The sequence below is a fragment of the Gossypium hirsutum genome, chromosome A11 (assembly GCF_007990345.1).
Source record: "Gossypium hirsutum isolate 1008001.06 chromosome A11, Gossypium_hirsutum_v2.1, whole genome shotgun sequence".
Classification (NCBI taxonomy): domain Eukaryota; kingdom Viridiplantae; phylum Streptophyta; class Magnoliopsida; order Malvales; family Malvaceae; genus Gossypium; species Gossypium hirsutum.
In genome coordinates, this window is record NC_053434.1 from 117,538,501 (window position 1) to 117,610,589 (window position 72,089).

Sequence of the window (72,089 nt, forward strand, 5' to 3'; positions counted from 1 at the left end):
AAAAATGCGGAAGGGTTAAACACGCAAATAGCCCTTCCGTTGAAAAAACACGCGGATCCTTAGTGGAGCGGGTCGGATCAGGTCGGGTCAAGGCAAAACGACGTCGTTTTGGTGCTTAAAGGGTCAAGGCAAAACGACGTCGTTTTGGAGGTCTATTTAAGGCCAAAATTTTTTAAAAATAATCACTTTCTCATCTGTTTTAAAAAAAATCACCTTTCTTCTTTTTTTTTCTCTGCAGGTATATGCTCCGACGAGGACTCTGGCCGGTCGCCGCCACCGGCCACCGTACACAGTGGCCAAAAATCGAAAAAGGTATTATTTTTTTATTTTTTATTTTTTATCTATATCTATATATATCTATATATATATGCTGTTTTTTAGAAAGAAAAATAAAAGAAATATGTATATATGTGCGAAAGAAGAAAATAAAGATAAAAATAAACTAAAGAAAGACCTTTGTGATGAATTTGTTTTTTTTATTAGCTTGCTATGTTTTTTTTTGGATTTTAATCCATTCTTTTTCGTTCCTCCCCCCCCCTTTACATTATTTTTTTGATGGCTTTTATAGCCTTTTACAAGTGCTTTTTCTTTTTCTACTTTCTGTCATTTCATTTTAATGGTTGCAGGTGCAGAGGCGGTAGAGGTGACCCGAGTTGGTGGCCGGTGCTGCAGTGGGTAGGTGTTGGCAGATGAAAGTGGGGAGGTTCGGTGGTTGGCAGCTTTAGGGGGGCTAGGGTTACGGGATTGGGCTAGCTTAGGTGGCCTTCTGTTGTTGTTTGGGTTAGTTTTGGGTATTGGGCTTGGGTAGTTTTAGTTTAATTGTTGGGTTAATTGGTAGGGCTTTTTGAGGCCCGGGCAGAACCGGGTTTGTACAAAAGCATTAACAGATAATCAAACAGAAAAGATATGCACACACCCAAAAAATCAGATTTAGAATCAACCTCTCACACATAACAGTTGTAGAATGCACTTAAGCCGAAGCCTAAATCAAAGTCTTGATTACCCTTTTTTAAGGCTTAGCCAAGGGTTGAAACACACAAACACATTTTCAAATCAGAAACATACATAGAACCAATTTAAGTGACTTAGGACGACACGCCCGTGTGCTCTGGTCATGTGGGAAATGCCTAGGCCGTGTGGGAGGTCACAAGCCAATGTAAAAAAGGGCACATGACCGTGTGCCTGCGGCACATGCCCGTGTGACTGAGGCACACACCTATGTGGACCAGGGACATGGCCATGGGAACAGGCCGTGTAATTCACTATCCATTTGCACTAAAATAGAGTCCAGGGCAGACACGGCTGTGTGAGGGTCTCACACGCCCTTGTGGGATTCCTACATCCCCAAATCGGTCACACAGCCGTGTGACACCAAATCACTAAATCCCTAATTCTCAAACACACAAGCCCGTGTACCCAAGGGAAACAACCGTGTGAAGATCGGCAAAATCCCCAAATTGGCCACACGGTCGTGTGGCACCCAAATCAACTCGGAAACCCTAATTTCCAAAAGCATACGACCGTGTGTATCGACACACGCTGTGTGGAAACCCCTATGGCCATGAAACCACTTCAGAACAAGCCAAAATTATCTATTTAGCCATCGAAATAGCCCCCAAACGTTACTAAAACAATAGTATATCAAAATATGATATTTCCCCATACTGCTTTAACAATTAATACCCAAAACCCACAGTTAGAGAACTCTCGAGAATGTCAAATCAATAATTAGCGATAATAAGGAAAAAGAAATAGTCGAGTTTCAAATCCCACACCTGATTGTGATCGGAGGCATCCAACAATCGACTCGACGACTAGGAAACCAAAAGCTCTTCGGAAATTACACCCCATCGTTTTCAAAGAGAACGAACCAAAAAGAAAAAGAAAACCAAAATCCCAGCAAAAGAGAGAAAAAAATAAAAAAAAACGTGCAAAAGGAAAAAGGCAATAAAAATAAAAATAAAAATAATAGAAGAAAATAAATCACTAAATACTAAACTAAATAATTAAATAAAAATATTTCTCTAAGACACACCCACAAGGATTCGAACACGCGTCCCAGGGATACACAATTATAGAACTAACCACTAGACTAGCAAGCTCATTTTGTCATTTAATCACGCAACAAACCACCATAGCATACCTCATACTCAGACCCTAGCCACTAAAACTCAAAACTTCTAACCCCCAAAAACCGGGGCATTACATTGCCGACCCTATGGCAGACCCACAATCGATTAGGGCAACCCGTGTAACCCTACGAAAAATTTTAGTATAAAGGGCCCACATGCCAATGTGGCTTCCCTGTATGGGCCCACATGCTTATGTGTCCCACACGCTCAGATTGGCCTCATCATGTGGCCCACACGGCATGGCCCAATAGTCGACACGTCTGTGTGTCATGCCCGTGTGGGCCCACACGCCCAACTTGGCCTAGCCTGTGTAGCCCACACAGCCACCCTCGAGCCCCCACATGGTCGTGGGCTGCATACGACCATGCCTTTGTCGACCACACGGCCATGTTCTCGCACACGGCCTACCACACGAGTGACCACATACCCATGTAGAGTCGACAGATTCATTTTTTGGCTTTTTTCGAATCCCGTTTTTCTGCATTTCTGGTACACATCTGGTATCGAATCGATGCAAAACTACTCCCGAGCCTTCCAAGACCTAAAAATAGTATACCAAGATCGATTTAGCGACTACATTTATGAATTTTTCAATAACAATCTGACCAAAACTTGACTTATCAATGTCGAAAAACACCTTGAACACCTATCCACAGACGAAACGAAAATCATAGTTCGTCGACTTCTCCTACACCATAAAATATAACAACATTTCAATCTTCAGAAAAACGATGAGAAAAATTGCAAACGCAAACCCACTTACTGATTACATAAAACCAAACGTTCAGAACGCACAAGAACGAGGGTTAGATGCAAAGTCAAAGAAAAGAAATAAAGAGAAAACCCTCTGTTAGAAAGTAAAGATGAGGAAATAAAATTGGGGATCTTTCTTTGCTTTGGAAGATGAAAACGTCAAAAAGAAACAAGGAATTTGGGGAAAATCAATAAAGAAAAATCAAATATGAAAACATATCCCAAATTTTCTCAAACACAACCACCCACTACTCAGAATTTAGATCCCACTAATACTCTTAACCCAAAACCGAGCAAAAATAAAATACCCACGTCGCACAGGGATTCGAACACAGGACCTCCAACATACCAGCACTCTTACCACTCAAACCAATAGGCTCATTCTGATTTAGGTTTATAGGAATTCAATTAAAACCCACGGAACAAAGATAGGGGTTAGTTCCAAAAAAATAACAAAATTTGCTAAAGATCTCGAACTTGAGACCTCACACACACATCCAGAAAACTTAACCACTGAAGTAGATACACAGTTGTGTAAAAAATTTACAGAAGCAAAAACAAATAATTTAGGGCGTTACAACTCTACCACTTAAAAGAAATTTTGACCTCAAAATTTACTTGGTCAGAATAAATGAGGATACTGCTAACGCATTGCGTCCTCAGGTTCTCACGTGGCTTCCTCAGTGCCATGATTTCGCCACAGAACCTTCACTAATGATATGGACTTCCTCCTCAGAACCTTGATATTGCGATCCAAAATCTGAACCAGCACCTTCTCGTCAAGTCCAGTCTAACCTCGATCTCCTCAACAGAGACAACGTGAGAATGGTCAGACTGATATCGCCTTAACATCGAAACATGAAAGACATCATGGATACGGTCTAACTCTGGAGGTAGCTCTAACTGATAAGAAATCGGTCCCACACGCTACAGAATCCTATACGGCCCAATGAACCTAAGGCACAACTTGCCCTTAAGGCCAAATCTCAAAACCTTCTTCCACGGTAAAGCCTTAAGAAAGACGAAGTCCCTCATAGAATACTCAATATCACACATCTTTAGATCCGCATAAGACTTCTGTCTATTAGAAGCCATTTTCAGACGATCGTGAATCAGTCTAACCTTATCCTCAGTCTCAGAAACCAACTCAGGACCCAGAACTCGATGTTCACCTAACTCAGTCCAACATAGCGGGCTGCGACACTTACTACCATACAGAGCCTCGTAAGGTGCCATCTGAATGCTAGCCTGGAAACTGCTATTGTAGGCGAACTCAACCAGCGGCAGATAATCCTCCCAACTCCCTCGGAAATCAATCACACAACTCTGAAACATATCCTCCAGTATTTGAATCACCCTCTCAAATTGACCATCGGTCTGAGGATGAAACGCAATACTGAAGTCTAATCTCGAACCCAGAGCCTCATGCAATTTCTTCTAAAATCGAGAAGTGAAGCGAGGATCTCTATTAGAAATAATTGACACTAAAAGCCCATGCAATCTAAAAATCTCGAGATATAGAGCTTCACTAACTTATGTAAAGAGTAGTCGGTTTGAACCAGAATAAAGTGAGTAGACTTGGTCAATCGATCTACGATGACCCAAACAGAATCCTTCTTAGTGAGTGTCAAAGGCAACCCACTAACGAAGTCCATCGTCATGCGTAAGGGAATCTTAACTGGCTGCAACAAACCCGAAGGTAACTGGTGCCCGGCCTTAACTTGCTGGCATGTCAGACAACGAGTAACGAAATCAGTAACCTCACGCTCCAACCCCGACTACTAGTACAGTTCACAGAGATCATGATACATCTTATTACCACCGATATGCATAGCATAAGAGCTATTATGTGTCTCCCTCAAAATCGACTGTCTCAAATCCGAGTCATTCGACACACATATCTGGCCTCAAAAGCATAACACACCATTATTATTCAACCCAAAATCAGAAGTAGTACAATTCTCAATCTGACGAAACCGCAACCCCACAGACTCATCCCCCAGTTGCTTATCTCAAATGTAACACCCTGAATTTGGGCCTAGAAGTTTTGGGCCTTGAGCATGGGAGCGGTTAAAGGCAGCTTATAATATTCTGTTGTGCATGCAAATTTCGTTAATGAAGGCTTGTTTTAGTGGTTAAGTGTGCTGAGAAGTGTTGGAGAAGTCCTGGGTTCAAACCTGGACTCTAGCAAAAATTTTCGTTTAAGGTGAATCAAACCCTGGGTGTAGTAGGTAGGCCTTAAGAATATTGTTGGAGAAATTGTAACACAAAAAGCCTTGTGGCTTAGTGGCAAGTGGCGTGTGGAGCATTGAGGGGAGGCATGGATTCGAATCCCATGGCAAGCAAAGAGCATTTATTTTGCTAACAGGGGGCGGCAAGAGTTGGTGTTGAATTTAAACTCTGATGTTGGAGGGATCCCACATCGGGAAGCTAACATAAGAGTGGATGGGAAGCTGGCTTTAAATAGAGAGAACCATGAGGAGAGTAAAGATACCTTTCTTGGCTGATCCCTTTCGCTTTATGGCTTGCTCGTTTGGGTTGGGCGTCGGCTAAGAGTGCTCGGAGCGTGGATTAACTCCAGTCTCCAATCAGGTGTGTATTTCTCACTACTCTAGTTGTTGGATAGCTATTTCAGACCGCGATGGGCCGAAAGGGGCCATGTGGGCCCAATGGGCCTACGGGCCCAATTGGATAAGTTGTTTGATTGTGTAGTAAATATTGGACTAGGCTAGGTGAATCGCATATCTGTGGCTAGGTTTGGGCTAAAAAGGCCACACGAGCGTGTGGGACCATTTAGCCCGAGAATAGGCTATAGGGCCATTTGTATTGTTATCCATGTTTAGAATACTTTAGTTTACCAATTACTGAAATGCCCTCGACTTGTAAAATTATAGTTTTACCCTCGATTTATAAAGTTACTGAAATACCCTTGGTTTACAAAATTACCAAAATACCCCTGGTTTGTAAAATTACCAAAATACCCTTAGTTTACAACATTACCAAAATACCCCTAGTTTGCAAAATTATCAAAATACCCCTAGTTTGTAAAATTGCCAAAATACCCCTAATTTTTGAAATTACTAAAATACCCTTGACTTGTAAAATTACCAAAATACCCCTAATTTACAGAATTACCGTTTTACTCTTGATTTACAGAATTATTATTTTACCCTCGATTTATAGATTTACTATTTTACCCTCGATTTATAGAATTACCATTTTACCCTTTATTTACAGAATTACTGTTTTACCTTTGAGTTACAGAATTATCATTTTACCCTCGATTTACAGAATTACCGTTTTACCCTCGATTGTGAAATTACTGAAATACCCCTATAGGGTAGAATTATCAAAATACCCTTGTAGGGTAGAATTACCGAAATACCCCTGTAGGGTAGAATTACCGAAATACCCCTGTAGGGTAGAATTACCGAGATACCCTTGTGGGGTAAAATTTCCATTTTGCCCCTAGGATGTTAAATGACTGTTTTGCCCTTGTGGGCAAGAGACTAACTTGGACTGTGTGGTTGACGGATTTGATTGTGAATATATGTTGGTGATATGAATGACTTGACTGTGACTGTTTGATTCAAATATGGGCATGATATTCTGATTCTGTATGTTGTATGCCATGACATTTATATCTGTTGCATGGGATATGGGTTATATTGATGGATGAAGCGTTCTGGTGGCTATGCCACAAATATCTGTTCTGGTGGCTCTGCCACAATATCTGTATATGGTGACTCTGTCACAATATCTGTTGACCGATCGATGGCTGAGTGCCGATCACGTTACCGAAGGCTGTGTGCTATTATTGTGGGATTCGTATCGATATTGTGGACTTCGTGTCGATTATAGACCCGTTATTGATGGGTCTGTGCCAACCTAAATATGGCTTTGTGCCATCTTGACTATGGCTTCGTGAAAAACGTATTTTACCTGTGGCTATGTACCTAGCATATTTGTTGACGACTCTGTGTCGATCATATTTACCGAAGGCTGTGTGCCAGTTATATTACTGTAACTGATGGCTATGTGCCGAAGTTATTACAGTTATCTATGGCTTTGTGCCACGTATTTTGTTAAGTGGCTTGTCCACGTACTGGAGGCTTTGCCTCAACTTACTGATAACTGAGCAGCAATGCTGCAACTGTGGAGTGTAGGGCTGGGTGGGTTGAGCTATTCCCCACATGGAGTGTAGGGTTGGTATGGGAGTGTATATGGCTGGATTGGGTTGGGATTGCATTCACATTCTAATTCTGATTCTGTTACTGATACTGATTCTGATTCTAGTTCTGTCACCTGATTTTGATTTTGATTCTCATTTTGGTTCTAATTCTGATAATGTTTCTTATTCTGTAACGGGCTAAGGTCCATCTGGTATTGTCTGTTGTAATGGGCTAAGGCCCGATTGGTACTGAAACGGTAAGTAAGGCTGGGGCCAGACTTTTAATTCTTTTAGATGACTGACTGTTCCTTTTTATAGTAGGGGATTTCAAACTGAGTTTTCATAAACTAACCCCGTTTATTAACCTTTCAGGTAATTTTTAGCCTTAGATGGATCGGGGTTACAAGGGGCTCGGAGGAAGCCACACACACTGTTTATGTTACAGTTTTGATTATTACCTTTAAATGTTTTATGTGGGTTGTAGTAAAGCCGTTGTAATTTTTTGGATTTCAAATTTGGAATTTTATTTATTGTTTTTATAATTGCTAGTATTAGAACACGATTTTCCAAAGCAATTACTGTTGTTCAAAACATCACGTAACCGCAATTGTTTTTAAAGTAAGTTTCCGTAACTACCAAGATTTTTACAAAGTTGTTAAGAATGTTATTCAGCTGAGGTTTTCTATCAAGGTTTAAAAAGGGTATAAGTTTTTAATTATTAAGAAGGGTTTTGAATGGAAACATGGTTTTCGAAAAACACTTCAAGGTGACACGCCAGATTCGAGCCAAACTTTCAGGCCGGGTTTGGGGTGTTACATCAAATCTGTTCAATCCAAGTCGGCTAGACTGACAACTTGGTTAACAGACTCCCATCATCAAACAGACTAAGGCGAGCAAATATCGCCATCAAATTAGACATCGCTTTACGGGTTAGAGCATCGGCCACCATATTGGCCTTACTAGGATGACACTCAATAGTGCAGTCGTAATCTTTAAGTAGCTCAATCCATCGCCGCTGCCTAAGGTTTAGCTTCTTTTGAGTGAGGAGTTACTTGAGGCCCTTGTGATTAGTGTAAATGATATACCTCTCACCATACAGATAATGCCTCCAGATTTTCAACGCAAAGAGTACTGCAACCAACTTGAGATCGTATGTTGGATAGCTCCTTTCGTGTGTCTTAAGCTGACGGGACGCATAAGCCACAACCTTGCCATCCTGTATCAGAACGCAACCCAAACCAATGTGTGACACATCACTGTATACCATAAACTCATTTTCAGATTCAGTCTATATCAGAATAGGAGCCTAATTCAGAACATACTTGAGCTTCTCAAAGCTCGATTGTTGCGCATCAGTTCAGACAAAAGGGACACCCTTACGCAGAATCTTGGTAAAAGGAGCTACAATCAGAGAGAACCCCTCTACAAAATACCGATAATAACCCTCCAAACCCAGAAAATTACGAATCTTAGACATGTTCTTAGACTGTTTCCAATCCAGCAAACCTCAATCTTTCATGGATCAACACAAATCCCCTCAGCAGAAACCACATGCCCTAGAAAAGTCACCTCTCACAACCAGAATTCACACTTGCTCAACTTAGCATAGAGCTACTTTTCTCGGATTATCTGAAGCACTAATCTAAAATACTCATCGTGCTTATCCTTAGTCTTAGAGTATACCAAAATATCTTCTACAAAGACCATGATGAACTGACCAAGAAAGGGCTGAAATACTTGGTCTATTAGATCTATGAATGCAGCCAGAGCATTCGTCAGACCAAAAGGCATAACTAGGAACTCATAATGTCCATAGCGAGTCCTAAATGCAGTCTTATGAAAATTGACTTCCTTAACCCTCAATTGATGATACCCAGAATGAATATCTATCTTAGGGAACACTAAAGCCCCTCTAAACTGATCAAACAAGTCATTGATCCTCAAAAGTGGATACTTATTCTTCACAGTCAACTGGTTCAACTGCCGATAATCGATGCACATCCTCATGGTCCATCATTTTTCTTAACAAACAGAACTGGTGCTCCCCACAGAGACACACTAAGATGAATGAAACCATGATCTAGAAGTTCTTGAAGTTGAGCCTTAAGTTTTGTAAGCTCCTTTGGTGCCATGCGATAGGGAGCGATGGACACCGGAGCGGTACCTGGAAGAAGTTCAATCCCAAACTCAACCTCTCGATTCGAAGGTAATCCCAGTAACTCCCCAAGAAACACATCAAAAAATCCCTTATAGTTCTGATATCCCCAATCAAATAGTCTCCAGAAGCAAAAACACTGACGTATGCCAAATACGCCTCACACCCTTTTCGAACCAGCTTCTTAGCCATAAGCGCGGAGATCACATAGGACAGATAGTCTCAACGCTCACCAATCATAACCACCTCCCTATCATCTTTGGTTCTTAGAACGACTCTCTTAGTCGTGCAATCCAAACTAACTCAGTGGTTGACCAACTAGTCCATGCCAAGAATCAGATCAAACTCCCCAAACGAAAGCTCTATCAAATCTTCAAGAAACACAGTCCCTTACACCTCTAACGGAATCCCTCTATAGAGTTTACTAACCCAAACAGACTGCCTCAATGGGCTCAGTACATTAACCTCACTAGTAGCACTCTCAACAAAAATTTCCCAAGGTCTCAGATACAATATTAGCTACACAGGAGTGATAGAACCTATGTCTATCAAAGCAGTATAAGGCACATCAAATATAAGGAACATACTAGTGATGACATCAGGAGCATCTCTATCCTCTCGGCGTCGAGCAGCATAAACAAGTGCAGGCCGCCTTGCGTCTATCTAATTAGCACCTCTGCCCGGTGCTCTCCGTTCATGACCGAAATCGTTACCACCCCTAGCCGATCCAAGACCCTTAGGTAGTGTTGAACTACCTTCGAAGGCTGCACAAAACCCGGAGCTAAAGCTTGCATCTGATCTACCTGCTGTGGACACTCTTTAATACGGTGTTATAAGGATCCGCACCTCAAATGAGCCCCAATCATCCAACACTCGCCCAGATGGCGCCTACCACAATCACTGGATGGCCCAGTAAGAGCAATAAGAACCCCTACTCTAACTGCGCTATCAAATCTGGCCTTTTTCTTAGGCCTCAAAATAGAAGTTGAGGGCTCCGAATCCCTCTTGTTCTTACCCCTTTCCCTGTCCCTATTATGGCGCTCCACGCGCTTAACATCCTCGGCGATCTTCGCCTTCTCCACCAAAACAACAAACTCTCACTCCCTCTATGGAGCAATCAGCACCCTCAGATTATCTCTTAAGTCATCCTCAAATCGGACACACCTCTCATACTCATCCGCTACCAAGCCTCAAGCATAGCGACTCAATCTCAGAAATTCGGCCACATATTCAGCTACCGATCTGTCCCCTTGCATAAGATTCATGAACTCACATCTACTAGCATCCAGATAGGTTGCTCCCACATACTTACTCTAGAAAGTGGTCTTAAAGAAGTCTCATGTCAAACGATCAGGCTGAGTACCCTTCTCAACCATTAACCACCACTATTGGTAAACCTTATCGCCAAGCAAAGAGACTGCACCTTTAAATTTCTGCTCAGTGATACAGTCTAGGTCATTCATAATCCTCTCTGCGGCCTCCAACCAGTACTCGGCCATATTAGGGGCGACTCCAGTGACACCCCTAAACAACTCAGTACCATCAGACTAGAGTCGTTCTGTTACTAACCCACGGCCCCCAGCACCAGAATTGGGTCCAACGACCCTTTCCAAAATCCCCAGCATGGCCTAGGACAGTACGTCGTCCCCAGCGAAACGGCTTTGAGACCCAGTCTCAGAGTATGCAAAATTGGTGTCTCACTCGTATCCAGATGTGGCATACTGACCAAAGAGGAAGATTCAGCTCGAGCCCCCTACAGCCTCTTTCACGGCTACGAGTACCACGTCCACGAGTTCCACATGCGCTCATTACCTTAATTCGAGTTTTATCTACATTAAAAGTTTTATGCATCTGTTCTAGTTAATTAATAATGGATGTTTTATGAATAAATTATTAGAAGATTAGAAGTGTTTTCAAAATTTTAGTCTTCTGACTAACTAAATACAGTTTCAAAGGATACTAACTACAGTGTTTCAGAACAGTTTTACCTTTGTTTCAGAAATACTTATAAGATCGGCACTGGAGACTTAGTGAACCACATACTTTCTCAAATTATTCAAATCATTTTAAATTTAATACTTTTTAAAACAAAATTTTGGAACCCAAAATTCACTGTTGAGTTTTGTAACCTGGCTCTAATACCACTAAATGTAACATACTAAACTCGGCCTAGACGTTATAACTGAATCAGGAAATTTTAAAATTCATAAATTCATTTCAGTTCTTGATCTCATGTTCTTTATACCATTTTTGAAAACATTGATTAATTAGGTTGTTTGTCAAAACTTGTTTTTCAGTGGAAGATTATCAAATCGATACGTTTATAAAATCCATCTTGTGTTTTTAGGAAAAACCCCGTTTAGATGTAAAATCCATTTTCGTAAAGCATATTATCATGCATGCAAAATCTCAAGCAATTAAATCCAAAACCAACAGTTAAAAGTCAGGAAGTCCAGAGAGTCCCAAAAATTAAAAACTCTCAGAACATAACCCAAAAATAAAAAATAAACCATAAATTAATATTTTCAATACGGTTTTACAGAATAGTGGTCACCGCTGAGTCCCTACAGCATCGATCCGCCTAAGACTGTGGATTACCTGAACAGAAACAGAGAAACAGAGGTAATTTTACGTAAAATCAGTGTGCAACCCAACAGAATTAAGCATGCAAGCAACAATCATCATACACATAACCATAACAGATACAGATACGGACTCATGTCCTTTTCAGATATAGTAACAGAATCAGATACAGATACAAATATGCAGAATCCTACCCCTATCCTCTACACGCCATCTCCAACCATCCCATCACACCATGTGGGGTTAAAAACACCCACCCATCCCTACACACCACGTCGTGTCATTAAGACATATATCAGATATAATATGCAGCAAGCTACCAGAATAAAGGCGTTTAACGCTGTACAGAATACTTCCACCATATACAAAACCCGCTTCAAAACAAATACAGAGCACTTATGCAGATTTAACAGATACTACATGCTTAATGATACGTGATATTCATGACAGGTTTTAAACATTTATAATTAATCGTTCTTGAAACTAACTATTATCACGATGAAGGCAAGTGTACCTATCGAACTGTAGTATAGTTTTAGCAAGATCGGATTGTCGAACCCAAAGGAACTAAAAGTACTAGTAATTACTTTATTTTTATTATCTAGCCTAAAAATTAAGGGATTTGTTTTTCTAAACTAAATTAACTAAACTAAAGGTGTACAGAGAGAAAATTAGGGAAAATACTTTTTTAGGAAAAACTGATTGATTAAGACAATACCCAAGGAAAAATCCACCTAGACTTTACTTGTTATTTGACTCTGAATCAGGCGATTTATTAATTCGACATGTTTCGTAGAAATCCCTAAGTTATATTATTATCTCACTCGAGACTAAAAACGTCTAACCCTAGGTTAATTAATTGAAATCTCTTTCTAATTAACTCCCTAGTGTTGCATTAACTCGATCTATGGATCCTCTTATTAGGTTTCACCCTAATCCGGAAAAATCTTATCACCCTATCTCTAGGCGTGCATCAACTCCGCTTAATTATGACAAAGTTACTTTTAGACAGGGACTTTTGCTTCTCTGAATAAGCGCGTTAACTTGAATCAATATCCTGAAATATCAAAGCAAAAATTAAGAACACATAATTAAGAACAAGTCAAATATTTATCATATAATTCAGATAATAATAACAAGATTCGTCTTAGGTTTCATTCCCCTTAAGTATTTAAGGGGTTTAGTTCATAATTATAAAGGAAAACATCTCAAAAGAATAAAGAATACAAAACATAAAGAAAACCCAAAAACTCCTGAAGGAAATTGAAGGGAGATCTTTAGTCTTAGAGGAGAATCCGGCTTCTGAGATGGATCAATTGGCTTCCTTCGAGTAATTCCTTGCTTCCTACTCTCCGTCCCCCTTTTACTCCTCTACTAGGGTGTATTTATAGGCTTTGGAATACCTAAGAGCCCTCAAAAGTGGCATTTTCCAAATAGGACTCTACTTGGGCTCGACAGGAACACGCTCGTGTGACACGCACGTGTACGATAGATTCTAGCTGTGGTCAAGCCTGTTAAATAGGCACGGGCGTGTGATCTACCCGTGTAAGTCGTGCAATAGACACGGCTGTGTGGTCTGCCCGTATGAGGAAGTTCAGGCCATGTTGATTTTGTATGTTGGCCCATTTTCTCCGTTTTTGGCCCGTTTCTCGCTCTTTTTACTTCCGATGCTTTCCTAAGTATAAAACATGAAATTTAGGGATTAGGAGCATCGACTTCACCAAATCTAAGGAGAAATCATCCATAATATGTGTTAAGCATGGGATAAAAATATGTATAAATTACGGTTTATCACTTAACATGCTCATATAAACAGATAACAAATATACATAACATAGACATGCTCAGGACAGTGTTTCAATCTAACAGATCACATAGTTTTAGTTAGCCTTTATTGACCCTATGGTAGGCCCACAATCGATTAGGACGACCCGTGCAACCCTACGAAAATTTTCAGTATGATGGGCCCACATATCTGTATGGGCCCACACGCCCGTGTGGCCCAAAAGTTTTTATTGGCCTCGCCCGTGTGGCCCACATGGCCTAGCCCAATAGTTAACACGCCCATTTGTCATGCTAGTGTGGCTCACACGTCTAATTTGGCTTAGCTCGTGTGGCCCACACAGCCACACTTGAGCCCTCAAACGGCCGTGTGCTGTGCATGGCCATGCAGTGTTCTCGCACACGGCCTACCACACTAGTAACCACAAGCTCGTGTGGCATAGATAGATTTGTTTTTCAGCTTTTGCTGAATCCAGTTTTTTTGCATTTTGAGTATACACCTGGTATCGATTCGATGCAAAACCACTATTGAGCCTTCCAAAACCTAAAAACAATATACCAACATCGATTTAGCGACTACATTTATGAATTTGCCAACAACAATCCGACAAAAACTCCACTTACCAACATTAAAAAACACTGTTAACATTGATCCACGAACGAAATGAAAATCACAGTTCGTTGACTTCTTCTACACCATAAGATACAGTAACATTTCAATCTTCAAAAAAAACGATTAGAAGAATTACAAACGCAAACCCACTTACCGATTACATCGAAAGCAAATGTTCAGAACGCACAGGAACGAGGGTTAGATGCAGAGTCGAAGAAAGGAAATAAAAAGAAAACCATTTGCCAGATAGTAAAGATGAGGAAATAAAATTAGGGATTTTTCTTTGCTTTGGAAGATGAAAATGTAAAAAAAAAAAAGGAATTTTGGGAAAATCAATAAAAAATAAAATATTATCAAATATGAAAGCATATCCCAGATTTTCTCAACCACAACCACCCATACTTATAAATTAGATCTCACTAAAACTCTTAACCTAAAATCGAGCAAAAATAAAATATATACGTTCGCACAGGGATTCGAACACGGGACCTCCAACACACTAACATTCTTAAAACTCGAACCAATAGCTCATTCTGATATAGATTTATAGGAATTTAATTAAAACCTACTGAATAGAGATAGGGCTTAGTTCCAAAAAAATAACAAAATTTGCTAAAGATAGGGCTTGAACTTGGGACCTCTCACACAAACCCAGAACACTTAACCGTTAAAACAGATACACAGTTGTGTCAAAAATTTACAAAAACAAAAACAAATAATTTAGGGCGTTACATATATTCATTAGTGGCAAATTTCTAATCCTTTAACAGTTTTATAAATTAGTCCCCAGGCTAGTTAAATTAAGCTACAACAATCTCGAAAACATATAAATCATTAAAAACGGGATGAAAAATCTTACCATACAAGCAAAGAAAGATGACCGAATGTTAAAGCTCTTCAATGGCTTTTCTTAGCCCTAATTTTGGTTGAAGATAATGGAAAAAGATGATAACCTTGTTTTATTTTCTTTAATTTTAACCTTTATTTACCAAATTACTAAAATAACCTTAAAAATTATTCAAAATTTTAATAATACCAAGCCATGTATATCCACTAACTTCTTTAAGGGTCTATTTACCATATAAGGACTAATACTTTAAGGTTCTATAGCTATTAAATACTTTAGCTCCTAGAACTCAAATTTTGTACTTTATGCGATTTAGTCTTTTTATCAAATTAAGCATGCAAACGGTAAAATTTCTTAATGAAATTTTTATGCAGTAATACTATCATGTTGTAGACAATAAAATAATAATAAAATAAATATTTTCATGTCAGACTTGTGGTTTCAAAACCACTATTCTGATTTCACTGAAAACGGGTTGTTATATTAGTGCTTAGTTGACAATTCTTGTCAGTGCAAAATGCAAATAGTCATTGGCTTCATTGTATCCTCGAGTTAATTTGCTTGAAACTTATTTCTACATCAAAAATATGTGGGGGTGAATATGACCTTAAAGATAGTTGCTTGATACACGCCTTGAAGTCTTATCCTATTTCTTCTTTTTCAATTTGAGTTTCGTTCATGTGTTCGAGATTTTCCTTATCGGAGATTTCTACTAATAATTTTAAGGTTACATTTCATGATGACTACCACAACACATGAAAGTGGAACACTAAGGGAGTTGGCTTCCAATTTGTCAAACTTGATCAGTTTCATGATGGCAATTTTCAACGATGGAAGAAAAAGATGCACTTCTTATTATCAACTTTGAAGATTGCCTATGTTTTGGATACTCCAAGACCTGAAGAGAATGAAAACGAATCTGTTGCTGCAACCCGAGAAAGGAAAAAATAGGACAATGCTGATTATATGTGCATAGGCCATATATTAAATGATTTATCTGATGGTTTGTTCGACACCTACCAAAACGAGGTCACTGCTAAAGAATTATGGGACAAATTAGAGACAAGATACATGACCAAAAATGTTACAAGTAAGAAATTTCTTGTCAATCATTTCAATAATTATGAAATGGTTGATGGTCGTTCTGTTATGAAAAAATTCTGTGATATTGAAAAGATGTTGAATTAATTTAAGTAATATGATATGAAAATGGATGAAATGACTGTTGTATCCTCCATAATAGACAAACTCCCTCCACCTTGAAAAGACTTTAAAAGAACTCTAAAACATAAGAAAAAGGAAATATCTCTTGAGGCTTTGGCAAATCATCTTCTTATTGAAGAAGAATATTGAAAGCAAGATCAAAACCTAAACAATTCAAGAGAAAGTTCAAATATATTGATAGAGCACCTAAGTTCAAAAGGAAACAAAAAGGCTCATGCTATCATTGTGGTAAGCTGGGACATTTCAAGAATGAATGTCAATTTTTAAAGAAGAAATCATCTTCTAGGGCTGATAAAAACGAAAAGTTCGTTGCAGTGGTATCTGGAATTAATATGGCACAAGATGATAATGCATGGTGGATTGATATCGGAGCAACCAAACATGTGTGCAAAGAAAAAAACATGTTCACAAAGTTTACTGTAATACCCCAAAAATTTTTACAGTAAAATATTATCCGTGATATAGTAAAATAAGGAAATAAAGTGACAAAAAGGAAAATTTTGAGTTATGTCAATATTGGGAAGTATATTATAATATATTAATTCAAGAAAGGACTAAATTGTAAAAGTAAGAAAAGTTTTGTTGCACAAGAGTAAATACTCAAAATTTGAGAGTTAAAGTATAAATATGAAAAAGTTGAAAGACTAATAGTGCAAATATTTTAAGGGTGGAATGATCTAAAAACGAAGGAAAATGGATAAATTACGACCAAATTGAATAGGTAAAAAACTATGAGAGACTAAATTGTAATTTTATCAAATTAAATGATGACTCAAGGATGGAATTTTAAAAGATAATAAAGGGCAAAATAGTCAATTGGAAAAGAGAGAAATATAGAAAGTAATAATAATGCTAGAGATATTTTGATATTTTATAATTATTTAATTAGATAAATATTATTTTATTAATATTTTAATAAGATATATTTTATTATTTTATTATTATTTTATTAGTATATAAAGAAAGAAAGATGAGGAATTCATCTTTCCCATGCAAAACCAACTTGGGAAGAAGAAGAAAAAGAAAAAAAGTTTTCATTTATTTACAATTTAGTCCTTTTATAAAAAAATTATCATTTTTCCATAACTAGGAAGAGAGAAAAATTGGAAGACTGGGAAATTAGAATATCAAGTTGGTCTCTACACGTACCAAAGTTCTCCTTAAAATCCACAATCTCTTTACTAAACCCTTTATCCTTCACCATCATTCATAATCAGAAGAACCCTTAATTCCTCTTCCCAGATACTAACCAAGACCCCACTTTCTCTGTTATTTCGAGACACTGTTTTAACAGTAAAACCCGCCGGAACTGAAACCCAGAGCAAAGGCGAAATCAATGAGTCGGTGAAAGAATTTAGGAATTTCAAAGAAAACCCAAAAGGGAAAAAGAAAGAAACAGAGAAATTAGATGGGAAAAAACCCAAGAAATTCAAGTGTTTGGTTTATTGGGGATGAAAACAAAGAAGAAAAGATGAAAAAGACGATGAAAGATAGGAGAGAAAGGGAAAAGGTAAGAGCTTTGAAGGGTCTTTCACAGTTATCTGAGATTTTGTCAGGCATTTGTATGCAAAAGGGTATTTTAAGGAGGCTAGTTTTGTGGAAGACAACAAGTTGGATTTTGTTACTTTGAGAATAGTTATGGCAGGGATTTTATCAAGTTTTCTGCTTACAATTTTGGTAAAGATCATCAAGATATTGCAAAGTAAGAACTTTTGTTTTCTCCTTTTTTTCTTTTTTAATTTGGATTTGACATTGTTCGACAATTGTTAATGTTTTATATTCATGTTGGCTGATTGATGTACTTCATGTTATATTTGGTTGTTCTTAACATTGTAGGGGAAAATGGAGTTTGAGGATTATGGTTATTTTGCATTTTTCAAAGGAATTCATAATAACTAGGTGGATTGATAATATTAGTTTCTTACTTCATTGTTATATACTGATCATTTTTCCTTAAGTACCAGAGTTCGAGCATGGATATAGGATATATATATATAGAAAAACATATAAAAAGAATTGAGCTTATCCATATTGTATAGTTATGGTGTATGAGGGTATATAGGAAAACTTAAAAAGAAATTCAGAAAATAGGGAAACAGGGATAATCATATTTAAGTGCATAGATGCATACATATGTGCAAAGCTACCGGTATTCATAGACACAAGTGTATGTTCAAGCATGTCTTTTTCATGTAGTTATATTAGAGTTATTCATTTGGACCGAACCATGGGTTGAGTGGCAAAAGACTTGATATCAAGTATTTAATTGATACCAATCTTGGGTTCAGTCCTTGGACAACCCTAAACCCTCCCCTTATACAAATAAACTTTAGAGGTATTATAAAAATTCGCTGCATTCTTCAGTCAAATTGTCAAGAGATTTAGCCATAGCATGCCGTAAGAATGCAAGGTCTTAGATTCAAGCATTGCAAAACTGGCAGATATGCACTGAACTTTCACTTAAAATCAATGTTAGTAATTAAGTACATAGTAGCAGCATATGTTTGTCAGAGCTATATGATGTTCTACTAAAATTGTGCAAAGTTGGTTTCTATGTGTTTGACAAAATATCAGGTGTGACAGATTTTCATTTATTTTTTTAGTATCAATCAATGATTGTAGCATAATTTTTGACTTGATATGATATGGTCAACCATATGTACACCGATGCAGTTTATCTATTAAAATATCATGCTTTTATATATAGCTCATCTCCTTGCCATCGTTTTGGGGAATCATTACTTCAATGACTGTCCTTTTGCTTCTTGTAAATAAAATAACCTTCGATTTTGGTATTTGCAGATGGTTGCTGGGAAGTCACTTGAAAAAAGTGGTGCTCTTTGGTTGCGCTTCCCTTGATAAAAATAATGTCTTCGCTGGTAAGAGATTGCGCAAGTTCTTTAAAATTCAAGAGAACACCGTAAGCCATTATTCCAATGTTTACGTACAATCTTCGTATGTTGTTTGTTTTACTGATCGGTGATCTCTTCAGGTATGCAGTCGATGCATGTTAAAGGATTCATGCGAGTATGCTAATAAGAGTGTATGGGGAATCGGTACCAACAGTTCGCTTCTGGTTGATGTAATGAAAGTTATCACTTTGTATGCTTTAGATTTAGTGCCTGCAAAACTCACCGTTCCGGATGAGGTAAAAGATTCAATCAACCAATTGTTGAAGGTGGTTATAAAGTTGAGTCAACCCACATGCCAAGACTCCTAAAATGTTCCTACAGGTACTTATTGTAAATTCCTCTTACTCGGACTTCGAAGTAAGATATGAACATGTTTAACTTTTGTAATTTTCCCTATATTTGTAGGATTATATCTCCATATCCATGTCTGAATATGTGCTGGATAAATACTCAAGGGAAAATGAACGTTAAGAGTCAGAGTGACATAGGTAAATTCAGCTGTAACTATGTCAGTATCATCATTTTGGCTGTTTCCCTTTGATTTGTTCGACTCATAATGTTACAGATTATCGATATGATTGCAAGAAAGACGAGCATAGCTTTTTCTGGTGACATGAAAGTTGTTCTTTGCAGAGAAGCACATGTCTAAAGATGAATTTTCGAAGCAGAATACGGATGAACGATGTAGGTATGTAATTTACATTCATGAAATGACCCATTTCCTTTGTTGACTGCTTGCAAGGCTCTTAGTAATCTAGCATCCATGTCAGATCATTCATTCAAGCCATTTTAATTGAGTTTTCCTTCCTTCGGTCGGTCAAGCATACAATAGCAGTTCGACTGGTAAACTGTTAGGCACCCGTTAATCAAACCCGAGATTTTTTCGTTTTAAATATATTTATGTTAGCTTATACATTCTTGTGATTTGGGGTGGGATTTGAACGTGTATCAATTGTTTTAGTAAAACTTTTAATTTACTATTGAGCTAAAACTTCATTTTACTATTTTTAGACATTTTAATTTTTATTATACATATTTTATTACTTTCATCAATTGAATATCTATACTATTTATTAAGTATTTTATTGTGTTGGTGTTACAAGTTAACTTAACATTGACTCAAGGTTGATGACAACACCTTAATAAACAATCTAAATCTAATTTTTTTCATTTTAACATGGTACATATTGCATTTGTTATTATTAATTAGTTTCAAACTATACATTTTATTATTTGTTGTATATTATTTTTAAAGACATATTTATGTTCTAAAATTATAATTTTCACACACATACACATATTAATAGAATTTCTAATATATTATTAATTAGCTTATTATATTTTAAAATAATACTTTTGGATGAAAGGAAAAAAATTAATGACTCATTTGATACTTAACAACTTTTAACGTGAGAAAAATATAAAAAATAAGGGTAAAAAGATATTTAATAACTTAAATAACAAATTACATGACTTAAATGATCCACACGTAAATAATTTGAATGATAGATGAAACCAGATTCAAATTTGAAATATTTAAAATTTTTTAACTTGATCGTTTGGAATCACTGTTTATAAGTTACTAATTAAAATAATTAATATAAATGGATTTTGCATGTATCAAATTTAATAAAATGATATTTATGTAAAAAAGTATGCAATTAATGTCTTGTCTCCCACTTTGCCTTTAGCCCTCCACACTTGTGTCTTTTTTCTGGGAGACCATGACCGTCTTTTACTTGTAAAAATGACTGGATTTTTTTTTAAAGACTGCATTGTTGTCTTGCCAATGGATGGATGAAGAATTGAAATTAGATTTAAGTGTTGCATTTTGGGATTTCCTTAGAATCAAATATTTAAAGAATATTGAGACAACATTACAAAAATATTAACTCATCACTTGTTTCTTTTCTTATGATTTGTCTTTTACCCTTTCCTTACCATCAAAATATTAACCCAACTTTATGCCAAAAACTAACTTCCTCTCCCTTTTTAAGTTTGTGCTACTGTTTACAATTTTTGGACTATTTTTTCTGCACTAGAAATGTCAATTAAACTTATTTTACTTATTTTTAAATTTTGATTAATTTAATTATATGTTTCAGGGAACCCATATTGCAAATTTGACTTTTCTCCAAATACTTTCTCTTGCCCATAATAAATTAACAGGTATACTTATGCTAACGTGATGTAATTGTTTTATGCAATACTATTTCTATAATTTATTACATTGTTATGTTGAATCTGTTTTTATTGAGTTGTGGTCTTAATTATAAGTGCTACTATTGATCAAGTCTTTCATTTTAAGCTTTCATTTTGTGTTGTGTAAGATTGTGGTTAGAGTGCAATTGGAGGTGCTCATAGGCTTGCATCTATCCTATTTAATTTTTTACAACAAAATTAAGTCAAGTCAGGCCATTATAATGTTGAAAAAACTAAAGTCTGAATCCAACCTATACAAGCCGAGTCATCTTGCTCATGAACACTTTTAAGCCCAATACTTGCATGTAATTTTTTTACTTAAATTGTGAGTCATGAGATGTTGTGCCTAGATCCTTAGAATAAAAACTTTAAAATATTAAAGATTGATTAAAAATTATTAAATTCAGTAATTCCTCTCCTTCCGGTTTGCCTTATACACACACAAAACTTTACGGTAGAAATCTTGGCTTTTGATCCATCATTTTTCTTTGGTTCTGATATTTGTTCATCCATAACCATTGTTTGTTCTTGACTTGAATTAATCAAAGTAATGATTTTGAGATTTTGGGTGATATATTGATGGTGAACATCGTGTGCAAAAATTTTCAAAAAGATATGTCTATATATCTTGTTTGTTTTATATATTTCAAAATTTAGAGATTGCCTTAACAAGAAAGATGAGTATTAGTGAATAAGGCAATAACAGTAAACATACTCTAAAGATAAGTCAAAGAATAAAAGTCCATATTTGTGAGAATAACTTGACATCTTGTTGACAAATCCTCCATCCTTTTTAGCTGAAAGAGCAAGCAACATTCGTATACTATCCAAATGAGCTATTGGTGCGAATGTATCTGATAAATCTACGCCAAACATTTGTGCGTATCCTTTGACGACCAGCCTCGCCTTATACTTGTTCATAGAACCGTCAGGGTGGAATTTGGTTCTGTAAACCCATTTAACCCCAATAGGTTTCTTGTGCGAAGGTCTATTCACTAGCTCCCAAGTGACATTTTCTCAATCATATTCAGCTCCTCCTACATTGCAACCCTCCATTTTTCATGTTCAACAACTTCAACAAAACCGACTGGATCAATAACAATAAAAATATTGTTGTATTTGCAGCTTTAGCCTAGAAATTTTTGGGCAACCCTTTCTCATGCAAAAGACATTGTCATCTCCAGTATTATTCTATTTTACACCATTTCTTTTACTTCTTTTTCATTAATTACATGACTAGGTTTTGATTTTTCACCTTAAATTTATAAATTTAACAAATTAATAATCTCGACTTCTGCAGCATTGCTAACCCAACCAAATTATTTGTATCTACAATTTATAATCTACATTTATATAATATATATATTTATATATATATATAACAAACATGCAAAATCTCTTGCATTGATGAAAATGATTAAGAGTTTTTACTATTTTTCTATTTTCTCATTGCAAGGGTATTTATTATTATCATTTATAATTAAGATTTCTAGTTTCACTAAAAGTATTTTATTAAGAGAATGAATTTGATAATAATTAAAAAGTTAATTTTTATTCAAAATCTACATTAAATTAATTTATGTTCTGAATTATAATTTAGACGTATCTCTACCCTTTTGGTTTGCCTTATTATTCATTTGTTAAATTAATTTTTGCTCAGGCCATATTTTATATTATGAGAGAAACAGAGTATATTAATTATCCAAACATGAATAATAAGGTCACTATTCTTTTCCCAAGTTTCTATTTGATTAGTGGTCACTATGCTTTCATAGCGCGAATCTTGAAACTATTGTGATTTGCTATAATTATAAAAATTATAAGTCTCTAAAAATTCCTCTAATTTTTTCAAAAAAGTAATTAAGCTCTCTTGTTTTTTTTTTCTTTTTTGTATTTAATTTGATATTTAAACTTTCAAAATACATCAAAATGACTCAAATTTTTCAAAAAAAGCAATTTAGCTCCTGTTATTTTTTACACTCAATTGGATACTTGAATTTTCAAAATGCATTAAAAAGGCCCTTAAACATTTCAAAAAAAGCAATTAAATCCCACCTTTTTTTTTTGCACTCAATTGGTTACTTAAACTATTAAATGCATCAAAAAAAAAACCTTTGACCATTAACGATAATAGTTAAGTATTAAAGTTAACGACCTCTAACTTTTTTTAATTAAAGTCACCCAATATCACAACCATGGCATGACATGTACAAAAAATTATAAAAAATAAAAATCAATAAAATTTATAACATTAATTATATTATAATAAAAATATTAAAAAATTAAAAAAAATAGAAAAAATTAAAAATTGTAAAATTTTATAAAAATCATAAAAACATAAAATGCATAAAAAAGGCCCTTTAATCATTAACTTTAATCGTTGACAGTTAAAGTTAATGACTCCCAGTTTTTCAATTAAAGCCATCATTTGCTGCTACAGGATGTGACATGTAGCAAAAATTAAAAAATATATATAAAAATCAATAAAATTTATGGAAAAATTATAAAATGCTTCTTTTAGTAAGATAATTTATATTTTTTTTTACATTTTTTTATAATTTTTACGACTTTATAAAATTTAATATTTTTTACGATTTTCATGAAATTTTACAATTTTTATAAAATTTTTATGATTTTTGTATTTTTTTTAATTTTAAATAAAATTTAGATATTTTTTATTAAAATTTAATATTTTTATAACTTTCATTAATTTTTATTTTTTATCATTTTTTGCCACATGTCACGCTATTGTTGTGACACGTGGTGGCTTTAACTGAAAAAAAAAATTAAGGGCGGTTCAAGTACCCAATTGAGTGCAAAAAAAGGCAGGGTCTTAATTGGTTTTTTGAAAAAATTTGATGGCCTTTTTTATACATTTTGAAAGTTCAAGTGCCTAATTGAGTGCAAAAAAAAGTGCTTAATTGCTTTTTTTTAAGAAGTTTGAGGATCTTTTTGATAAATTGTGAAAGTTCAAGCACTGAAGTGAGAAAAAAAAGCAAAAACTTATATATATATATATATATATATTTTTTTTTTTTAAGTTTGACACCCTTAAACCAAATTATAAACACAAAATGTAAATTTTAGTTACCCCTTATAGATAATGCTACTACTTAGACTCCGACTCTAAAGAAAATGTCAATTTTCTATTAATTATGTTATTTTTTTATTTTTAAATTTCAATTTTCAGGAAAGAATTTTATAACTAATAATTAAAACTTTACTAACAATTATAAAAAATAAACATCGTATCAACTAATTTGCTTCATGATTTGAGTTATAACTTAGAGTTTCATAAAAAAATAGTTAAAATTATTTGTAGTTATAATAAATATTACATCAATAAGTGTTCGGTATAGTGATAAGATACATTACTCTCTTAAGAAAAGAATAAGTTTCAAGCCTTAGAGTTGATAATCTTGACAAAATAACCACAAACGCTAATCATGAACTACAAAATATACATAAAAGTACGAAAAAAATAATAAATACTACAAATTGGAGTATAAGTAAGATATTACATGTCTATCTCTTTTATAACAAATTACAAATTGTTGGTATAGTTTCATCTTTTATTTGTTTTCTATTTATTTATACATTTATATAATCCATTTTTACTTTTAAGTAATCGAAATAAAAATTTCTTTAGAAGGTAGTAGCAGTTTCCTTTAATAGATTACAATTAAAAGTGTTGTTATGCATTTAAAAATGGTTAGAAGTAGAAGATGAGATTTTATGAAATTATGATTCCCCGTCATTCCTAGAGATGACATAAAATCACAATTTCATACAATTCTTTCTCTAGAAATAGTGTACTAAATTAATCAATTATTTTTATTCATTATACACATAATGCTTGTATTACATCAAAAATATATTTATTTTACAATTTTTATTCCAAAAATCATCAAACCCCAAATTCTAACTTTATTCTAATTTTACCTACAAGGGCGAATTCCAACACCATCAGCTTCATTGCAATGGTACACTGTTTCAAACAATAACTTAATTGGAGAAATCTCTTCTTCAATATGCAATTTGACTTCCTTGATAAGTCTTGTTCTATCGGAGAATAATTTGGAAGGAACAATTCCAGAGTGTATTGGAAACTTGAGTTCTTCTCTCATAGAAGAAATTTATCTACAGAAAAATAATTTAAAATAAATTTCATGGTCAAATACCAGAAAATTTTGCTAAAGGATGCATGTTGAAAAGTTTTCGCATCAACAACAACAAATTAGAAGGGTCACTACCACGATCTTTGGGTAATTGCAAAGATTTAAACCTTCTCGACGTTGGAGACAACAATTTGAATGGCACTTTCCCAAATTGGTTAGGAAATTTGGATCAACTACAAGTTCTTATCTTGAGGTCGAATAGATTTTACGGTCAAGTGGATAGCTTTGATGATACGATTTCCTTAACACATTTGCGTATCATTGATCTTTCTCACAATAACCTCAGTGATTACTTACCAACCCTTTTTTTTTGAACATTTACATGCCATTAGAGAAGGGTATGGAAAGAAAGTTGAACCAGAGTACTTGACAGAAGAAATTGGTAAAGTTACAGTGATTATGCTCGTGGTTTATTTTTTACAGAAAAAGGGTTGGACACAAAGTTTCAATCACTATTATCCACTTGGACCGTTATTGACCTTTCTAGTAATCAATTCAGGGGAGAAATTCCAAAAATACTTGGTGAGCTTCATTTGCTTATTGTCCTAAACCTCTCCCATAACTGTTTAATAGGTGCTACCCCATCATCTTTAGGTAATTTGTCAGAGCTTGAATCATTAGATCTCTCATCAAACAAGCTCGAAAGAAGAATTCCAACAGAGTTAAAAAAATCTTGGATTCTTGGAGGTGTTAAACCTTTCTCAAAATAATCTCAAGGGACCCATTCCTCAAGGCAAACAGTTTGATACTTTCACTAATGATTCCTACATGGGAAATCTGGATTTATGTGGTTTGCCATTATCAAAAAGCTGTGATACTGATGAGGAACCTCCAGCCAAATTTGAGAGAGATGATAACGATGGTGATGAATTGAATTGGAAATTTTCTATATTGATGGGATATGGATGTGGGTTGGTGCTGGGAATGAGCATGGCATACATTGCATTCAGGACTGGAAAACCATGGTGGTTAATTAGGATTGTCGAGCGAGTTCGACAAAGATTTGCAAAAAGGTAAGAGAAGCCAACTCTTCGTTGAGTTCAACAAGTTGTAAACAGAACAGAAAACTTCATAGCTTGGTGGTACGCAGGCCTTTTTTTGTAACTGTTTAATAAACGTTTTGTGTGGGTGCTTTATTGTATGTTATGTAGTTTGTATTATGTTTTTTTAGGTCCTCTCTCATGGCAATGTTTCCTGATGTGTACTGGTTTGTAAAGACTGTCTTTATCGGCACTTAATCTTTTTAATAAAATTGATATGGCTTAGTCATAGGGAATAGATAGTCCAAGAATGGTTAATTTATTCTAAAGAGATTGTCAAGAATCAAGGGAGGTAAACTAATGCAAAATTATATCTTCAATACTTCTGAATTGAATTTGATACATGTCTTCTTTGTTTTTAACCTCAATCATATTTGTTGTCGGATATACATTTTATGAGGTTGATTTATTACAGAAAAGATTTAAAATTGAATCTATAAAATTAAATTACTTGATTTAGATTAATGTAATTCTTTTCGTGAAATTACAGATATCATCATATGCATTTTTTTATATATTTAATTGCGTAAATATGTTCCCATTCTAAAATTAATAGTGAAAATTTGTTGAGAACTCTTTTTACAAATTACAGATGATAGGAGTTATAGTATAAAGCCAACTTTATACTTTTCATTTTAGGAGAATATTTGATGTACTGTTAGTACATAAGTCCTATACATTATAAGTAAATAATAATATGATATATTATTATTAAATAAAAAAATAATGACTTATAAATAAATATTAATAACTTTCTTTAAAGATAATTATTTATAAATAAATGTTAAAACCTTAAACTTAAACATACGATTTTAGACCTTAGACCCAATATTTAAACCTTTAATTCGAAGATCTTAATTAAATCCGATAGTTGTTAATATTTATTTATAAGAGTTATGTTTAATGTTTAAATAGAATTATTAGTATCTATTTATAAGTACTACATATTTTTATTTTTATTTTAATAATAATATGTCCTATTATATTTCACTGATGATACATGAAACTTATACACAGACTCATACATTGATAATTCATCAATTTTTTTTCAAAATATATGATTAATCAAATAAAAGTATAAAAATAAATGCAGACATGATCTAGTATTTGATATAACTATAAATAGCTTCAAGTCAAATTTATTAAGTAAAAAAGAGATTAATAACTAGTAAGAAATCCATCAAGCTAATAACAGAGCTATAACTCTTTATGATAAAATTTTGAAACGTTATAATTGAATTATGAAAATATTAATATTGTTAAAAATATCAAATTAAAAAAAAATCAACTAACACATTAAACTTTAAAAACATTCCGAACATGTTTAGTTGGACTGAATAGTAAAAGATTATAGTCCAATTCGATGGACCCACCACCAAACTAATATTTGGTTGGCTGTAATGGCTATTATAACCTACACCTAATCCGTTCCTATTTAGGGAAAAGATTACATAGTCATTCCATTCTCTCACCATTCAATAAGCGTTGAATAAGATTTGTTTTCTTTTACCTTTCCAATTTTTACTCTCACCTTTACCCTCCTCCTTCAACCCAATAGTGATTTTCAATTTTTGGATTTTCCTATTTAGTTTATCCACCTATGTGGTTTTGAGTTTCATTTATTTTTCCTTTCTTTATCATTGAAATTCCAAGCAAAATATCATGGGCAAGGATCCTGGTCTCTACACTGAAATTGGCAAGAAAGCCAGAGGTATAAAATTACCATTTTTTTTAAAACAAGAAAACTTTAAAGCTGTAACATCTATGTCTAATTTTTAAATTTTTGGGATTTTATAGACCTTCTTTACAAGGATTATCAGACTGACCAAAAGTTCACTTTGACCACTAGCTCTCTCACTGGTGTTGTAAGTTTGGTTCTTATTTTCTGAGTTTGTTTAAATTTTTTTCTCTACATTATGTTCTCTTTAATTATTATTAAAGAATTCATTTGAGATGCTTTGTCCTGTGAAACCCAAGTTTTGATTTTTTTCATATTTAATTTTATATAAAACACATGTCTTATTGTAAAATTATGTTAATTACAAAAAGGAATGTTTAATTTAAGCTGAAATTAAAGGTAAGGTGTATGCTTTTCAAACATGTGTGTGTTCAATTTTGGAAGTATAATAGCAGCTATTTTTCTTGAATTTCATCATGGTTATCTCAATCTTTTCACTGCAATGTATAATGGAAGATGTTTGATTTCTCAATCTGCTATGAGAACTTGAATTAATTTGACCTTGTTTTTGTTGTTTTTCCCTTTATTTTAAGGCAATTACCCCTGCCAGAACGAAGAAAGGTGATCTTTTCTTGACTGATGTTAATTCCCAGCTGAAGTCTAAGAATGTTACAACTGATATCAAAGTGGACACCAGCTCCAATGTAAGTACTTCATCTGCTCCTTCTGTTGGTTTCTAGCTTTATGTATAAGTTTGAATTCAAGTTAGATAAGATGCTCTTTCCTCCATTATATCAGTTGTTGTTATAGTTTTAAATTAATTAAAATTTATAAAATCAATAATTTATTTTGCTACAATATAATAATTATATTAGAAGACTTTTTTTTTACAAATTTACATATTACTTTTTTTTGCTACAGTCGAACTGAACTGTTGTCAAAGACAAAAAAGAACAGCAACAGAGAATCAGAAAAAACAGCAGACAAAATTAAAACGTCTACCAACAATACTACGTCAACAGAGCAACAATACAAAAACACACCACCAAGCTTTAAACATTTTCTCCCTATTAAAGCCAGCAATCGCCACGGAAGATGCCAATTCATTACCTTTCTAATCGGCCACCGAGAACACAACTTTTCCAGCCTTTAACATATCACTATCGATGCCTGCAAAAATTGCTTTTGAGAGACCAAGGTCTCATTGCCTTGTTAACACACCAAGAACACACCACCAAAGATCCAAGTTCAATAAATAATGAATCATAAATTTTCCAGTTCAAAGATAAAAAAAAAAAGAACTTCCAGAGCCACCTTTACTGCACCAGTCTCGGCCACAATAGCTATGATAGCATCCACCGCACCAGAAAATAATGCTTTTGCGACACCCTCCTTATCTCTCAGTACGCCACCACAATCAGCTTTCTCCTCTTTTGCAACCCCACACAACATAAAACTTTAACCATATGGAACAGAGCACTGTTGACATCCCCTTCTTTTAACCATTACATTCTTGATTTTTGACGGCAAAAAAATTCTTTGAATTTCATTGCTTCCCAAAACTCAATGTTTAGCTTTTTAAACTCCTCCATTTCCATCTCCATCAACTTTCTTTGTTTGCTCATTTCATCAATCACCTTAATCCTATCTTCGCTTTCAATAATTCTTTTTTCCAAAAAATTGCCAGCTTCAACAATCCATTTCTAGAGGGCTCCCTTCAGATTGCGCAACTTAACAGCCGTAAGCCCTCTTACTCCCCCCATTCCCAACCATTCCATTTTGAATAACTTCCTACTATCATCCTTTTTGAGCCAAGCATAAACAGACCTTGACCCCCAGTCAGAAGATTCAATAACCAACAAGACTGGAAAATCTTGCTGATGAAAAACTCCAACCAATCTTCCTTAATTAAGAACCTGTCAAGTCAGCTACGTTTACAAACCGTACCCATCCAAGTGAACTTTTTCCCCACTAACGACAGATCAACCAAACTTACCTCAATCAATAAACTCTCCGAACTCCTTCGATCCCTTCTCCATGCCTGAACAGATAATTCGTTCACTTCTAATTCTCACCATATTGAAATCCCCTCCCACTATCCAAGCTTTACAAAATGTACTTCTCAAGCCAAATATCTCCTCCCATATAAATTATTGAGCTAAAAGGTTGTTGGGAGCATATACATTTATCAGAACAGCCTCCTTCCCCTCATGCACCCATTTACCTTCAACTACAATTACCCTCTTCCCACAAACTCAGCCTTGACCGAAAAACACCCCTATCCCAAATAGTAAATAAACCTCCTGATCTTACAATAGCAGCAGCAAATTTAAAATCAAAACATTCATCCCCCCAAAATTTTCTAACTAACTCAACTGTCACCGATTCCAACTTGGTTTCTTGAAGAAAACATACATTATCCCTAGTTATTCTCACTAATCTACTAGCAGCTTCAATTTTAGCACCCGAACCCAGCCCTCTATCTTTCCAAGTTACAATACGCATAACTCAAAACTAGTTGAACAATTGAAAGTAAAGTCGAGAAAAATAACCACTCACCAGAATCACGAAACCCCCAACCCTCAGCCTTTGAATTCTCCCTATTGCTTTCCTTCAACCCTCATTAATTCTTCGATAACCATCTCTTCATCGCCTTGCACACTAAAGCCCAGCCTCTTGCCCACCTCCCACGTCTTCTTTGCTTCTTTTAGGATAACTTTCCTTCTATTGCTAATGTCTGAATCTGGTAACGACAAATTAGCTATGCTATCGTCAATCCTAGAATCCCCCTTTCCTTTTGATTTCCTTGCTCCCCTGTCCCTCTTCTGTTTATCCTTCGAGGTGAGCACAAAGTCCTGAATCTCACGCATAGATCTGATCTTCTTATTCTGCACTTTCTTAATTCTCTTATTCTGTCGCATTCGATGGATTTCCTCTTCTATTTCATCTGCAGAAACCCGATCCCTTGAACCCTCTGAACCTAATAAATGAGATAAAGCTTGATTAAACTTTGGGTTCTCGACATTATTTGGACACAGTGGCACTATCTCATTTAAGCCCAATTCATTTCCCACCGATACTTGAGTTTCCACCTCAATATTTTGATCCACACCCAATGCCAATGCCAAGCCCATATTGTTCAAATCTTCAAGTTCCCTATCAGATAAATCGCCAATTGCCACCCTTGCTGCTGGAACACTCACCACATTACTTACAGAGTTACCTTCCACATTAAATGCCTCAGCCGACTAACCCTGCACCCCATTATCATTGCCTTCATTCTCGAGGCCAGTCTCAATACTTCCTTCAATCCCATCGTTTCGTCTTCCCTCCGGTGACCGATCCAGTTCCGATCTGTTTGCCGATTCTACTTCCGATGAAGCAACTTCTTCTCTCGCCAATTGATCCCCTCTTCTTATTTGGTTTTCATTTGGTTTTTCCACCGATCGTCTTTCTTTTATACGGATTGGAAACGTCTCATTTCCAATCTACTATAAAATTAAAAATTGAATTTTTTTTTAATTTTAATTTTAATGCATCAAAATTGACTTTTACATTTTAAACTTAAATAAATAAATTTAATCAAATTTCAACAATTCAAAATTAAATCAATCAACCGACCCCCTTTTCATATGTTTTAAGCACAAAATTTAAGCATCCTCAAAATAAATGGCCTAAACTAAAATTCGATTTGATCACTGAAAATGAATTTATTAATTTTGATATAGATTAAAAAATAGTTAAAATTAAACTTGACTCTATCTGATTTGATCATAAAAAGTTAATAATTTAAACTTAAAAATAAAAGAAAAACATGCACCAATTGTTATGATTTTTCAACCAAATTTTAACTGACAAAATATACATCATTGAACCATGCACATATTAAATAGGAATGAAATATTATTATCATAATAAATAAAATAAAATAAGGAAGTTTGATAACTAAAATTAATAATATATAATGTCACAATGTAAGCTCTGCTTTAATTTCTTCATTGATTATCTCATAATTTATAATCAATTTTTTCAAAAATAATACTTTCATATTAAAAAAAAGTCAAACCTATTATCCGTATCAATGAAATCAATAACCAACTGCTTCAAAATAATGCCATGTTTGGTTGGATGAAATTACTATTCTAATCCTGCCTTATTCCGCACGCTACAGTGATTCATATGTTTGGTTCACGTTTAGGTGATTCTACGGCTTAGCTATTACAACCTCATTCCCTCACATCTTGTAATAGCTATTCAGCAGAGAGGTCTCTAACTTGCTATTCAACACAAAAGCTGAATACATTTTCAGATTTTGGGACCAAAATAGACTGCTTTCTTCTCCCCAAAAATCTGCTCCAGATTTCTTCCAACCTTTTTCCCCAAATCAAGCATTCATCCATCCGCCCTTCATCTTCATCTCCTCAAAGGTAGGTTTTCTTTTTTTACTTCAAGCTCCGATTCTATTTCTCCTTCCTCATAACTGCTCCAGATTTCTTGTTTGTGTTTCAAAGTTGAGAACTTTGTTTAGATTTCTTATCTTCAATTCTAATTCTTCTTTTGCGGCAGAATTTCAGATCCCTTGGAAGAAGGTTTCAAGCTTCGCCCCATTGCTAATAGAGGCCAGGTATTATTTCAAATTAATGACAGTCAGTCTGCTTGACTGAAGTGCTACACATTCTGTCTGTTCTCCTGAGTTGTTAAGTTTGCTTTGTTTGCCAGTTGTCATTAATTCAAATTAAGGACGCCATCTATGTTTGTAAGTAGTTGTTTATTACTGCAACTGGTATGTTTTTTGTGTGTTCTTTCTTTCTTCCATTGGGTAATTAGTGTCAAAAAAGAAGAGATGGACCAACTTGATAAAGCGAAAATGTATTTTCTCCTTTTGCTTGAATCAGATAGCCCATCGTTCATAGCTTGTTTTCTTCACTTTTCATTAACTGCTAAAGCTCTTATAAATATTGCTTCATATAACATATGATATGGTACACTGGTATCTATACTATTCAGCTTATAAATGTTTCCTATGCAGCTTGTTAAAAAGTTTGGCATTGATCATAAGATGCTTTTGCATTCTGGGACTGGGTTGGGGGTCATTACAGTGGTTAGTTTTTATCAATATCTTTGGTTACTGTTAAGGATTAAGACCTTTTGTAGTAGAGCTGTGGAAGATAATTAGCCATGAAGTAAATTCTATTCCCAAGCCGTGCACAATCTCAAGTTTACAGTATCAAAATGCCTTGTATTTGTGCCAGTTAAAAAAAATTCTAACTACCTATTTCATCCTACTTAACCAATCCGGCTCAGTCAACTAAGTCATATTGAATTGTCTGTTATTACCTTCTCTCCAAATCAAACAAATGTATGCATTCCATCCTGTTCTCGGCAAGATGGATATAAGAGCCTTTCCTCTTAGTTTAACAGTCACCCATTGCAACTCCTGCTGCAAACTCTCAACTGATTTTTGAATCTGGCCCCCTCCCGTACTGCTCCCAAGTATCTACACTCAAAAAACAGATGATCCTTTGTCTCCAGCTCCAAGCCAAAAAAATTGCACCTGCCATCAATATTTTGCCCTCTCCTTATAATTCTATCCTTAGTAAGCAGTCTGTTTTGAACAGCCAACCAAGACACCAAAGAAAGCTTTGGTATATGTAATGGGTGCCAAAGCTGCCGAATACTGATTTTTATCAGCCCTGCCACTTATCATATTCCATATGTTGCCAACTATAAACTTTTGGCCGTGAAATATCCATGCACCTGTCTGTGTAGGTTAATGAACTGAGCTGCTAAGCTTCTCAACTTGAGCAGCGTCTTCCAACACCAACAGCTACTGTTGGATCTCTGCAACCGCATAAAAGGACTACCCTTATTGTGGTTGTGCTGCATTCACTTTTCGAATTTCTATAACTTGTAAATTATGGTTTATAGTGTCCATTAGGAGTCTGTATCTGATAGGTGATGTTGATCTGTGCAATTTAAAGAGTATCTCATTGTTCTAAGGAAATAAATCACTTCAAATATAACAAACAGAACTTAAGGATGAAAATGTTCTTCAATTTTCATTTGTGGAGTTCATTTATTATCGCAAAATTCAGTTTTACACGCTGTACTAAGAACTTGTTTATTTTACAGTTGTAAATTCTATGACAACTAAGAGTGTGTCATTAGTTTTAAGTTTCAACTGAGCTCTTAAATCTCCAACTGCAGTAGTTCTTTTGGCAATTATTTCTTCATCCTTTTTACTTTGCCCCCTCCTAAAAAAGTAATAATAATTGTCGTAACCATTTTTTTAAAAAAAAAACGGGAATCAACTTGGATTTTGAAAATAAAAACGAAAAATTGAGAGTCACCACCAATCTTTTTTGATGAGGTGTGATCGGGTCACTTTAAATTAACCATTTTAATAAAAGTTAAGATTTATTAAAATGATAATTTTTGGTCTGCGAAAATCAAAAAATGAGTTCGGGAGTCGGTTACGCACGAGGAAGGATTAGCACCCTCGATACGCCCAAAATTGGTACCTAGTTGATTAATTAGTGTCTTAGTGTCGAGAATTAAAAACTTGAAAGACCTTTGAAATACGATCCTTTTTTTTATAAAAAAGTTCAAGTGTTAAAGACCTTCTCGTCTCAAAATATGAAATGTCACATCCAGTGAGTTAGGACACGACATCTTGAATTTTTGAGGGCGAGCTTGCCTTTTATAAAAAACTTACGTATTTTAATTTGTTAGAAGGGTATTCTGTTATTTAGATTAAATGAGAAAAATCAAAACCCAGTAAGTTAGGGCACAACACTTCGTATCCCCGAGGATGAGCATTTTCAAAACTCGTATAGCAATTTAAAAGAGTATTCTGTTATTTAGATTAAATGAGAAAAATCGAAACCCAGTAAGTTAGGGCACGATTATCTCGAATCACCAAATACGGTATATCACTTTTATAAAAGAATCATTATTGGGGTTAGATAAAAACCTACATTCGTAATGAAAGGAGATAATAAAAGATGCATAACAAATAAAATTGATAGCCTTAACAAAATAAACCTAAACATGAATGAGAATGATAACTATAAAAACAATGGAAAAATATATGCATCAAACAAATAAGAAGAAGAGGAAATAATAAATGAGCTAAAACATTCGAAACTAAAAGAACTAGTAGTAAATGAATAAACATTACGCAAAACTATTTAAGAAATGATAGTAATAATAATATTAATGGTAGAAATGCAAGGAATAAAATTTTTAAGTTTGAAGTGATGTGAAAGATATATAAATGAATAATATGCAATAAATAAAAATCAGATAACTTAAAGAATAATAGGTAAAGATAATAATATAATAGCAATAATGAAAATATAAATGTATAAGAAATATAGATAGATGAATGATAGGAAAATAAACATAGATAGAAAATAATAATAGTCATAATACCATAGTTATAACAATTACAAAAATAATGATAATAATAACATCAAAGTAGAGTGAATAATAATACTATATAATATATATATATATATATATGTATATAATAGAAATACACACTACTATATAATAGTAATAATAAATATAAAAATACAAAAATCAAATATAATAAAAATATTAAATTAAAGTAATAAAAAAACAATACTATACGTAATATATATATACATATATAATAAATATATGGTGATACTAACAGTGTGTGCATAATATATATTTAGATATTAAAACATATATACATAATGTATAAAAAGAATATATATAGTATTAAAAATGGGAAATATGCATAATATATATACATACATATGTATGCAAATATAGACATCATATAATATTATCATACATATGCATTAATAAGAATGATAATATTAAAACTATTAATAATACTTTATAACACATATATATATACAAGTATTAAATAAAATAATAATAATGAGCTATTAATAAAAATATAACAATAATAATATTAAAATTAAATTAGAATAATAAGGAAAAGTAAAAAAAAAGGGACGAAATCGAATTAAAAATGGAATTTTGTGGCGAATTTAAAATAAATGAAGGAGAAGGGGGTTAATCTGAGCGCGCGAGCAACCAGGAGGGACCAAAGGGGAAATTATCCCTCTCTCCAAAACGCAACGTCTTAACCAGGGCTAAAATGAAATAGAAGTAAAATCATAGGGATAAAATTAAAGGAAAAAGAAATAGACGAGACCCCATTGAACTAAGCCTCAAAAGCGGAGAGACTGAGGGCGCAAATAACCCTTCAGTCTAAAAACACGCGGATCCTAGGCATAGGTGGGTCGGGTCATCGGGTCATTGTCTAAACGACGCCGTTTTGGGTGCTGAGTGCTTGCCCCAAAACGACGTCGCACCAGGGGCCTTTAAAAGTCAAATTTTTTTTTGAAACTTCATTTTTGTTGAGTTCTAAAAAAAAAAGAAGAGAGAAAAGGGGGTTTTCTCTAGAGAAAATCGAAATCGGCCAGGGGTTCGGCCATCGCCCCTCCGTGGCTCCGCGGCGCCGGCGCCGTCGCCGGCCACCGTCTTTCTTTTTTTTTCTATTATTATTTTTGTTTACAATATATGTATATATGCGAATAAAAGGGCGTGGAAAATAGAAAAGAAAGAAAAATAAAAGAAATCGAAAGAAAATGAAATCACCTTTGTTCCTCTGATTTTTGATTCTATGTTTTCGTTTCTTCTTTTAATGTTTTTCTCTTGATTGGATATTTTGTGCCTTTGACTTACTGATTTTGATTTCTTCCTTGGGCTTTGTTTTATTTCTTGCGATTTGTTGATGTTTTCTAATCTCAGTTTTGGTATTGAGTCTTCTTTTTTATTTCTCACCAAAAGAACCGAATGTACAAAGGTTTTATTTTTGGCTTTAAATAGCCATTTACATGCCATTTGCTTTCTGTCTACTCTCGTTTAATGCTTGCAGGTGAAATGATGGTGCAAGTTGGAGGATGGTGGGGCGGTGCTACAGACGTCGGTGGTGGATGGGACAAGGGTCAGGGGCGGCCAGCAGCTGATTAGGCTAGGGTTTTGGTTCTTTTTTTTGTTTTAGGGTTTGAATTGGGCTGCTATTGGGTTTTGGATTTAGTGGGTTTTGGGCTAGGCTTTAGTTAGTTTGGGTCTGGGGTTATTTGGGAGTTATTTGGGTAGTTGGGTTTTGGGCTAGGGGCCAAAATTGGGCTTGTACAATAATTATTTGCATGATTTTGGTATATACTTGAATATCTTGAATATATTTTGTGTTTTCTACTTTAAGGTTTTTAACGGGGACTTCATGCATTGATCAACATTTCCATTCAGCTCCTTTCAAGAATAATATATTATATATACCTGTAAGTGCCTTAATATATATCAACTCCCACTGCAGTTGTGCGTCTTTGTTGCTCATAATATTAGCATAGAGCCATCTGCCAAAGTTTTTATGGGTTTACGGATTTGGCTGTAATCTAATACAGGAATTTAGATTGTGCGCCAATTGATGGTGTGCTGCTTCCTTACGAGGCTGGTGAAAGGCAAATCTGGAACAAATGGCTAACACAAGTTTTATCAACTAGTCAACCAGGTGAATTGTCTGTTGCATCTTGCATATGGTAGAAGAATATTAGGAGATTTGTGTTGCATATATAACATCTTAGACCACCTTGAAGTTGCTAAATTATATATTTGACCCTGGACCTGCAAAGCTATGGATCTCTGCCCCTAGGAAAAATAAGATGCTTGTGCAAAAAATAGAGACCAGAAAGCTTTGTTGGAGACTGGCCAAATATGGCACATTATTCTTATTAGTTACCATGACAAATTTAAAGAAGTACTAGCTTCTTGGCAATGTTCTGTGCTATTCTCTTTTTTGTATATATCCTTGTAGGATAATCATGATTTTGACTTGACTTTCTATTTTCTGATGGTTTTATTACTTTTTTGTAATTTCTATTTTTAATAGTTTTAATACATTTTAGTTTTTCTTAAACAATTTTTTAAAATTTTTATATTTTCATTTGTGTTTTTTCTTAAAATAGTTATGTCAGGTTTTTCCCAATCAAGTGTTTCTTCCCAGAGTTCTCGAGGAACCAAAAGAAAATGGGTTTCAGAAGAAGATGCTGTGTTGGTTGCTTGTATGGTCGACTTGCACAATGCTGGAACCTTTAATGCGGATACGGGATTCAAAGCTGGCTATTTAAATGAGTTAGAAAAAATGTTAGAAAAAGTTTTACCCAATGCCATGTTGAAGGCTAAAGCTAATCTTGAATCGAGAATTAGGACATTGATAAGGGATTGGTCAATCGTTTATGACATGCTTAGTGGAAAAAATAATAGCGGCTTTGGTTAGGATGAGCATAGGCAGCTTGTTATTGCTGTAGATGCGGTGTGGAACTCATATATAAATGTAAGAATTATTTCAAGTCTTTATTATCTTATTTTGACAAAATTTATATCTAATATGAATTTATCATTTTTATAGAGTCATAAAAAAGCACCTCAATTAAGACATCGGAGTTTCCCTTATTATGAACAACTTACTGCCATCTACGCAAAAGATCGAGCCACTGGAAAAGATGCTCAAACAGCTGCTGATATTATTGAAGAAATAAATACTGAGGATGTAGCTGCTACAAATACTCGTGAAGAAAAAAACGATTTTCATGGATCCGAAGCTGGTGTTTCTTTGGATGACATAGATCTTTCAGCTACACAACTGCAATCAGAACCGCAACCAGCTAGAAACCAAGGTGATTCTACATTTTCAAAGAAGAAAAAAAAAGATTTTTGATGCAAGTGATTTTTCTACTTCATTTAATTATGTTGCCGCTTTATTGGCGGAAAATATACGGACCGTTGGCCTTGAAATTAGTAAGAGTATTGCATTCGAAGTGGTAATTCAACAAAAGTCAGAAATGACCATTCAAGAAAGTGCTCTGAAATTATATCCAACATTATGTGAAGTGGAAGGTTTAACTAAGGATGAACGCTATCGAGCATTGAGCAAAATTCCAGATCATTCAACGCAAATGCTCATTTTCTTTAGTTTACCTTCTGTTGTGCGATTGGAATGGGTCAGAAGATTTCTTGCTGACCATTAAAAGTCATGAGTCTGTTGATATTTTTGTAACTTTTTGTGTTTGTAATATTTAGATGGTATAATGACATGATAGAATGCCATTACAATGATGTAACTTTTTGATGTTGTAAAATTTTAAAACATATGGATTATGACATATAAACTAATGAAATCATGTAACTTTTTGTTAATATATGAATATTATGCTTGAATGTGATATATAATTATCAAGTTATTTATTATTTTTTTAGCAATGAGTTATTTATTATTTTTAATATTTAATTATTTTTTATTGTAGAATGATTAAATTATTTGTTTCAGAAATGATATTTTAACATATTAAATATGTATTGCAGTTTAAAAATAATAAAGTAGATTATATATATTTTTATAGTATTATATATTTTGATTTTTTAATTCATATAATAATAATTATATTAAGAATATTATTAAATTATATTTTTTTATTAAATTATATTTAATAATAATTATGTTAAAATATGGTTAAACTATTTATTATTTTCATTAAATTATTTTTAATAATAATTTTATTAAAATTTAATAACAATAACAATAATCATCTACTTTAAAAAAATTCAACTAAGGGTATTCTGGTCATTTTAGTTTTTTTTCTTATGCTATTACAACATCATTCTATTCAACCAAACATAAGAATATTATTACAGTTCTATTCAACCAAACAGTTGAATTACTTATTACAACTCTATTCCATTACAACCAACCAAACGTAGTGTAAATATTTTCGCCAAAAAATGGAGCACAAGAGACATCTTTGTCCTGTCAATGGTCTTATCGTAACCTATAATCAGCTACTTCAAAACCGATGCTTTCTCCAAGAAGTGACGCACAATATGCATATAAAAGCAACCAATGAATATAACTGTCTCAAGTTTGGTGTATGAAATGTTGCTTGGCAATACAATTGTTGCAAATTCATCATCCCTACAGTCCTGTAATAACCATGAATTGAACCCTTCAACTAAAAAGTTTAATTTCATATCATACAAATTAGATAATATGAAAGAAAGGTTAAAACATATTGAGATGTGGTGTACATACTTTCATTAGATGAATGTTTCAATAAGGAAACGACTCCTGTTTGACTTTAATCGCAAAATGCGTTAAAATTTTCCAAATATTTGCTCCTCCGTCATTTGCGAATGTACCATTCTACAACAATTTGTGCCACAGTTTTATTTTATTTTATTTATTTATCAAAATAGAATAATAAATTTTAATTTGTTTTAATGATACTATTAATTGTTTTTTTAGATATAACCATATTAGAAATATTTTAAACAATTATTATATTGGTAATTATTCTGGGGTAGAGGATTAACCTAAACCCTATCAGACCCAAATAATTGAAGAATTGAAGCTCCCTTAAACTTTTTTTGTTTTTTAAAATTAACCTTGGTCTATTCAAAACTTATCATATTTCTTTTTGGATTAAATCAAAAACAAAATTAAAATAAATGATGTTTGAACCAATTTGAATTGGTTGAATCCACAATAAATTTTTTTTAATAAAATTTTAATAATTTACTTAATTGAGTTGATAATTGAATTGATTTTACCACCAACTCAAATATTGCAAATCAATTTTCCTATGTTCCGGCATGGTTACTTCATCTCCAAGTGCTTTATCATAGTAGAGATGGACTTCAAAAAATCAAAGGCGTCTTTAGAACTTTCAGTAACATCAATGCTTGCTGAAGCTTGGGATAATACACGATTTGAATCACCATCTTCATGGTATTCTAAATATAGTTTCGACCAATTTTGACCCAATAAGACCAATTAACAAAACCACCCCCAATTTCCAAAGCCCAATTACAAACCCATAAGCCCAACACCACAAAATTTTCAGAAAAAGAAAAAAGAAAACCTAACCCTAGCCCCCCGCCCCTAGTGCTGCCGCCTCTGACCAGCCCACTGGCAGCCACCGACTCCACTGCCCTGCTGCGTCACCATCCTCCAACTTGCACCTGCAAAACATAAATGAGAAAAGACAGCAAACACAAGGGAAAAAAGGAAAATCATGTAAAAATGGCTATATAAAAGCCAAATAAAAACAATGTAAGGGTCTGATTTTTTTTCTTGAATAAAAACAGCAGGGATTCAAAGCAAAAAGAACAACAAAAGCAATTGGAGTAGAAAGGAGATTCAAAATCGGGCTAAGGTTTTCTTTTCTTTTCTTCTTTTTTTTTTCTTTTCCTATTTTCGAATCTATCTCTTCCTATATAATATATTAAATTATATCAAAAATATATTTTAAAAAATATATATAAAAAACGTACCTTTTATATTTTCACGGTGGCCGACGACGGCGGTGGGCCACGGTGGCGACTGGACTGAAACCTCGCCGGAGCAATGGCCTCTGCAGAGAACAAAGAGGAAGAAAGGAAATTTTTTTAAAAAGAGGAGAAGAAAAAAAAATTGGGTTTATATAGCCACCAAAACGACGTCGTTTTGGGACTGGCATTAAACACACAAAACGACGTCGTTTTGAGACGACCCGACCCGCTCCAACTTTAGGATCCGCGTGTTTTCATTGGAGGGGTTATTTTCGCATTTAGCCCCTCTGATTTTTTATTACTTTGCAATTAAATCAATTTTTATTTTTAATTTGGCTCCAAAATTTACCGCGTTTTGTGATTTGGTCCTCCCTTCAGTGACGTCGTTTTAAGGGCTCGGGTAAATTTCCTTTTTGGCCCTCTGTAGTCGCACGCGCATTCAAATGGGTCCCTTTTTTATATTTCTTTTTAAATTGGCCCCCTAACTTTTACTCTAATTTCAATTTAGCCTTTTTGTGTTATTTTCAATATTGTAATTAAATTAATTAAGGTAATATATTACTGTTATCTCTTATTATTATTATATTTTACTTTTGGTGTTTATTTACTTATTGTTTTGTTAATTAGTTCATTAATTTATTATTATTAACATATTATTATTCTTAATGTATTATCATTACTATTATTTTTATTTTTTTCTTTTTTTCTTTACTATCATCATTTTATTATTATTATTTGTTGTTTAATATATTATTATTATTGTATTTTTTATTTATTACCACTTCTATTGTTATTACTATTATTATATTTTACTACCATTATTTTTCATACATATATACGCTACTGTTTATATTATTACTACTATAACTACTATATTTTTTTACTCCCTCTATTATGTATTACCAATATATTATTACTACCATTGTTACTGTTATTATTATTATCACTTGTTATTATTCTCATCACTATTATTATACTTTATTATTGTTACTTATTATTTTACTATTATTATTTAATATATCATCATTATTATTATTTTCATTGTAACTTAATAGATTAGTATTCTTATTTATTATTATTATTATTATTATTATTATTATCATCCCTATTATTACTATTAGCACTATTTTTATTACTATTATTTAATATATTATTTTTATTACTATCGTTACTATTATTGTTATATTGTTACTATTACTATCATATTATTATGTTATTATATCTTTTACTATTATTGTTATTATATTTTCCTTTTTTTGTATTTACTTATGCATTATTATTATTTTTTTATTAACTAATTTAATACATATATTTTAGCACACTTATTTTATTTATATGTCATTACCCTTATTATTAATATTTCATCATTTATTTTATTTATATTTTTTAAAATAATTTTAAACTTTAGATTACTTATTATTTGTATTATTGTTATTATTATTTGTATTTACCATTATTATTACTATTATTTTCACTTTTATTACTATTACTATTATCATTATTATTAATATAAATATTAATACTCTTATTACTACTTTTATTATTATTATTAATATTATTGTTTTACCACCACTATTATTATTATCAACATTATTATTATTATTATCGTTTTCATTATTATTGTTATTTTTGTGTTGTCATGTTTTATATTTCTTTTATTTACTTATGTACTCGTTTATTTCATTTCCCTTACACATTTGTTTTATGTTACTAATCTTGCCCCGAAGAAAACAATTTTTCATAAAAAGCAATACTCCGTGTTTGAAATTTTGAGAAAATCGTGCCCTAACTTACTGGGTTTCGACTCTTCTCATTTTAACCTAAATCACGGAATATTCTTTTAAATCTCAATACGAGTTTTGAAATAACTGCTTACTCTCGAAGATACGAGGTGTTGTGTCCTAACTTACTGAATATGACATCTTGTTATCTCGAGGTAAGAGCTTTTGCAAATAAAGGCAATATTCGGTATTAAGAAATTTAAGAAAACGTGCCCTAACTTACTGGGTTTCGATTTTTCTCGCTTACCCTAAATAACCGAACATCCTTTTAAAAAATTAGAATACATTAATTTTAAATAAAAGCAAGCTCATTCTCAAAGTTCGAGATGTCGTGTCCTAACTTACTGGGCGTGATATTTTATTACTTCGAGACGAGAAGGTCTTTAATATTCGAGTTTTTTTACAAAGAGAGGGATCGTATTTCAAAGTATTTTAAGTTTTCAATTTTCGACATTAAGACACTAATTAATCAACTAGGTACCAATTTTTGGGCGTATCGAGGGTGCTAATCCTTCCTCGTGCGTAACCGACTCTCGAACTCATTTTCTGATTTTCGTAGACCAAAAAATTATCGCGGTGACCCGATCACACCTTATCAAAAAAGATTAGTGGCGACTCCTCTATTCGTTTTCATTTTCAAAACCCAAGTCGATTCCCGTTTTTCAAAAAAATGGTTACGACAATAACTGTGGGAATCTCATCCCAATGAAGAAGGCAATTTTCAACGCCGAGCCGTGGGCAGCTAAAGAAAAGCTTGCTCAACGTGTTACCACTTACTATCTGAACCGATTCAAACCGGGCGGTCTCGGGACATGGAAAGAAAACACAGACACCAATCAGGATTTTTTCGACTACGACCCCTTTAAACAAGTTTTGAGTTTTGAGTTTCTGACACAGAAAGATCGCACGAGGTAAATAATGGAATAGTTGAGAGGTATATCAATATTAAACTCTTCGAGGTTAGACGAACTAGCTGTCGAAGAGAGATGGATCCACCAAAAAATCACGGATTTGTTGTACGTAGCAGTTTCTAACGAAAGAAAAATCCTACGGACAATTGTCAAGTTTTTGTGGTTGTTCAAGACATGGTTCATGATATCGTCAAATGGATAGCTCAAATTATAATGATATTCTCGCATATCAAGAATTGGAACCGACCTCCATAAGTATCGAAATCTCGTGAATATGTTGAATGGCCCGTGAACCTACATTTGTAATGAATACATCTGATGATGGCAGAATTCGAGCTTGAAAAAGAGGAATCTTGAATGGCTTTAACCACCTCCAAACTATCAATTTGCATCAATATATCATCATAGCGCTCTTTGTAAGTGAGAGCTAATCCATCAAGAACTCCCCACAATTTAGTTTTGAAGATTGAGCATTTGCCTAGATTTTTGTTGTATCCCATAAGCCAATCCCTTTTCCATTTCTTATGACTCCCCCCGCTGCAACATCACTCTAGGCAATTTGGACCGCCCCATCAGTGCAGAGATTGATCCAACTTTCAGACATCTCGACTGCTAACCTTTGTTCTTTCTATCTAGAAACGTTTTTCCTGTGAAAAGAAACAAATTGTTTTGCCCAAATATATGAAATCTTAGTAATCTCACTTGTGCTCCAAGAGATGCCCTGTAAAAGAAAAAGTTTCGATTTTTCCAAATACGCCAAGTTAAGAAAACGAGATCAAATACTTTATGACATAGTTTTATTACATAAAATGAATATAGTATGAGAATAATAATATGAATGGATCACGATGGTTATAAGCATGTGAAAATTTGATTAATTGAATTAATTTAATCCCATTCTGTTTAGTTGAATTTTCACTTTATTTAGTTGAGACTCAATTTTATCGGTTTAACTGATCAATTTCAATTTTAAGTGTCCAAACCAAACAAGTCAAATAAAGCAACATACTAAACTCTTTATATATGCCTAAATCCAGGCCGAAGTTCATTTTCATTTAACCCAAAATCAAATAATCAGCCCAATCCAACTCATATTCAATTAAATGAAACCCAACCCAACTTATTTTCAACTCATTTATTTATATATAGAGAGATTACTCTTATATTTATAAAAATATTATTATTTAATGAGGCGTATAACTGGAAATTAATTTATTGTTCTGGATATATTAAATAAACATTACATTATCCATAAAACAAGCATGGCATTTGCTGTTAATAAATTTTATCACAAAGAAAAAAAGAATTAATGTATTGTTGAATAGTGAATAATGGTGTAGACATGCAGTCTTGCGTTTTTCTGGCTTTCATTCTTTACCGTGTATTGTGGTTGGAGCCCAATCTTATTCATATTACTAGTCAACGGATTAACATCACTAGAACAAAACAAATCAGATGAACACAAGACAAAATACATCCAAACAAACAATACACCAAAATAAGAGGAAGACAGAGATAGAAAGAGAGAGCGCCCAAGATTCCTTGTTGGTATTCAATCCATGCATTACTACAAATTACAAAGACTTTGACCTACGTAATTTATCGTTTAACAATCATATCTTTTTTGTACACCACAAATATGTGCTTTAAGAAGAGTGTTTTTAACAATGAATAATGAGCTACCATCTTTTATTTGCAAGGGTGATCTAGGGATGTCAATTGAGTGGGTGGGTGTCGGGGTGCTCCTTCCACACCCATGTTTGCCAAGAATTTTCATCTTCGTCTCTGTCTCGTGACTCGCTGTGGGTACAAAACTCAAAACATCCTTACTTCACCACCCACGTGGGTCCCAAACCCACTTAATCTCAGCAATACCCGCCTTACGACTCACTTCATATAATATATTTATAAGTATCAATTAAATAAATATAAGTCAATTTTTTTTATGAAAAAAAGTATAAAATATCTTTCCTCTAGACTCCCACCAGATATGTGACATTATTCCAACTGTCACCATTTAAAAAAAAAAAGTAAGTCATCAAGACCTTTAATTGGTAAATAAAATATAACTTCAAGTTTAAAAAAATCAGAAAATAAAGTCCTTACATAATATCTAAATACAAATAATATCTTCAAACGCAACACAAGTGCAAAAATTAAATACTATTAAGATAATTACTAAATTAAATTTTTATAAATATTATTTTTCAATATGTTTATTATATTATGCGAGCGGGTGGGATGGGGCAGGTACAAAGTCATACCCACGCCTACCCCACCACCAATGGCAGGTCTATTTTTTGTCCCTATCCCTACCCCACCACCCGCAAAACCTGTACCCATCTCCGCCCAATTGAGTGCGAAGTGGGGTGGAACCCTGCAAAAACTGCTCTATTGACATCCCTAAGTGAACCTACTTAAATTTTGGTCTTTCTAATTTAAAATCAATTCCTAATAAATGGAAAAATTCAATTTAAATATAACCTCACAAATTTTCTTTCTTTTAACTAATTTGAAATAACATTATTATAACAAGATAGGTGAAATCGAAGGGAGTTTATCGCCTGATAAACTCAAAAAGAAAGAGACATGGATTAGATTAGAGTAATTATTTTACGAAATTACAGACATCATCATACCCATATATTATTATTATTTAATTGGATAAAACTATTTAATTACAAATTTTGAAATTAAAAGTGAAGATTTCTCAAAATTAGATGGATGTTATGCAAAAAAGATCAATGAAGATTATAGTTCAGGGTTGCCAATGTGACCGTAAAATCTATTCCACTACAGATTTCCTAATCAATTTATTCTTAACCACTTTAGTCCAAAACAATAAATCTCAATTTAATAATAAAACGAATCATTAACAGAAATTTGATTTAAAAATCAGCAACGAGTGAGGTATAATGATGATACAACTTCCTCAAATCAGGATGACCACCATCTTTTGCTTTCTCCACGGCAGAGAAAGAAGAAAGCTCAATTATTTGTAAGATAATACCTGAAATTTTACAACCATATACAGAAGTCTGATATTTAAGTTTTGGTTTGTAGGCATGTTCCTAAATGTATGTATCTAGGAAAAATGCCATTAGCAGAAGAAACAGAGCAATCCATAATAATTTATGGCAGAGCAGGCTTCAATCACGAATGATCCACACAAAGATTAACTTTATAATTTCACACTCTTTATAAGAATAAAATTAAAATGAAAAGGCCTTTTATTGGATGTAAAAATTATTCCATAAACTGTGCTCTTATAGGAGATCTTTTATATGTAAGTTTAAAATTTAAAACCAAAATTGATTTACTTGAATTTTGCAGATCTAATTTTGTAATTTTTTTTAAATTTTCATAGCAAAGGCAACTTCAACTAGAATCAACAAAATTTTTCATTATTACTTATACTAAAAAGCGATAATATATGGAAATCTTCTATATTTCTGATTATTGTGTGATTTAGAATACACCAACAAAATTCCCAATGGAAATTTATAATAATTTTTTAAAACTTATGGAAATATATATATTATTCTACTTTAATTAAGGCAACATTATAATGATATATAATGTACGAAATGGCTAAAATTGCTGCAAACTTTTGACTCGCGTTAGAAGAAACATGCTTACTTAGTTACATTAAAAAATACTTAAAAACTTTACTTTATATAATATATATGAAATAAACAAAGTTTTGGCCTTAAATAATAGAGATATCGTGCTGCGTTTTTTGAGTTAATGTTTGAATCTGTTTTCTGTTGCTATTCTCCTTTTGTATTTCGAAAAAGGAAGAAAGGAAAAGAACCCTTTACACCCGATTCTTTTGTGGCTTATATAGCCCATTTTTTACAAGATTTCAATTATTTTTATGCACACTGTCCTTTCTTCCTTTAATTTTGTAGGTGAACGGCGGCGGAGGAAGGTGCCACTTGCACTGACGATGTGACTGGGGCGGTTGGAGTCAGAAGACCCTAGGCGCGGCGCACCTAGGGTTTGAAATTTTTGCTGTTTTTTTTGTTATGGTTTGGGCTACATTGTTTTGGGCCTAGTGGGTTTAGGTCTGCTTAGGGTTTGGGTAGTTGTAGGTTTTATTTTTGGTTCAGTGGGCCGAGCAGGAATGAGCTTCTACAGCTGCCCTTTTTTTCTTGTTGTCGTGTAACGAGAACGGAGCAAAGACTTTCAAGAAAGACCAGTTTTGCCCGATCGCGCCGAGTCTTGACTTCTTTAGTCTCTTCTTCTTTAGGTAGCTTCATTCTAGTCCACTACATCTTGTTGCTTGATTCACTCCATTGTAACTTCAGTCTGCTCCATTGCAACTTCAGGGAGATAAGACTAGTGACTTCACTCTATTCCGCTAGAACTTCAAAGAGCTACGAATTGTGGCTTCAAACCTCTCTAGTGCTATTTCAGGAAGAAGAAATTTGTAACTTCGATCTACTCCGCTAGAACTTCAAGGAGATACGAATGGTGGCTTTGAGCCTCTCCAGTGCCACTTCAAGGAGAAGAGATTTGTAGATTCTAGCCTGTTACTATGGGGTTAAGGCTTACTGTCTTCGATCCACTCCACTACTACATAAGGAGACAAGATCTGTAATTCAACCTGTTACCCTACTGCTTAGGGGTTTAAGGTCTATCGCCTTCAATCTGTTTCCCTACTGCATAGGGGGTTAAGATCCGTAAATTTAGCCTGTTACCCTACTGCTTAGGGGTTTAAGGCCCGTCACCTTTGATCTGTTTCCCTACTGCTTAGGGAGACAAGATCTGTAATTTTTAGCCTGTTACCCTATTGCTTAGGGGTTAAGGCCCTTCGTCTTCGATCTGTTTCCTACTACTTAGGGGGTTAAGATTTGTAAATTCAGCCTATTATCCTACTGTTTAGGGGTTTAAGGCCCTTCGTCTTCAATCTGCTCCACTACTGTTTAGGGAGACAAGATCTGTAATTTTCAGCCTGTTACCCTACTGCTTAGGGGTTAAGGCCCTTCATCTTCGATCTATTTCCCTACTACTTAGGGGGTTAAGATCTGTAATTTTCAGCCTGTTACCCTACTGCTTAGGGGTTAAGGCCCTTCGTCTTCGATCTGTTTCCCTACTGCTTAGGAGGTTAAGATCTGTAAATTCACCGATCTTGGGACATGATCTTTAGAATCAGTTCTATGTATTTATGCTTATGCCAAAGAATTAGGATACTATGATCGAAATGAATCAAATGTTCCTAACTAGATGTGCTATGAATGATCTATAAACGCATGAGTGCAGCATGTTGTAAGAATGGATCCCTTTTTAATATTTGGGTTGTCATTGTTCTTTGTTCATCAAGGTTCTTTCACTGAAACGGTACCCTGTCTTCTGGTTCAACTTAGATCTTTGAACAGAAAACTCGAAGAGGTAGTCCCAATTTAAACTCTTTCTTTTCAAATGTTTCCAATCTTTAAGTTTGGTTGGTTCTAAATAATAGCCCTGTTTCAGGTTCCTGTACTATTTAGAAACTTTCAGAGTAATATGCAGAACTTCTTTTGTGAGAGTGCCATTAGTCCATTAATCATCATTTCAATGCAAAATGCTTGAAAAAGATCATAACAATGATAGAAGTGAAATTTGTCAGAAAAAAAATTTGAAGGGAATAGATTAATCCTAGACAAAAAACATTGCTGGAATACAAAATGAATAAAAAGAAAATAGGTGCCCCTTTTGGTACATCTGACCATGGCGGGTAGCCCTTAGCCTCTTTTCTTCAATCAAATTCAACTGATCGTATCGGGACTGGGTCCATTCTGCTTCATCCAACTTTACTTCTTATAAAACTCTGAGGGAAGGAATCTCGACTTTGATAGGTAAAACCGCCTCCATTCCATACACCAATGAGAAAGGCGTTGCCCTGATGGAAGTCCTGGCAGACGTTCGATAAGTATAAAGGGTGAATGGTAACTTCTCGTGCCAGTCTTTATAAGTCTCAGTCATTTTCCCCACAATCTTCTTAATGTTTTTATTAGCTGCCTCAACTGCACCATTCATCTTTGGGCGATACGGTGACAAGTTGTGGTGTCTGATCTTAAACTGACTGCAGACATCCGCTATCATGCTGTTGTTCAAATTCAATGCGTTATCAGATATGATCCTTTCTGGCATTCCATATCGATAAATGATTTCCTTTTTAGAAACTTCCTAACTGCCAATTTAGTAACATTGGCATATGAAGCGGCTTCTACCCACTTGGTGAAATAGTTAATGACCACAAAGATGAATCGATGTCCATTTGAAGCTTTTGGTGAAATTGGCCCAATCACATCCATGCCCCACATTGAGAAAGGCCATAGAGAAGTAATGACATGCAGGGGTGAATGAGGCACATGAATCTTGTCTCCATATATTTGGCATTTATGACATCTTTTGGCGTAGTTAATACAGTCTCCTTCCATGGTGGACCAATAATAACCAAACCTCATAATTTGCCTGGCCATTGTAAAGCCATTAGCGTATGTCCCACGGACGCCCTCATGGACTTTTTCTAAGATTTTCTTAGCCTCTATAGCTTCTACACATCTTAACAGTACTTAATCTTTCCTTCTTTTGTATAGGCTTGATCTTTCCTTCTTTTGTATAGGATCTCCCCGTCTAAGACATAGTCATTGGCCAGTCTTCTCAATGTTCTTTTGTCATTCTTGGTAGCTTGGTCGGGGTACTCACGATTCTTTACATACAGCAGGATAACGTGGTACCAAAGGTGATCATCATTTTCTTCTTCTTCTTCAAGGTTGTAACAATGAGCCGGAGCCTCATAAATACTCATTTGGATTGGTTTCACATCCTCTTGCTGATTTACCTTGATCATAGAAGCTAAAGTTGCTAGGGCGTCAGCCATATGATTTTCTTCTCGCGGGAGGTAACATAAGACAATATCATCAAACTCTTTAATTAATTCAAGGATCAGCCTTCGATAATTGATCAATTTGGGGTCTTTCGTCTCCCATTCACCTTTGAGTTGATAAATCACTAGGGCAGAATCTCCATATACCTCTAACACCTTGATTTTACGTTCTATGGCTGCGCAAATTCCAATGATGCTTGCTTCGTATTCTGCCATATTGTTCGTGCAGTCAAAATCCAATTTACTAGTGAAGGGATAATGATCTCCGTTTGGGGATACCAGGACTGCCCCGATTCCATTACCCACAGCATTTGATGCTCTGTCAAAGTTTAGCTTCCAAGGATGACCTTCTTGAGGGTCTTCTTCAGTGGTTGCTACGTGCATTAGATCTTCATTTGGGAAATCAAAGTTCAGAGACTCATAGTCTTCTAGGGCTCTACTAGCTAGAAAATTTTCTATTGCACTCCTTTTTACAGCTTTCTGGTTTAGGTAGACTATATCGAATTCAGAAAGTAGAATTTGCCATCGGGTCATTCTCCCATTCAAAGCAGTCGACTCCATCAAGTACTTCAGAGGATCCATTTTAGAGATCAGCCAAGTTGTGTGGTATAACATGTATTGTCTCAATCTTCGGGTTGTCCAAATTAAGGCACAACATAACTTTTCAATTGACGAGTATCTCGTTTCACACTCAGTGAACTTCTTACTGAGGTAATATATCGCTATTTTTTTCCTTCCTGACTCATCATGTTGGCCAAGCACACATCCCATAGAATTTTCAAACACCGTTAAATACAGTATCAATGGCTTTTCTGGACTAGGTGGTGTCAATACTGGGGCATTAGACACATATTGCTTAACCCTGTCGAAAGTCTTCTGGTACTCCTCGTCCCAAACACTAGGGTTGTGTTTCTTAAAGAGACGGAATATGGGGTCACACTTCTCGGTTAGTTGTGAAATAAACCGAGCAATGTAATTTAGTCTTCCTAAGAATCCCCGAACTTCCTTTTGAGTACGTGGTGGAGGTAACTCTTGTATGGCTTTGACTTTATCTGGGTCAATCTCAATCCCTTTTTCACTAACTACGAATCCTAGCAGTTTTCCTGACCTGGCCCCGAAGGTAAATTTTGCTGGATTGAGTTTCAGCTGGAATTTTCTCAACCTCAAAAATAATTTCCTCAAGACTTGCACATGCTCTTCTTCTGTTCAGGATTTGGCGATCATGTCGTCAACATAAACTTCAATTTCTTTGTGCATCATATCATGGAACAAGGTTACCATAGATCTCTGATATGTTGCTCTCGTATTTTTTAGTCCAAATGGCATCACCTTATAGCAAAAGGTTCCCCACATGGTTACAAATGTAGTCTTATTCATGTCCTCAGGATGCATCTTTATCTGATTGTACCCTAAGAAACCATCCATGAAGGAGAACAGTGAATAATCTGTCGTATTGTCCACTAAGGTGTCGATATGGGGCAACGGGAAATTATCTTTTGGGCTGGCTTTGTTCAAATCCCTTTAGTTTACGCACATTCATACTTTTCTATCTTTTTTAAGGACGGGGACGATATTGGCTACCTATTCCGAGTACTTAACTACTTGCAAGAAACCAGTGTCAAATTGCTTCTTGACCTCCTCTTTTATTTTCAGCAAAACATCGGGCCTCATCCTTCGAAGCTTTTGTTGAACTAGCTTGCATTCTTCTTTGATGGGGAGCCTATATACCACAATGTCAGTACTTAGTCTAGGCATATCTTGATACGACCATGCAAAGACATTCTTGAACTCTTGGAGTAACTCAATAAGGTCCCGCTTTGTCTCTGTGGGAATGCAAGCTCCGATCTTTACTTCCTTTTTTCTTGTTCATCTCCAAAATTCACAATTTCTACTGACTCTTTGTGGGGTAGAATCTATTTCTCCTCTTATTCTACCATCCTTAACAAATCAGGGGATAAGTTACAGTTTCTGTCATCCTCAAAGTCCTGAGATCCCTCTAGACACATAACCCTCTCAATAGGGGACTCTGAGTTAGTAGCAACGTCACTCATATCGTTGATATCTGGAGACCTGTTGTAGGTACGAAGAAAGATACAAAGAACAAGAGAATCTAAGAATAATGATATGTATGGTATGATCATGAATGAAAGAATAAAAGAATATTTGCACTGAATAAAACAAAAGGATGCATTTAATTAAAATAACGATTTTGAACATAAGCCTATTTCACAAAAGGGACTCTTATTACTCCTAGGCCTAGAGCAATAAGTGTGTTTTGAACATTACTCTGTGTTAGTTCTAAAGACTACAGGAATCTCTTCCGCAGTCCAATTGTTCAGAATACTTCCCGGTTCATAAGGGCGAATGCCCGACGAATTCTCTATTCCAGTTCTTTCTTCGTATTTGGCGTTGATGTCCAAATTTTCCATCATTCCTTCCACGATTTCTTTTTCCAACGTCCTCCGCTCAGGGTGAATGACTCCTTCAGACACAAAAGTCTTTGATATATGGGGAAAAATTATTAGTTCCCACTTGATTTCTTCCCCGCTCAATCACACTCTCCTTCTCTCTTACTTCTTTTCCAGCTCCTTCTTTCTTTGTTTCATGTTTGGCTTAAATCCTAACCCAAAACGGTCTTGTTTTTCCTTCATCATTGGTGCATTAATCCTTCCCTGGAGGTATCTCCCGAATCCTCTTCTGGGCAGGGCCTTTTTTTCAACAGTTAGCCGTAGTCCCATTCTTGTAATCTCAGATAACCTGGGCATTGGAATCCTATTTCTTTCAGTAATGAATGTTGCAATCACAAACTCTAAAGACCGAAAAGAGCACTCGATTGCTTCATCATTTGCCTCTAGATATGGGGCGTCACTAGTTATTGCTACGATGATGTCCTCTTCAGCATTGATCGTTACTAACCGACTTTCGGTTACCAATTTCACCTTCTGGTGTAGTAATGAAGGGACTGCCCCTGCTGAGTGTATCCATGGCCTCTTCAATAGGCAATTATACGAAGGCTTAATGTCCATAACCGGGAAATCTACCTCGTACGTGCTCGACTCGATTAAGAGGGGTATTTCAATTCTCCCCATTACCTTCCTTTCCGTGCCATCAAATACTCCCACTACATTTTGGCATGTCTTCATATGGGAACTATCTACTGGCAACCTATTCAACATAGATAAGGGCAGGACATTTAGTGCAGACCCATTGTCAATCAATACCCCCGGTAATGTATACCCTTTACAGCGATCCTCTGCCTCCTGGCGGTACTTCATCATCATTGAAGAATATGAAGTTAACTGCACTTATATTGTTGACTAAACGGTCCAGTTTGTTTACAGAAATATCGTTAGCAACATAAGTTTCATTCAGCACCTTCATCAATGCGCTACGATGGATTTCTGAGCTTAAGAGTAAGGGCAGTACCGATATACGAGCTGGCTATTTGTGCAACTGTTCTACGACGCTATATTCGCTGCACTTTAGAAATTTTAAAAATTTCTTCGCTTCTTTTTCCGTCACTGATTCATTAACAGTCGGTTCAGGTCCCGCTGGCTTCCCTTTCTTTTGCTCAATTGCCAATGATTTTCCTTTAACCTGGTCGACTTTTGTATTTGGGGTATCATAACGCCTTTCGCTGCGCGTATAAAAACCCTCATCTTGACCTTCCTCTGATGCATTAATTGGGATCTCCTCTCCCGAGATTGTTACATTGCAGTTATAGTTCCACGGTACCCTTTTGCTATCTTTATAAGGGAAAGCAACGGGCTTCTAGATTATGACCTTTGGTGCCACTTGTGCCCCGACTTCATTAATTCTCGGACGTGATATGATAACCACTGGGTGGTTGACTGTGTAAACATCCTTCGTCGACCCCTCTTCTGAGGCACACACATCTGTTCCTTTTGGGCTTCCGACATATTCGAAGAATTCTATCTCCTTATTATTCATCAATCCTTGTATTAAAGCCCTGAATTCGCTGCATTTCTGAATCTCATGATCCTTTTGATTATGGAATTCACAATAATTCTTTGCTTCTCGAGGTCTGACCCTTGAATTCTGTGTTATCAACCCTCTTTCCACCATTTTCTTCCATACTTCTTTCAGCGGGGTATTCACTTCTGCAATGTTCACCTTAATTTCTTTCCCCGAGCTCTCGATTATCGCATTTATCCCCTTATCCCCATGGTTAGGTAATGGATTCTCTGCACTAGATGTATCATCAAATTTCACGATGCCCATATTGATGAGTCTTTCAACTAATTTCTTGAAAGTGGTGCAGTTTTCTATCGAGTGTCCTGTGGCTCCTGTATGGTATTCGCATTGGGCATTTGCGTCATACCATTTGGGGTATGGGGGTTGCATCGGCTTTAGATAGAAGAAAGACACGACATGTGCATCAAATAAACTTTGGTATAACTCCTTGTACGTCATTGGAATGGGCGTAAATTGGAGTTTCTCCCTATTTTGCTTTGTATTGGGCTCTTGTTTGGGTGGACCCTGCTGACCAGTGGTTGTCGACCTTGGTTGGCTTACGGTGATAGATTTCGAATATGTACTCACATTATTTACCTCGTGCTCTTTCTTTCTCGGTGCTGACCTTTTGGCATTTTCTCCAGCCTCTATTTTCCCACATCTTGTCGCATTTTCTATCATTTCTCTAGGCATTACTATGTCTGAAAAACTCTTGGTTGCGCTACCCAGCATGTGGTTAATAAAAGGTGCCTTCAGGGTATTAATGAAGAGCATAATGGTTTCCTTTTCCAACAGAAGGGGCTGGACTTGTGTGGCCACCTCGCTCCATCGTTGGGCATATTTCCTAAAGCTTTCATTATGCTTTTTCTCCATATTCTGTAAAGTAATTCTATCAGGGGCTATGTCTGCCATATGACCGTACTGCTTCATGAAAGCTTGTGCTAGATCTTTCCATGAACTGATCTGGGTGCGACTCAGTTGGTTGTACCATCTAGAAGCGGCCCCAACCAGACTTTCTTGGAAGCAATGAATCAAGAGTTGATCATTATTAACATGACCTGCCATTCGTCTACAGAACATAGTGATGTGAGCTTCGGGATAGCTAGTCCTATTGTATTTCTCAAATTCCAGAGTTTTGAACTTGGGAGGGAGTACCAGGTCCGAAACCAAACTTAATTCCTTAGCATCGATTCCACTATGATAATCGGTGTTTTCCATTTCTTTAAAATTTTCTTCTAACTATCTAAACCTTTCTTCAAGTTCTTTCAAGAGTTCTACCTTTGTCTTTTCTGTTTCTGTTACTTTATCAAGATTGAGGACAACAGGGTTAGTCAGGTTATCCCCCGGATTGGAGCCCAAGCCAGCCTGATAGTTCACCGGTACCGAAACACTGGCCTGAAATGGCTGGGGCCTAATTGTGACCGATGGCCTTCTTGGGTACATATCAGGTTGTGTCTGAACGTCCGTTGGGGCAAAACGCGGAGGGTATATAAGATCTTCATTATCATCTCCCACATTGGTCATGAGGCTTTTTCCCTTTTTCTAATCCGCTAGCCAATAGACGCGTTAATTGATCCATGATTCTTTTTTGGGACTCCAGCATCTGGTCCCTTACATCTTGCTGGATTTTGGCTAGCTGTTCTTGCATACGTGTTTGTAGTTGATCCTGCATATCTTTTTGCATTTGTTCCAATCTCTCTAACCTTTGGTCCATTGCTTTTGTTTTTCCTCTTGTACCGTAACGATGTTCCAGGGTAACTGCCATCATTTTTAGGGTTTTTGTGAGTTTTAGTGCATATGTTGCAATGCTGATGCATGAATGCAATAGATGCAATGAATGCAATGAAAGAAAAGGCGTTGATTCTAATTCGATTTCATTAGAATAACTTTTCTAGAAAATAAGTTTTTTTTACATAAAATAGATTACATATAAGGCTTGGCCCTGATACTTAAAGCCTTGACCTGCCTAAGAAGCCAAGCTAGCTCTCGACCTCGGTCTGATTCTGACTCATATTTTAAACTCAGCACATTGGCCTGTACTACTAACTTTTGTAAGTGATCAGCCACTTCTCGCACTTGAGTCAAAGCTTCACCCATGACGTAATCCCTGTTCCTGACCTGGTCTTGAGATTGATGAAGTTGCTCCCTCAATCGCTCGTTATTTACCTCAAGGAGTTCAATCTAAAGTTCATGATTTTGCAGCGCTATTTTAAGTTCTTTTATATTCTCTTTTAATTCTTCGATTTTGCTCTGACTAGCTTTCAACTCGATTACAGATTTACGCGTACGATACTGATACAATGACCTTTCTAACTCTGACACCCGAATCTTTAATCCCTCCTTCTCATTTTGGCTTTCTACCAAACTTCTTTTCAGAGCACCTTCTCGAGCTTGAGCATCCCAGAACTTTTCTTCCCATTGGTTGGCTTTGCTTTTCTCTTCTTTAACTTCCTGTCGCCACTGTTCAGATGTTTTTCTTAGCCCGGCGGTTCTCATTGATCTACTAAGCTTCTTATATTCTGTTTTCAAACTGTCCAAATCCTCTTCAGCCTTGTTTTTTCCTTTTCTGGGCCTTTCAGCTTCTAGTTTCTGGACATCAACATCTAACCCCAGCTGTATTTTTTCTTCCTCTAATTGCTCGATCCTTTTTTCTAATTCCAGACTCTTTCTCTCAAAATCTTGCCTGATGATTTCTAACTCAGATGAGATTACTTTCAAGTGTTCTTCTATTGATCGAGGATTCTCTTGATCTGACGTAGAGATGTTGTCGTTAATCCTCTGTTCCCTCTATCGGTCGTACTCAGGGGTAGTCATGGGATTGGCAGCAAACTTTTTCATTCTACGAGTCTAGTTCCAAGTATTTGATATCTTGTGAACTTTCTTTTTGTAATTATTCCCCGTGAATACAAACTCGCACTGAGTTAACCCTTATGTTGGTAGTGTAAATTATCTGGATTTGTACTGTCTTAATGCAAGCAGAGGAGCATACCTGACGGCTCCCCATACTCCTAACAAGGGAACCCAATTGAAATCTCCATATCGATATAATATTTCATCAGGAACCATCCACAGGGCTCTCTATTCAACGTCTTCCTCTTGCAAATTTTGGAGAACCGTCATCTAATTTTCTTCTATAATATTATCTCGCCTCGGTGTAGCTACTAACTCTTTCAGTGGAGAGTAATTTTCAGAGAAGATATGATATGAGACCTTTTCCACTTTCTAACAATGGCTGTGGAACCAAGATAGCAAGAGTTGTGCACATCCAATAAATCTCCCTTCACTGGCTCATCGACAAGCATTCAATGATCTGAAAGTTTCAGCCAAGATTACGGGTACAGGTGTGGTCCCTTTACCAAGCCTATCAAAAAGATCGAAAACCGCCTTGTCTACATGCCCCAAAGCTTTGGGGAAGATAACCAGTCCATAAATGCTCAGGGCGAAGACATCTACCCTTTTCTTCACATCGGGGTGCGCTAAGATTGGATCCCTCAGTTTCTTCCAAGGAATGCACTTACAATCTCTTTTTTATTTAATCTGGGTTGTAACCTACTGTTCGCTCATCCCTGTGATGTTCATCAGCTTTTTTTAAAATGCTGGGACATTGGCAGATCTAGAATAAATTCTATCAACCTGAATCTTTGGGCAATGGAGCAAGGCCGTGTACTCTTCTATAGTAGGTACCAGATCTACCTTCCCGAAAGTGAAGCAACTGTAAGCAGAATTCCAATATTGGGCGAAGGCTCGAAACAGACGTTCGTCTACCTTGACATGACAATAGAATAGTTGTTTGACCTTGTCATCCCACAGACCCCAAATTTCTTTCATCTCTTAGAGATTATTCTGAGTTACGCTGATCCGAGTAAAATCCCACAACTCTGACACGTACCCCTCGTTAAGATTGTCACCTTTCTCTTGCTGTGTTGTCTCAGCCCATATCCGAACAGCCGCATTGTTCTCTACTTTATCAAAAAACCCCTTTTCCATGATAAGCTATCTACTTAGCAGCCGAATGTGAATCAACACCTTTTGTGATAAAAATGCCATGCAAATACAATCAAAGTAAAACAAAGCAAGTCAGAATTTCATACGCAGTTTAAAGCAAACAAAGAATAACAAATATAGCACTTGCTCAGGTAACCACTAGGGTTTCGGAGTGGCTCTACCTAGGGTGGGCTCTTAAGGCTTGCTACATGGGGTGCGGTTCTAGAGTAAAGGTACCTGAACCAGCAGATTCCTCGATCCTCACCCATTATAGGCTCATACAGACCGAGTTCAGTTCAGGGGAATACATTTCCCTATGGCTACACGGAGATGAAAATCTCACGAAGACATAGGTACGGATGTATCCTTAAAGTGATCCGTTATCCTGTACGGAGGTGAAAACCTCACGAATGAATAGTTTCTCACTCCTACTTAAAGGGTGTGACCACAACGGTCATGCAATGCAATGTGCGAGGATATATGCATAAAAACTCGAAGCAATTAAAGAAAATAGGAATAAAATGATGAAAACTGGTAGAAAAACGGGTGAAATGCAATGAAGGAATTGTATATCAAAACCAAATTTTTAATTTTCAACCAAACGAAAAAAGTTAATCAACTTGCGGCTTGACTCTCTTATTTGTTTTCCCCAGTGGAGTTGCCAAGTTGTCGAAACCATTTTTTGAAAAACGCGGGAATCGACTTAAGTTTTGAAAACAAAAAAAACAAGAGTCGCCACCAATCCTTTTTTGATGAGGTGTGACCGCGTCACCTCGTAAAAATAGTTGTTTTTAATAAATAATCTGATTTATTTAAATAATGATTTTTTCACGAAATTTAGAAAAACGAGTTCGAGAGTCGATTACGTACGAGGAAGGATTAGCACCCTCGTAACGCCCAAAAATTGGTACCTAGTTGATTAATTAGTGTCTTAGTGTCGAAAATTGAAAACTTGAGAAACTTTGGAATATGGTCTGTCTTTTTTAAAAATAACATTCGAATGTTAAAGACCTTCTCGTCTCGAAGAAACAAAATGTCATATCCAGTGAGTTAGGACACGACATCTCGAACTTTTGAGAATGAACTTGCCTTTTACTTAAAAATCTGTGTATTTTAACTTCTTTTCAAAAGGATATTCAGTTAGTTAGGGTGAACGAGGAAAATCGAAACCCAGTAAGTTAGGGCTCGTTTCCTCGAATTTTCAAACACCGAATATTGCCTTTACTTGCGAAAAATCTTATTTCGAGGTAACAAAATGCCATACCCGGTAAGTTAGGGCACCACATCTCATATCTCCGAGAATAAGCATTTTTTAAAACTCGTATTGCGGTTTTTAAAAGAATATTCCGCTATTTAGATTAAATGAGAAAAATTGAAACCCAGAAAGTTAGGGCACGATTTTCTCGAATTTCCAAATAAGAAATATTACATTTATGGAAGAATTGATATTGGGTTGGATAAAATCTAAATTCGTAATGAAACGAGATAATAAAGAATGCATAACAAATAAAAATTGATAGCCATAATAAAATAAGCATAAACACGAATGTGAATGATAACGATAAAAATAAAGGTAAAATATATGCATCAAACGAATAATAAGAAAAGGAAATAATAAATGAGCTAAAAATATTTGAAATTAAAAAAAAAACTAGTAATAAATGAATAAATATTATGCAGAACTATTTAAGAAATGATAGTAATGATAATAATATTAATGGTAATAACGCAAGGAATAAAATCTTTAAGTTTGAAATGATGTAAAAAGATATATAAATGAATAATATGCAATGAATAAGGAATAAAAATAAAAATGAGATAATTTAAAGAGTAATAGGTAAAGATAATACAATAATATAATAGTAATAATAACAATATAATAATAATAGTAATGATAGTAATAAAAATAATATATTAAATAATAGTAATAAAAATAGTGCTAATAGTAATAATAGTGATAATAATAATAGCACGATAAAATAAGAATAGTAAAATCATGATATTAGTACCTAAACATAAATATAGATATAATACCTAAAATATAATAATAATGAAAATATAAATACATAAGAAATATAAATAGATGAATGATAGGAAAATAAACATAGATAAAAAATAATAATAATAGTCATAATACAATAGTAATAGTAATTACAAAAATGATAATAGCAATAAAATAAGATAATAATAATAATAATAACCGTAATAGTAGTAATAAAAATACAATAATAATATATTAAATAACAAATAATAATAATAAAAATAATTAAAAAATGATAATAGTAATAAAAATAAAAATAATAGTAATGATAATACATTAAGAATAATAATATGTTAATAATAATAAATTAATGAATTAATAACAAAACAGTAAGTAAATAAACACAAAAATAAAATATAATTATAATAGTAATATTAACAAAATAATAATAATAATAATAATAATAATAATAATAATGATAAGAGATAACAATAATATATTAATTTAATTAATTTAATTACAATATTGAAAATAACAAAAAAGGAGCTAAATTGAAATTAAAGTAAAAGTTAGGGGCCAATTTGAAAATAAACAAAGAAGAAAGGGACCGATTTAAAATCTCAAAAAAACATAGAGGGCCTAAAATGGGAAATAACCCCACCCTCTAAAACGCGCGTTTAAAGGGGGACTAAATTGAAATCCGAAGTAATCTTCTGGGCCAAAATTAGTAATTAAAAGGAATTTAATTGTGAATTAATAAAAAAGAGGAAGGACTGCGCGCATAAATATCCCAGAAACCAAAAACACGCGGATCCTTGGAGCGGGTCGGGTCAAGGCGCGGGTCCTAGGCTTAAAACGACGTCGTTTTGGCATTAAGAAGGCCGGCCAAAACGGTGTCGTTTTAAGGGGCTATTTAAATCCGATTTTTTTAAAAATTTTCATTCTTCCTCTATTTTAAAAAAAAAAATTCTCTTCCCCTCTCACTTTCCTCTGCAGAGGCCATTATGTCGGCGAGGGCTTCAGCCAAAGGTCCGATCATCGCTCGTCGTAGGATTCGTCGCGCCGGCCACCTTACACGGTGGCCAAAAATCAGAAAAAGGTAAAAAAAATTTTTTTTATATACAAACAAATTCGGAAAAAAAATAAGAATAAAAAGAAAAGTAAATAGACCTTTGATTCGGTCGTTGAGATATCTTGCTATGATTTTTGAGTTAATGTTTAAATCTGTTTTCTGTTGCTATTCTCCTTTTGTATTTCGAAAAAGAAAGAAAAGAAAAGAACCCTTTTACACCCAATTCTTTTGTGGCTTATATAGCCCATTTTTTACAAGATTTCAAATATTTTTATGCACACTGTCCTTTCTTCCTTTAATTTTGCAGGTGAACGGCGGTGGAGGCAGGTGCCACTTGCATTGACGATGTGACTGGGGCGATTGGAGTCAGAAGACCCTAGGTGCGGCGCACCTAGGGTTTGAAATTTTTGCTGTTTGTTTTGTTATGGTTTGGACTACATTGTTTTGGGCCTAGTAGGTTTAGGTCTGCTTAGGGTTTGGGTAGTTTTAGGTTTTATTTTTGGTTCAGTGGGGCGGGCAGGAATGGGCTTCTACAGTTAATATTTTAATATATGAAATATAAATTTTAAATATTTTTATAATTATTTATAAAATTTAAGTAGAAGATATAAATTATATTTTAAATATTTAAATATTTAAAATAAAGGGAGAAGAGATTAGAGATGAAAAAATAATTAAGTACTTAAAAGTGCTTTTAAAAAAAATAAAAATAAAAACTTTAGCTTCTTCGTTCGGTCAAAAATACATTTGAAAAGTAAAAATTTTTAGCTAAAAATTACTTATTTAGCATAATTTTTTTTTCTAAAAGTGCTTCTCCACATAATTGCTAAAGACAACCTAAATGGGGGCTTAGGTAGTGTGGTAGGCGGTGATGATGAAAGATGGTGGACTTGATGGAGGTGATGGTTGATGAATGGAAGGTTTGGGAGAGTTAGATTTAGAATGAGTGATGGTAATGGAGTTCGTTCAGGTTTGAGTTTATTGGTGGAAGGCAATGTGGTTGAAGAGATGGTTGGAAGAGGCAGTGGTTGGAGAGAAAAAAAAAAGATAAATAAGGAAAAAGGAAATAAAAATTAAAAAGATTTAATGGGAAAGAAATGAATTTAACAGTAGTGATCATTTTATTTAATTTTATTAACCACAGGGATTAAATTAACAATGTTTTTTAAAATGATTAAAATAAGACTAACTCTATATTAATCTATTTTAAGGTCACTAACGAGTTAATTTATATTTTTATTTATAAAATTACTATTATTGAATGCGACATATAGCTGTAAATTAATGAATTGGTTGTGGATATATTAAATAAAAATTACTTTATACATAAATAAATAAAAAGCATGACATTTGTTGTTAATAAATTTTATCACAAAGAAAAAGGAATTAATATTTGTTGAATTGTGAATAACGGTGGAGACATGCAGTCTTAAAAGAAGTGACAAATTTCCAAATTACTTTTTTTTTTATTTTTTTAATTCATGTTTCCAAAGCTCTGAGTCTTGCATTTTTTTGGCTTTCATTCTGTACCGTGTATTGTGGTTGACGCCCAATCTTACTCATAAGATTAACATCACAGGAATAGAACAAATCAGATCAACACCAAGCAAAACACATCCAAACAAAAAATACACCAAAATGGCACGCCTAAAAAAAATGAGAGGAAGACAGAGACAGAAAGAAAGAGGACCGAAGATTCCTTGTTGGTATTCAATCCATGCATTACTACAAATTACAAAGACGTTGACTTGTTGGAAAATCATGCCTTTTTTGCACACCACAAAAGAGATTTAATGCAAACAAATCTATGCTTTAAGAAGTGTTCTTTTATTAATTAAAGAATAGCGAGCTACCATCTTTTATTTGCAAGAGTGCTAAATTTTCGCCTTTCTAATATAAAATTAATTTCTAATAAATCAAAATATTTAATTTGAATATAAAATTTTGAAATAACATTATTATAACATGCTTCTTATATATTGGTGAAATCGAAGGGAGTTTATCAGGTGATAAACTCAAAAAAAAAAAATTTAATGAAGATTATAATTCAGGATTGCTTCAATCACGAATGGTCCACACAAAGCTTAATTTGATCTATCTGAAGATGACAAAGTTTCTACTACTTGTTGGCATTCTTTTCAATTCATGTTTCCAACATAGGTCCATCGAAGCAACTGCGACTTAGCCGTGCAGAAACAAGTAAGAGATGAGAACCAAAGGCATGTCTTCAAAACTAGAAATTTAAATTTTATAGAAAAAAAATGCCTTTTCATCTTGGTATTTATTTTGTTAGACATTACAAAATAGTTTCAATCAAAGTTGAGGATCACGATCAAACATGTTGCAATCATGAGACTCTAAATCAAACCATGTCACTCACTTTCTTCAGCTGGTCCCCGAAACTTGTCTTTGTTGTTTTGATGCCTTACAATTGGTATTTGGACTTTTAAACCAATGAAAGATCAACAAAGTTCTCCCCATTTAGAGGGGTACTGACTTAGTAGTACTTGGGTTGATAGGGAACAAGCATGACCCTCGAAACCTCTTGGCAACCAACTGATCTATTTTTATTTCTAGTTGTAATTTAATCGGTATTACTGCCACTGCTTTGAATTAGTTAAAAATGAGTCTCGCAGACACATCGAAGTCCAACCCTACTTAGGGACAATAACTTCCATGGATATTTACCCATTGAGTTATTTAATTTGCCAACAAATTTTGAACTCGCTAAACATCGAAGCTTGTTTCCGAACACCATCAAATTCACTTGTTTTATCCCATCAACTTTGAGCAATTTGTCAAAAACTAGAATCAAACAATCTCAAAGGATAGATTCCTACAACATTTGTAATCTATAAACTCAATAAGATAAGATATTAATTATTTAGTTGTGTATAAAATCACAAACAACTCTAAATTTAGCTTATGTAAGACAACATACTACTTTCATAATCAAATATAAGATTTTGCTAGATTGAGAGATTATTATTATTATTATTTTTGAAAAGACAATTTTATAAGGTTGGAATTAAATAGCTGTCTTGCAATTGAGGCATGGGGCAAAAAATAAAAAGCAAAGAAGCTTAATGGAGATTTAGAAAGGCAGATTCCTTTACTCCAAAATTATAAATGGTATAATATCATAATGGTTTCTGAAGTTTATCAAATTTTTCGAGAGGGTCCCTACACATTAAAATTACATTCGAAAGAAAGTATGCTACTTTATTGAATGAGACATATAGCTGAAAATGAATATATTGGCTCTTAATATATTAAATAAAAATTACTTTATACATAAAACAAGCATCACATTTTTTGTTTAATAATTTTGATCACAAAGAAAAAAGAATAATGTCTTATGACATTAAATAAAATGATATTTAAGAAAAGGAATATGCAATAAATGTATTGTTCGGTTTTGAATATATGTAGAATAAATGTAAAAAGTTAAAAAAAGATGTGGTTGGGTAACGGTAGATGATAGATAGCATCAGCTCATGTATAGGCTGAAAATTAAAGAGAGAAGCAAATGGTGTGCAGGTGTATAATAATATCTGAAATTTTAAAACCATAGGGAGAAGAATGCCATTAAAAGAAGAATCGATAATAATACAGGGCAAAGCAGAGAAAATATTCTAATACTTGGTTCAATCACAAATTGTCCACACAAAAATTAATTTGATTTGTCTAAATATGACAGAGTTTTTATTACTAGTCTTTTCAATTTATGTTTTCAATGTAGGTCCATCCAACGAACAGCGACTCAGCCTTACATAATAAGAGATGAAAACCAAAGGCATGTAATCCAAACTAGAAATTGAGTTTTTATAGCTAAGGAAAAGAAGAAAATTTAAGTCTTTTCCTCTCAATATTTATTTAGCCAGACATTACAAAATAGTTTCAATCAAACATGTAGGTATCATTAGACTAAATCAAACAGTGTCACTCACTATCATCTGCTGGCCCCCAATACTTGTCTTTTGTTTTTGTAGCGACGTAAAAATTTTGGTTTGGGGTCGCTAATTGTGGCAATCTAGTGAAAAAGTTTGAAAACTGAAGTTTGATTTTAAAATAAAGAGGGAGTCGCCACCGATCCTTTTCCTAGGTGTGATCGGACACCTATTAGATTCATTTTTTTTAAAACAAAAGGAGGGCTGGATTTAGGTCTACGTTAAAAGCCAGAGGAAAATTAGGGTTCGGGAGTCGGTTACGCGCGAGGAAGGTATTAGCACCCTCGCGACGCCCAAAAATTGGTATCTCATAAACACATGTTGTCTTAATTTCCAAAAATGCGAATTCAATGTAAAGTTTAGTTATGATCCAAAAAAAAAAACGAGAAATTTTAGTTTATTCCGGTTTTTGAGAAGGGTATATCGCTTTAACACGAGTCAATTGACGTTCACCCAACGTAGCGATGAACTCGATGACTTAATGTTAAATCGATACGTTGCCTTGATTATTGAAATTAATTAGCAAAACAAGAATACGATTTTCGAAATAATGCAAAGTAAAATAATATGAAATAAAAATCAATAAATGAAAGAGCTAGGAATATATTGAAACAAATAATCGAGGTGACAATAATATTAGAAAATAATAACCGTGCATGCAAGATCAAATGCAATGTTAGCATTGAATACGAGAACGTAATAAGAATACAATGAATACACATATGAAGATAATTAAGAGTATATACGTAAAATATTTATATAAATAGTAGTAGTGTTAGAAATATACTATACGTATAGTGTTTGAAGTACATATAAGATAGTAAAAAAAGTACATAATTAGCAACAATAAAATAAAATATATACATATATGTGTAAAAAATAATATTATAAAAAGGGTATGTATACATGTATAAAAAAAATAAATGTATTAACAATGAATATAATAGGGGTAAGAAAACAAGTATATACACAATATATATGTAACGTGGTACTAAGGATATATATATATATACAATACAGTATTTAAAATAATATTTACGTAATATAAAAATATAATATTAAAAGGTATATGTACATACGTAATATATATAAATACATATATAATATAATGTTAAAATATTTACATAATATATATCATAATAATGTGGAAAACGAATATTAATAATGTTACATAAATATATACCTATATATATATTAAAGATATATATAAACATATACTAATATCAATACAAATAATAAGGATAACATATAAAAAATACATACATGAAATAGTATATATAAGAAAACATAACTAATAATAAAATATACATACAACGACATAAAAGTATATGAACAGTAAGAAATATACAATACATAAAATTAAAAATATATATAATAATATACACAAATATAATATATATATTAAAATAATAATATGAAAAAAAAAAGCATCCGTACATTATATAAGTACATACATGAAGAAACATGTATAAATACTAAGTGAAAATCAATAACATTAATAATGAATATAATAATAATAGTAAATACATATATTTATGTAATAGTAAAAATGTGACATTTTAAAGTAATTATACACATATATGTAACTAAATATCATATAATAATAATAACAAAATATTGATGATGTTAATAAAATATAGTAATAGATATAATACAAATAATATCTAAAATACAGTAAAACGACGAAGGTAATATAAAACAACTTAAAATTTTCAAAAAAGGACTAAATTCGAATTAAAAATGAAATTTGGGGCGAATTCGGAATGAAAAATAGAAGAAGGGGACTAATTCGAACGCGCACTAAACATTGAGGGGCCAAGAGCGTGATATCCCCGTTTATTAAAACACTGCGTAGCAAAGGGGGACCAAATCGGACGCGGAGCAAAACAACAGGGCCAAATTATAATTAAAATCGAACTTGATTTAAAATACTGAAAATGCGGAAGGGCCGATTGCGCAAATAGCCCTTCCACTTTTAAAAACACGCGGATCCTTGCTGGGGCGGGTCGGGTCGACCCGACCCACCCCTGAAACGGCGCCGTTTTATTGGTTAAAAGGGGGGACCAAAACGCACCGTTTTGGTCCCTTATATAAGTTAAATTTTTTTATTTTTTTTCATTTGAAACAGCTGAAAGAGAAAAAAAAAGGAAAGAAGGGAGAGAGGGGAGAAGGAAGAGAGGGGAAAGGGGAGAGCTCCGGCCACGGGCCGGTCACCGGACGGCCGCCGGAAGTCTGCCGGTGCCGGCGCCGGCCAAAGGTAAAAATTTACTTTTTTGTTTTTTTTTTTTATTTTTTCGAATATATGTGTATATATATGCTAGAAATGAGGAAGAAAAGAAGAAAAAAAATGGATTTAAGAAGATAATAGAGAAAAATAAAAAAACAAAATCACCTTCCGATTTATGTTTTCGTTCCTTGTTTCCCTTTTTTTGTAGTTTCCTCTGCTTTTTGTATTCGATGTATGCTATTTGTTGTTTGAATCTAGTGCTGATATTGTTATTCCGAAATGGTTAAATTTGCTTCTCTTTTTTCAATCCCCCCTTTACAAATGTTTATTTCTCAGCTTTATAGCCGACTACAAAACTAGGAAAATATTATTTATTTTTTGTCCTATTCTGTTTGGTCTGCTTCTGTCTTTGCAGGGTATGGAGGTGTCAGGGAAGTGGAGGAGAAGCATGCGGTGGCAGACGGTATGGGAGTGACCAGGGGTGGTGCTGGTGTCAGAGGAGTGGAGGAGGCTGAAGAGGGGAGAGCGGCTGAAGACTTTGGTGGCTAGGGTTTGCTGCTGAAATTTTTTAGATAGTGGGCTTGGGTTGTTAGGGTTTGTAAATTGGGTTTGGGTATTGTATTATTGGGTTTTGGTTGTAAATGGGGTTTGAATTTTGGGTTGGCTGATGTATTAGTTGGGCTTATGGGTATTGGGCTGTTTAGGTTAGGGTAAGTTAGTTGGGTTTTGGGGTGGCCCAAAATTGGCCTGTACAGCTGCCCCTCTTTGCTCATTGTCGTGTAACGAGAATAGTGCAAAGACACAAAGAAAGGCCAATTTTGCCTGGTCTTGCTGGGTCTTGGTGCTCTTCTAGTTCAGATAATCTTCTTCCAGTCCACTGCATCTTCTGATATATGCCTTGTAGTTTAAATCTACTCCAATGTGACTTCAAAGATATGTGATTTGTGGCTTTGATCTGCTTCCATGTAGCTTCATAAAGATAAGATCTAAGCTTCAATCTGCTCTTTTATCACTTCAGTGAGATGAGATTCGTGATCTTCTCTTCTGTAACTCTAACGAGACAAGATTTGATATCCTCGATCAGTTCCACTGCGACCTCAGGGAGACAAGACTTGCAACTTTTGACCGGCTCCACTGCAGCTTCAGGGAGACCAAGTCTGGTGTCTTTCATCAGCTTCAATCTTTATTCTTACTCGGCATGTGATCCTGAGTTCAACTCATTTCTCGCAATATGAATTGACTCTTTAAAAACAGACATTAAAAACAAAAACTGAAAATATCTCAGCATGTGACAAAGGCTCAACTCACTTTTCGCAATATGAGTTGATTTTTTTTGACAACAGAAATTGAAATTATCTCAGCGTGTTCTGAGGCTCAACTCACCTCTCGCAATATGAGTTGATTTTGAAAAAGTAGAAATTAAAAGGTTCAACCCACCTCTCGCAATATGAGTTGATTTTTGAACACAGAATTTGCCAAACAGATTTTGAAAATACCTCGGCATGTGACCCGAGGCTCAACTCACCTCTCGCAATATGAGTTGAAATTAAAACACACAAAAAATTGAAAATACCTCAGCGTGCCCCGAGGCTCAACTCACCTCTAGCAATATGAGCTGATTTTGAAAAAGTAGAAATTAAAAGGTTCAACCCACCTCTCGCAATATGAGTTGATTTTTGAACACAGAATTTGCCAAACAGATTTTGAAAATACCTCGGCATGTGACCCGAGGCTCAACTCACCTCTCGCAATATGAGTTGAAATTAAAACACACAAAAAATTGAAAATACCTCAGCGTGCCCCGAGGCTCAACTCACCTCTAGCAATATGAGTTGATTTTGAAAAACAAAAATTAAAAGGCTTAACTCACCTCTCGCAATATGAGTCAATTTAAAACATAAACTAAAAATACCTCGGCGTGCCCCGAGGCTCAACTCACTTCTCGCAATATGAGTTGATTTAAAAAATTTAAGAATACCTCAACGTGTCTTGAGGCTCAACTCATCTCTCGCAATATGAGTTGATTTTCCTTGGAAAGCATGAATATTAAACATCAAAATACCAAAACCAGTCCTTTGGTAGAACTCGGGTATCTTTTCCTTTGATTCAGTGTGACTCTCATTCAAGATTTCTTGCTTTACTGGATTACCTGTATATGCCATGCATGATGTCATCATGATATGCACATGTTTGTCTTAAATGCCTTTATGCCTACATGATTATGCAGTGCTCCTTAAGCATATTGGTCGTATGTCATTTTCGCCATGATTGTTGAGGATCTGCGTTCATTGCTTTGATTCTCGACCTTCTCTTCAGGCCTTATGCATGTCTTCAAGCTTCACGAGTAATCGACGTTTCTCAGATATCACTCTTCTGCCCCCGATTGAACTTTGTTCTTACTTTGAGACTCTTGTGCTTATCAAATTTTCATCCAGGTAATGGTTAACATTTCTTTTGTTTAGAGCATGTCATTTCACTATTTATCATTAAATAAACACATAATGAGATGCATGAAAATGGTCAGGTAGGGACAAAAAGGATATCTCATATTCCTTTATTTCAAATGTGGCAAACAAAGAAAGTTAACCAATAAGAGTAAAAATGTCAAAAAGAAAGAAAAGGTCGTATTCAATGGATACAAATGCTCTAGATATTCAACACATGAACTCTTCCACGTTCCTCAATCAATAATCTTTTTGAGCGTAGCTTCTTGCGTAGAAAATTTCGAGCTTTCAGAAGTGCTTCAAATACTGTAGTCTCACTACTTGACCTATCGTTCGACCGCCAGGTTTGTTTCATTAGGACGCCCTCTCGGGTTTTCATCCTAATCTTTTTGTACTAATCAAGACGCCCTTTTCGGGTTTTCGCCCTGATCCTTTTTTTTTAAGATGCCCTTTTCGGGTTTTCATCTTAAGCATAATATTTCTTCACCGCATCTGAATTCACCGGATTCGGTAACTCCTTCCCATCCATCTCGGTAAGGATTAAAGCTCCTCCTGAGAATGCCTTTTTTACAACGTATGGTCCTTCCCAATTTGGTACCCATTTTCCTCGCAGGTCTTTTTGTATTGGGAGAATCTTTCTTAGAACGAGTTCTCCTTCATGGAACTCTCTTGGTCGTACCTTCTTGTCATGGGCTGCGATCATTCTCTTTTGGTACATTTGCCCATGACAAATTGCCCTTAGACGTTTTTCTTCAATGAGGTTCAACTGATCATATCGAGCTCGAACCCATTCTGCTTCTTCTAACTTTGATTCCATCAATACTCGCAGAGAGGGGATCTCAACCTCGATAGGTAGCACAGCTTCCATTCCATAGACTAGAGAGAAAGGAGTTGCTCCCGTAGATGTTCGCACAGATGTGCGATATGCAAACAAAGTAAATGGAAGTTTCTCGTGCCAATCTTTGTATGTCTCAGTCATTTTCCCAATGATCCTCTTAATGTTCTTGTTAGCTGCTTCAACAGCCCCGTTCATCTTTGGGCGATAGGGTGAGGAATTATGATGCTTTATTTGGAACTGCTCGCACACTTCTTTCATCATCTTATTGTTTAGATTCGTGGCATTATTTGAGATGATTCTTTCAGGCAAACCATATCGACAAATGATTACCTTTTTCAAAAACTTGCACACTGCAGTCTTCGTCACGTTGGCAAAGGAAGCGGCTTCAATCCATTTTGTGAAGTAATCGATAAC

The 72,089-nt window shown here is 34.5% G+C and overlaps 3 protein-coding genes and 2 long non-coding RNA genes across 9 annotated transcripts; 3 read left to right on the top strand and 2 right to left on the bottom strand.

Annotated features, from left to right (window-relative positions):
* Positions 1-17,268: 17,268 nt before the first annotated feature.
* On the top strand, positions 17,269-22,537 carry LOC107960867 (uncharacterized). Of its 4 annotated transcripts, XR_005904560.1 has the most exons (7): positions 17,269-17,962; positions 19,063-19,139; positions 19,261-19,493; positions 19,578-19,660; positions 19,738-19,860; positions 21,278-21,341; positions 22,172-22,537. It is a non-coding gene; the product is annotated as an uncharacterized lncRNA (long non-coding RNA). The 4 variants fall into 4 exon arrangements; XR_005904558.1 differs by lacking the exon at positions 22,172-22,537 and having other exon boundaries at positions 21,278-21,473; XR_005904559.1 differs by lacking the exons at positions 21,278-21,341; positions 22,172-22,537 and having other exon boundaries at positions 19,063-19,180; positions 19,738-20,182.
* A 5,528-nt stretch (positions 22,538-28,065) lies between these two features.
* Positions 28,066-37,900, top strand: LOC107960883 (mitochondrial outer membrane protein porin of 34 kDa). 2 transcript variants are annotated; one of them, XM_041080064.1, is made up of 6 exons: positions 28,066-28,303; positions 28,390-28,457; positions 28,864-28,974; positions 32,564-32,697; positions 32,837-32,894; positions 37,191-37,900. In XM_041080064.1, exons 1-6 carry the CDS (start codon positions 28,255-28,257, stop codon positions 37,197-37,199), a joined length of 429 nt encoding a protein of 142 aa, XP_040935998.1. In that variant the 5' UTR covers positions 28,066-28,254; the 3' UTR covers positions 37,200-37,900. The 2 variants fall into 2 exon arrangements, with proteins under 2 accessions (XP_040935998.1, XP_040935997.1); XM_041080063.1 differs by lacking the exon at positions 37,191-37,900 and adding an exon at positions 33,300-34,451.
* A 3,104-nt stretch (positions 37,901-41,004) lies between these two features.
* LOC107898309 (uncharacterized) lies at positions 41,005-41,763 on the bottom strand. The gene is made up of 2 exons (XR_001684363.2): positions 41,642-41,763; positions 41,005-41,329 (listed from the first exon to the last, which is right to left on the bottom strand). It is a non-coding gene; the product is annotated as an uncharacterized lncRNA (long non-coding RNA).
* Positions 41,764-57,102: 15,339 nt separating this feature from the next.
* On the bottom strand, positions 57,103-59,166 carry LOC107897994 (golgin subfamily A member 6-like protein 22). The gene is made up of 4 exons (XM_016823555.1): positions 59,069-59,166; positions 58,169-58,187; positions 57,454-57,966; positions 57,103-57,360 (listed from the first exon to the last, which is right to left on the bottom strand). The coding sequence occupies exons 1-4, from the start codon at positions 59,164-59,166 to the stop codon at positions 57,103-57,105; spliced, it is 888 nt and encodes a 295-aa protein (XP_016679044.1).
* A 2,982-nt stretch (positions 59,167-62,148) lies between these two features.
* On the top strand, positions 62,149-69,093 carry LOC121210087 (uncharacterized). Its single transcript, XM_041082183.1, has 3 exons — positions 62,149-62,243; positions 68,314-68,423; positions 68,809-69,093. Exons 1-3 carry the CDS (start codon positions 62,149-62,151, stop codon positions 68,940-68,942), a joined length of 339 nt encoding a protein of 112 aa, XP_040938117.1. The 3' UTR covers positions 68,943-69,093.
* Positions 69,094-72,089: the final 2,996 nt, after the last annotated feature.

Coding starts and splice junctions, on each gene's coding strand:
- LOC121210087 (XM_041082183.1), top strand. CDS start 62,149: ATGTCGGCGAGGGCTTCAGCCAAAGGTCCGATCATCGCTCGTCGTAGG. Junction 62,244..68,313: donor TGGCCAAAAATCAGAAAAAG/GTAAAAAAAATT, acceptor AGAAAAAAAAAG/GAAAGAAGGGAGAGAGGGGA. Junction 68,424..68,808: donor GGTGCCGGCGCCGGCCAAAG/GTAAAAATTTAC, acceptor CTGTCTTTGCAG/GGTATGGAGGTGTCAGGGAA.
- LOC107960883 (XM_041080063.1), top strand. CDS start 28,255: ATGGGCAAGGATCCTGGTCTCTACACTGAAATTGGCAAGAAAGCCAGA. Junction 28,304..28,389: donor AATTGGCAAGAAAGCCAGAG/GTATAAAATTAC, acceptor GGGATTTTATAG/ACCTTCTTTACAAGGATTAT. Junction 28,458..28,863: donor CTAGCTCTCTCACTGGTGTT/GTAAGTTTGGTT, acceptor CTTTATTTTAAG/GCAATTACCCCTGCCAGAAC.
- LOC107897994 (XM_016823555.1), bottom strand. CDS start 59,166: ATGGAAAAGGGGTTTTTTGATAAAGTAGAGAACAATGCGGCTGTTCGG. Junction 57,361..57,453: donor AGTATCGTACGCGTAAATCT/GTAATCGAGTTG, acceptor CATGAACTTTAG/ATTGAACTCCTTGAGGTAAA.